Source organism: Aythya marila (assembly GCF_965140915.1).
Source record: "Aythya marila genome assembly, chromosome: 8".
In the NCBI taxonomy this organism is placed as follows: domain Eukaryota; kingdom Metazoa; phylum Chordata; class Aves; order Anseriformes; family Anatidae; genus Aythya; species Aythya marila.
Genome location: NC_139049.1, coordinates 3,738,770 through 3,810,858, shown reverse-complemented (window position 1 = coordinate 3,810,858; position 72,089 = coordinate 3,738,770). Strand labels below are relative to the sequence as shown.

General features: G+C 36.0%; 1 protein-coding gene and 1 long non-coding RNA gene across 5 annotated transcripts; both read right to left on the bottom strand.

Moving 5' to 3' along the window:
* Nucleotides 1-1,954: 1,954 nt before the first annotated feature.
* On the bottom strand, nt 1,955-3,819 carry LOC309880652. The gene is made up of 3 exons (XR_014318013.1): nt 3,802-3,819; nt 2,569-2,677; nt 1,955-1,977 (listed from the first exon to the last, which is right to left on the bottom strand). It is a non-coding gene; the product is annotated as an uncharacterized lncRNA (long non-coding RNA).
* Nucleotides 3,820-37,603: 33,784 nt separating this feature from the next.
* Nucleotides 37,604-71,325, bottom strand: AGL (amylo-alpha-1,6-glucosidase and 4-alpha-glucanotransferase). 4 transcript variants are annotated; one of them, XM_082765741.1, is made up of 34 exons: nt 71,153-71,325; nt 70,644-70,772; nt 67,974-68,184; nt 66,921-67,087; nt 66,262-66,465; nt 62,827-63,008; nt 62,494-62,605; nt 61,931-62,051; nt 61,646-61,748; nt 61,458-61,555; nt 60,793-60,932; nt 59,383-59,570; nt 58,195-58,318; nt 56,988-57,151; nt 56,324-56,425; nt 55,908-56,060; nt 55,673-55,823; nt 54,591-54,715; nt 54,370-54,482; nt 54,110-54,244; nt 53,462-53,592; nt 52,729-52,865; nt 50,832-50,965; nt 49,445-49,620; nt 47,489-47,591; nt 45,993-46,218; nt 45,412-45,523; nt 44,934-45,069; nt 43,179-43,291; nt 42,218-42,429; nt 41,505-41,602; nt 40,861-40,948; nt 40,639-40,772; nt 37,604-40,086 (listed from the first exon to the last, which is right to left on the bottom strand). In XM_082765741.1, exons 2-34 carry the CDS (start codon nt 70,723-70,725, stop codon nt 39,969-39,971), a joined length of 4,593 nt encoding a protein of 1,530 aa, XP_082621867.1. In that variant the 5' UTR covers nt 70,726-70,772; nt 71,153-71,325; the 3' UTR covers nt 37,604-39,968. The 4 variants fall into 4 exon arrangements, with proteins under 4 accessions (XP_082621867.1, XP_082621865.1, XP_082621866.1 ...); XM_082765739.1 differs by lacking the exon at nt 58,195-58,318 and adding an exon at nt 57,708-57,831; XM_082765740.1 differs by lacking the exons at nt 58,195-58,318; nt 71,153-71,325 and adding exons at nt 57,708-57,831; nt 70,888-71,104.
* Between the last annotated feature and the right edge of the window lie 764 nt (nt 71,326-72,089).

Genomic DNA, 72,089 nt, shown 5'->3' with positions numbered 1-72,089 from the left:
GAATGCAAATATACTTATTTCAGAAATTTTAAACAGCTAACTAGACAGTGAATTCACCAAACTTTAATCTACAAATATAATCTGGTTTTACAAGTAATACACACATTCAAAAGTTTTAATATAGGCATGAATATTTCATCAAGTTTTGAGAAAATTTGCACATGCTCGTAGAGCAAAAAGTGAAACAAGTATAACTGATTCCTTAACTTTGATTTTCAAGAAGATGGAATATGAAAAATGCCTATTCATTAGTAATAGGTACAGTTTCATTTTCATTATGCCAGATGTCTCTGAAATCTACAAAATAAACAGTTCCTGTATGCATGCACATGAGCACACACAGGTAAGAATCCTCTAGGAAGATGGGAGGGATCTTTTCCTTCTCAAGATAAATGCTTGGTAAAAATGCTTAATGCTTGAAATCAGAGATGGTGAAGCATCTTGTAGGTCAGAATACTGACAGAATGAGTTCAACAGAACATAAGTAGTTGATCCTAGTCCAGCTACTGGACATACAGTTGATGAACAACTCTGACATTCTGTGTTAATTAGCAGAGGCATTATTTCCAGGTAGTGTTAATTCACCTCAGTCCTCTGTCCTTGTAGAATTTTAGTTTAAGATTACTGAAGATAAATGTACAAATGCTGGAAGTCAGGATTCTTACCTGACCACTTGAATAGCTGTTCTGAGAGGAACCAGAAGGTTGAACCTGTAAGAAAACCAAAATGCTATTTATCATTTTCCAGAAATTTGATTTTCATATAAGTGACTTTAAGGAAAGCAGGTTCTACTTGGTGGGAAAAAAGAACACACAAAGTAGTTTTCTGTGACTTCATTCCACTAGCTGATGCTATTGTAATTATTTCAGAGATCTTTAAAAACAAATAATCAAAACTATATCAACTGATCCAGTTGATATAAATTAACATAAATTTGCTGCTTGCAGTAGAACTATCCAACCCTTTTTTATCTGTCCTTATATACCATGTCTGTCATTGAGGATTAGGTCTACAGCAGTAAGATCGCTAAAAAGTGCCAAGTTAAGCAACATTCAGATGAAAACTTTTTACTGAAATAACTGTGTAACCACTAGACTCTATGAAATGTAGGCCATATTTGCTGGGAGGAAAGACAGAAGAAAGACTTTTTTTACTGAGCTGAAAATGATAATTTTCAGGAAAAAAAAAAAATCAAATAGTTATATCCTATAGCAAAATGATAATTTGAAGAGTGCAAGGCTCCAGATCTTTTTGAAATATGCAATATTGAAAAGATCCATAAGCAAGGAAGCACCATAGCTAAAAAGTAAAGCTAGGCAAATGAAAAGTTCTATTAGAAAGTTATTTTAGATTATCTAGATAGGAACTGTAGAAAGTGATAACAAGACTGACAACCATTTAGAAACTTGGGATTTTAGTCAACCAAGGCAAATTGACAAAAAGAAAAATAAGCTGAATTACAAAGGAATAAAGATGTGATGAGAAGCAATTTTTGACTAGGTCTTAAGATTTTTGACAATTAGCAGTATGAATACAGAATGAATATTTACCACAACACATCCACCTTGTCTTGTGTACGTTCCTCCACGCTGTAAGAAAGTACAGATTCCTGTTATTGTTAATTGACTTATGAACAAACAGCTAAGTTATTCTGAAGAGGAAACTAAATTGAATTTACATCTGTGGCCTGAGTGAAGAAGTCAAATTTTGATTGCTTACAATACCTTACCTGTTGTAATAATCTCACCTGAGATTTAATGTTGTCCCGTTAAAAATATCTTCAAAATTAAAAACAAGAATGTAGGCACAAATAAGAGCTCTCTATGAAAATAATTTGGATAGTATGAAATAACCTTAATCCTATAACCATGAAATAACTGGACTAGTAGGACAGGAATTCTAAATTTGAGGTAACAGAAGCTTGGGAAATTGTAGATAAGTTGTTCTCACCTTGCTGCATTCTATTTCTATCATAAGCTGTGGAGAAGAAAAAAATAAAAATTATTTACTGTAAAAAAAATTATTATCAGAAACAAGAAATACATTTGGTGAGGCAATGGACAATAAGACAAGTATTTGCTTGGACTTAAATCACAAGGTGACATAAATCAGTGCTGTTCCATTCAAGAGCCAATACTGTAGATTTCAACACATTCTCTTTACATAAACTGCCTACAATGTTTTAAATGCTTAATATAAGTCCTGTCGAAAATAAATAAAGCAGCAAATACATTTCTAAGAATATGATACATAGGTACCTAGGACTGAGGCAGCAGCAAAGTAAAAGCATAATACACTCCAAGCAGAATCCTCCTTCACACCTATTTTATTTTCTTTGTATCTGTACTATGTACTGTTTTGATAACTAGATTACTAATTTCCTTACTTATCTTGGGAAGAAAACCAAATTTTCCATTTTACCAAATTGATGAAAGACAATTAAAAGCATTGAAAGTATCTGCTGAATTTGGCCATCCTAATTAACACATAATAACAAATGTATATCTAGACATAGATATTTTAATTGACTATATTAGTTGCTAGCATGTAAATGCACTCAAAACATACCTTCCTTTTTTGTCTTCCTGTCCCATTAACTGACTCAGAACGTGTAGGTGTGAGAATTTTGCTTTGAATTCCAACCCAAAATTTCTCTAGATCTTGGACAACAGTTGCACTGCAAAGAAAATAAAATATCTTTTTCTATCAAAATATTTCATTATAAAATATGATTGAACATTTATTTCAACCCTCAGCAAAGAAAATCTATTAAATATTGATCTTGAGGGTTATGCAGTAGAAATTTGAAAAGAATGTCCAGAACATTTATTTTGTTTTTACAGTATTATCATCCAATCTCTTTCTGAAGATAAATAAATTTTGTACTGAGCAGGGAAAGAAAAAGAATGGACACTATTCTGGAAAACACTGACTCTTGTGGGGAATATTACATATCCTTACATTGCTCATTTAGATGATCTGAATGATGGTGATCTGATTTTCATGTCATAAGCAGTGGAAATAGTTAATTTGTCTTCTTTTGCTTCTTTTTGTATTTCTCAAGATTTAATGAAACAAGGACAAGATGTCTCCTGTCATAAATCTATACTTCAGACAGCATTAAGCTATCAAATAGAGATTTTTTCCAGTTACGACAAGCACACATTTTGTTATAACAGATAATTCTTTTTCTTACAGATCTGAAACTTGTAATATTAAACATAGAAAAACTTGTCTTCTACTGTTTTCTTCAGTAGTTAGTTCATGGGTCATATCCTCCAAAAGTCACAAAAAAAGTATGTTGAAGACAACTTAGATTGATATCATCCAAAATGAATTGTCTTTACACTTAACTTTCAAACATTTCCAAACAAATTGGTATTTTTCCCCACTGTCCAAAAGGAAATATATATATTTTTTTAAAGTAACAACTGAATAGAATCTGAATATGACTTATTCAGGGAACAAGTTGCACTATCACAGTCACTCCTGTAATTAAAGAAGTCACAGTGTAAAAACTGGTTACTCAAGGATCCATTAATGACACTGTGCTTAATGGAATTATTTACATATTTAATGTCTGTAGGATGGTGTTTACTTAGCTACTTTTTAAACAGTATAACTTAAGACAGAAATCATTTTATTTAATGGACACAGTGAAAAGGCATGATAACCTATGAAACAAAACATGACTGTGACAAAAAAGATACATCAGAAACAATAGCACAAATGCATGTTAAAATGTTCCATGAAAATAAATTTTCTAGGCAAATAAAGAAAAAAAATAACAACATTATTTACATGAACTGAAGATCTTTAACATCGTGTGGAGCAATCCACGTTGTTGTAACTTTCTGTTTCACATCTGAGTTTGCATGACTTACTGCTGAATTCTGCAATTAAAGAGAAATATAATTATATAAGACACAAAAGAAATTTTTGTCTATATAAGGGTAACTGCCTGTACTACAACACTGATGTCCTTCTAGGAGGTATCAAGTAGTTTTTACATTAGATTTGTATCATATGTAGAAGATAAATGCATTTCTTGAGAGAGTCTAAATTAAGCTCTACTGATGAAATATTATTGCCATTAAAAAGCTCACTTCTTTTATTACATCAGATTAAAGTATTTAGAAGGAAACCAAGCTTATGTAAGTATTCAAAAGAGTGAACACATACCGTCATGTTATGACATTCCAAGCCTTTTGTGTTTGGATCTGTAATTTTAAAAGTACCAACAGGACCATCTCCTTCTATTTCTCGAGCTTGTAGATTAAATCCTTTAAAACCAGCATCTCTAAGGGCTTCTAAAGTCACTATAAAAACAGATATTTTGAGAAATTTAAGTTTCATGCACTACCAAAACCACTTAAGTGGTTAACAATAAATTTTCCCTCTGTAGAACATAAGATGGCACACATAGGAATAAACTAGAATTTTTCACAATTTAAAAAAGAGAAAAGTTGGGATTTATTACAATTCTTATTAATAATCAAGACTGACAATAAAAGAAAAAAAAGTTTGGAGAAGCATTTGTGTGTAACAAAGTCTATTAGAAATTAGCATGAAATATATGATTTACTGACAATTTTACAAGTAATTTTGCTCTACTAATTAATTATTTTTTTTTTAAATTAATTGATTTGTTCCCCTGTGCATGCTCAGAATACTCCCTGATCAAAAACTTATTTGTTTTCTAATTAGGCCTATAAAAAGTCAAAATAGTCATGGGAGAAAGAGATTTGCAATTCTTTCTACATCCATTTCAAAAGAAGAGATTAACTTTTGCCTAAGGTTGAATTGCAGAACCTTTTGATGTGTTACAACTGGAAAAAAAAAAAAAAGAAAAAAGAGAGAGAGAGAAGCTAGACAGTTTAGCTCTCATGTCTGAGATTAAATATAAAACAAACAAAACTCAATAATTATAAACTACTCAATTTGACTGAAAATTTACTGCTGAAGGAGCTCAGAAGAACATGAAAGAACACATTTTCACGTTTTGTGTACATCTGAACTGAAACTAAGTTTCAAGATCATAACAAAAATGTTATGATCTATTGTAAATTTGGTCCAGTAATGTCAGTATTGGGAACTTTCACAAAACAAACCAGAACAATAATTTCTATAATTTAGGTGTGTGGTAGCCATTAAAATAAGTATCAGCAGATAAAAATCAGGTAACCTGGGAGTCACAAAGAAGTGAAGGCAGGGGCCAGTCATACTGTGACAATTTAACATTTCAAAACACCCGCATAATTAGACTTTCAATTTGCCATCAATTTCAACCCTAATTCACCTCAGGTCTTGTAGGAGGGATGGCATCCAACACTTGAATACAGTGTTAGAGGAAGCACAGTTGGGAGTGTTGGCATATGGCACGGCTAAGGTGAAAGAGCAACATATCCATTGGAAGGGCAGTCTACTGCAGCTCCCTGAGAATAGCTATGGGATTCTTACAAATTGACACAGTAAAAAAGTGGTGCTAAAGAAAGTAAAGTAGGGGTAGATAAAATGGTGAAAATGTCAAGGTGAGCAGCATATGAGATTCAATATCCATGTCACAGTAAATCTCGTACAACCTCACAGAAGTCTAAGATATGTTGCCATCATTCTGCTGGCAACAGTGTTTTAAAAAGAGCTATCAGTAATCAAACATCCTTCTCGTTCTTAACGGAGTAATTCACATGTGTTTTTCCAAGAACGGCGGTTATAACAGAACTCTAATGCTCCTCCATTCTTTCCCTAGCTATCACTTCCCATGGAACCACGTCCACACTGCTGGCGTCAGGTAAAACAGAAGCCCAGCTGGAAAGTAACATTTAGTGAAAAACTCTTATTTTGAGTGACTGAGATACAACAGTGGAAACATGACACATTACAACTCGCTTCCACTGCCATGCTTGTTCTTCCAAATGAATAAGAAGCAGTCACAAGTCACTTAAAGTGTGACAGCACCATGCGATGGCATCATAGTGTGGAAAAACAAGGCTGTCAACGTGTTCCATCTAGAGAGCAACTCAGGATTAGGAAGATAAAAAGCCACAACAGCTCCACCTCCTGCAATTTGATAAAATCTGGGATGCAGCTCTTACAAACATGACTCAAAGTCTCTCTTGAGTTGTCATATACAGTGTTCTGAATCCCCTTGTATTGCAGAGGGTTGATATGACAGCAAACACTTAAATACAAAGTTAAAGAGCAACTAATTATTAGTCTAGTTTGGCCAGCTGTCTCATGATTTTTACTTTTGCCATAGGAACTACACCATGAAGTTAAGGGATTTGTTATATACTCAATTTATTTTTTCTTTTCCTATATATGTTCAATTATATAAATATATAAAAACATATATAGATATGGAATATTTACAAAAAAAGGAACATCTCAAATACAAAAGAATAAGACTGAAATAAAAAAAATAGGTACACTGAGAGAGAGAAATGGAGGAATTCTGGTGAAGTCTGGTAATTCTGGGAGACACAGATAAAGATTATAGGTCATTCAGATTATTTACCTTGGATTTCATTTCCTGGTTCAAAGTTATCAAAAGATACAGCAATAACATATGGTGGTGCAGATGTCTGTGGTTCAGCTTCATAGTTTGGTAACAGAGAATCACAATCAATTGAAGTATTTGTTTGTGGAAAACCAAAGATTCTGGGCAAAAATATCCCACAGAACAAAAAAACAAACCAGGAGTGTCTTTTCATCTGTGGAAAAAAAACAAACAAACAAAAAAACAAGATATAGTTTATAGTAGCTTCTTTTTAGTAGTTGTCATAGTTGACAGATACCTGCCTTTCTCCAGGGTAGAAAACAAAACATAGAAAGCTTGGCTTTCATTGTATTCATATGAAGAAAATCAATTAAAATAAAATACCTATATACACTGAAAAAACAGTGTAATAAATGTCACAGGTACTTTAATTCTAAAATATTGAATTATTAACTGAAGATTAAATTATCTGGTTACATGACAATAGCCCATTACAGTCATGTCTTTTGCATCATGGATTAGGACCAAGAAAGACTTTACACAAACTTCTTCATTGTTGAGCTGTCAGGTTTAGCCCAGATCTTTATTCAAGAACTCAGACATAAGCATTGATCTCTCAAACTGCTTTTTATAGACATAACCATGACTAATAAGCTCTCTTTTGATTGCTTTTTCTACTCCCATTTCCAAAAAACATCCAAGAAGTCTATCATTAAATACCCTGGAGAACTCTCAGAAGCTTTACAAAATACTTGTTTCCTGAAGTACCCAAGAGTTCCTTAAAGTCCTTTAGAAGTGTTTCAAACACAGTGTATCAGATGTGTCCAATTTGTACCATCTATCTGTGCATCTTAATTTGTGCATGAATGCATAAGGCCATTCATTTTTGTATGTGCTAATTAAAACTGATAAGAAAATAACCTGGAAGCATGGGGAGAAAAAGCTTCAGAGCACTAATCTAAATATGTGCGCTTACCTCTGAACTCAATTTAAACATTTTTAAAAAAACTGTGAATCAACAGACAATGCAAGTGACTGAAGTGTTGAAAGACTTCCTATACAAAGGTGACAAAGGTTTGCATGGTGTCACAATACCTAAATGCAGCAATCTGGAAAGTTATATGTGCTATTTATCCTGTCTTAAAAGCAGATGGAGACTATCCCTCCCCAAAGTCTCATGAAAACGTCATTTAAATGGGATCCTTGTAAGCACTGTGTCTGGGTATCAGTCCGCTGGGTGCGGTTATCCAATCTCTTGTGACTGTTTTGACATAGCCCACTTCTAATTAAATTTTAAATACAGCATGTAGGTGCTATTATATTAACAGATGTGGTAAACAGTGATTTAATATGAACTAGACTATGTGTTGTTGAAATCTTTGTCTGACTCATGCTTAAGATGGAAAAAAATCTGTTTGTAATTAGACGTTCCATTTCAAAGCACAGAATCCTTAGCACTGGCTCAGCTGGGATTGAAAAAAATCTGGAGCTGCACTCTACCATGAAAGAAAACTACTCTGAAACCTCTTTCCTCTTTTACTAGTTAGAGGACAGACAGAAACACACAAGTTGAATCATGGCTGAGGTGTCTTCTATTTGCATCAGTTAACTTAGGACAGTTCTCTGTCTTAACAGTTGTAGAACAACCCTAAAAGTCCCATTATAACGTCCTTCGGAACTGTGATTAAGATGAGGAAGTGGTGTTAGCATCTTACAAAATTCCAAGTCCAGACTTGAGGCAGGAGCAGAAAATAATTTTCATGGAATATGAGTTTCAATACCTATTCAATAGAGTCATGGTATATTGGAACAAAAACTTACATTTTTTTCCCTAAGTAAATGTAAAAAAAAAAAAGCTTACAGTAAATATTTATTAAATAGAAGCATAGGGAACTCTGTGAAATAAAACTTATCTGCAAGTTTCTAACGAATCATGATAAGTTAACTGTATCCATGGGTATGGACAGATACCATCTCATCTCCCTGTGAGCCTGTATGGCTCATCTCTGCAGTACTTGAACTGCTACCTTAAGAATCCTCTTCCACATTTAGTTTAGTAGGACTTCAGGCCAACAATTAAATCCCTGGGTACTGTTTAGTTAGCTGCTTCATACAAAGCCTAGTGGACTTGGGAAGAGGCACTTTGGTGGTTTGCTACTCAAGAGCCTGGGGCAAACTTCTGAATAGAAACAAAAGTTGTTTTAAAAGCCTTTAAATATAGGGGACTTAATATGATAAATACGTTTTGTGTAATTTGAAAACAAAACTAAACAATAACCAAAAAAATCAGTCTTGGCAAGTTTATCCTGCCAACAGTTCAAGACTCAGTCCTACGTACCCCTTTCTAACTCATTCTTTATGAGTATTTTTCTCTTTTCCTTTTTTTTAATTGATGAGCCAAACCCTTCACCCTTGAGAGTCAGTATCACCAGTTGGCGTACACCCTGTCCACCACATCCCCAGCAACACACCTTATCGACCAAGTGCTGATGCGTGGGCATCCTCCAGTCCCTCTGTGGTCAGCGTGAAGAGCTGCAGCAGGGAGTGCGGGTGCCCAGCAAGATGAGAGGGAGGAGGTGAACGGCTGGGCCAATCCTCGGCGAGGCGGGGAGGCAGCAGGGCCAATCGCACCTCTTCTCTGGAAATTGGGACACCGCAGGTGGGACTCTCCTGCCCAGCTGGGGCGATGACAACACGCACTGCACTCCTCATGGATGAATCATGCCCCCTTTGACCTTTAGCTAGGCATCGGGACAGGTAAGGCTTCTGAAGGTTGACAGACTAAACTAATATGTTGATTAAAATCTACAAACTTGTGCCATACAAAAGCTTTACTAATATTTCATGAGCCTTTTGAGTAAAGTATTCTACACTAGTCTATTTAATTTGACTTTGGAGTATCCTGCTGCTGGCTTTTCACTTTTTTACTTTCTTATCATTGGAAAAGACATGGACATTTCAATTCATGGTAATGCTGCCAAGCATTTTCTCATAGCAGAGTAATGAGGGTTTTTTATCTCATGTACCTTGTGGGTAGGATCTGAAGTTCTTGCTCCTGACCTTCATTAAAAACTAAACATTTTTTTTTGCTTGGAAGTATTTTCACAAGCTCTCTGCTGAAAATTAGGAATAAAGTCCAAAAACAGAATGCCATGTGAGAGTCACTTCTATTTAACCAGGGAATAACAGGAAGTCCATGAACCAAAGACTGTTCACATGAAAATTCTCCAACTTCTTGATATTTGGGCATTTAAAGTACACTTAATACTTTAAATGCCATCAGCATTTGAAGAACATTATCTATTTTAAAAATTAAGCATATTTAACTAACAGTGTTCACTTTCAGTTAATCACCTTTAATTATTGAGTTGTATTTTATTTACAGTATTTCATTATGAAAGACATTACTTCTTATCTACTACTATCCATTGGGGAAGAGATGATAATCTTCCTCTCCTTACTGTACCACTAAACTTACCATTGACACCAAAGTTATAAACAGTAGTGAAAACGCATGCTACACACCACAAATACAAGAGCTTACTGCCAATGCAGTCAAATAAATGACACAACAAGGAATGGCAACTGAAACAAATGGACAAAGAGCTGGGATCTTACAAATGCATATATGCAAGACCTTTCTTGTATAAAACATTAGGGCCTCTACGAAGACTGAATGTCAGCAGAAAGATTGCCATATTTCACTACCAGCTAGAGGATACGGACAGGTAACCAGAACCATCAGGACTATTACTCCTGGCAACAACACATGGGACTGAGCACTCCATGAATGTTGAGTTTGGCGGGCAGACATATAAATGTCAGACAATGAATTGTTGTAATCTTGATAACATTATGATTAAGACCCATAGATAAGACAAGTAAAATGCTTTTGTTGGCTATAACACCAATAAAATACTATGCAGAATAAGTTGGTAAAGACTCAGACCATTATTTATAGGCTGAGAGTTGTAAACTCAGTGTCCCAGCCCATATACAACATTACTGCTTGTGGTTTATTTCAAAAGAACAGTATTTACACTGCATCAAACATAAGGCACTGATTCAGCAATGATTTTCCTGTACTTCAGAACTACCACTTAAAAAAAATCTTTTTCAGGTCTCCACACTTGAAAGGACAATTTTCAGTTCATAAATTAAACACCAACTGAACTAGCAGCAGCTTCCTGATTCTGGTGAAAAACTGTGATTACAAAGTTCACTAAGTACTGAAACTACAGCGAAAGTGCAGACCAATTCTATGTTGTATGTGCATGGACCTCCCTGGTGCTTGGAATGCATATTCTTTCTTCCAAAATAATGACATTAAACCTGTGCCACCAAGAGTGTGTCCCTTCACTTTAGGAAGAAGTCAGGGAAGATGGGAGAGGGGCTAGATCCATACAAGGCAGCATGCAGAAATCTAAATGTGGACAAAGGAGAAGCCAAGTACTTGCCCAAGCAAAACAGTATCTCCTTGGTAGGGAAACACTAGCAGAATTTTCTAGACATACTTTGTTTCTTCCAAAAGCTCTTTACATCAAATCAGACCAAAGAGCCTGTTTGCTTTTTCCACACTGACATCAGGACCTCCAACTCCAACCTTCATGACACTCAGCAGCCTTCAGCTTGCTCTCTGCAACTTCTGTGCCAAAGACAATTTTTTGCTGCTAAAATACATTGCAACTAGAAATGTTAGAAAGCATAACAAAGCTTCAGCTAATGTCTACATACATAAATAACAATGTAAATGATGTGAGGGTTATTTTTATTAGGGACTAGTATCCTTATTGAGATGCTTTGATGCTTCCAGTATGCAGCATTGATAAACCACTGAGTCTTGGACTTTGCAGCAAAATTGAGAACCTGTTTGCATGGATACCTCAGGTGTGCTGGGAGACATTGCACGGCAACACATTAACTACTCCAAAATGTTTCCAAAGAAAACGTTTTTAAAATTGCAACTTCTAGGATGTGATCTGTAAGACTACAAATGTGTACTGTGCCAAGAGTAAAGCTGTATACAAATGCAAAAATCAAACAAAATATTGATCACTTAATATACATGATATATCACTTAATATACAATACATTGCTTAGGGCCAGTCTGTGGACATGAAGATGTGAGATTATAACCAGTCATCCTTCACTGAGACCTCCAAACCGAAACAATAAAAACAAGTGAGAAGGGAGAGAAACTGTTTCTTCCACACATAGTTTGGACAAAGAAAACAAATGTTACTGAACGTCCCTACCTCCTCTCACATGCCAGATGCTTTCCAAAGATCTCCCAGTCCTACTCTTTGTTTCCTTCTTGCTCAAAGAGGGAAGGCCAAGAAAAATTCCTATAGCTGTTAAAACCAAAATTTGCTTCCCTAACACCTACTTTGAAAATCAAAAGCAATTTTCTGCAATTTAAATGAAAATATCCTACATTTCTGCTCCAAATAAAAATGGTTTGTTCAGTGTACAGTATTTATGCTATTAAGACAGTGTTATCTTAGCTGCAATCCTCCAACATGTTTTAAGTAATTGGAAAGTAATTTGAAATTTCAAAACGCATTTCATAGTCTAAATTTACTGCTAAACCTTCTTACTAGGCTTTGTGAGTTATATCCTTAGGATTATAAGAGGGATGTTTACTTTTCCTTTAAACACAGTCTTTCTTCTGTGTCAATATTTATATTCTATTTCCAAGGCCTTTAAGTATTCCCACATTTTTGTGTATTTGTAAACATTACACTTCCTATGTCAGATAATTACATTCCCTTCTTTAAAATATGCCACCACATAATATGGTAGAATTCCTTACAGCTCAGAATAGTCCTAGCCTATTTGTCTCATTCTAGCTAAGTATAGTGTCTCTCTTAAAAAAAAAAAAAAAAAAAAGGATTACATTATTTTAGTATTTTAGTGCATTATAAGAGCCAAATACATATAGTTAATTTTGCACTTCTAAGGAAGTATATTAAACATACTCTTAAAAAACATGTAACAGATAATTTAGCAAAACAGTAACATACATTATTTTTCTAGAAAATAAAAAGATATGAAAATTATCCTTTCTCTCATATTAAACATTTTCAGTTCCTTGTCATCTTTAATTGTTTGTCTTCTCATGTTAGCACTTTTCCTGTCTGATTTAAACCCTGACAGAATTAATGTAAAGACTCTTTCTCTATAAATAACAATAATGCCCACACCCTGAAAGTCTTAGATGATGTCACTGGGAGCCTAACAGAAGAATTAGTGAGTTTTAAAAAAAAAAGGGGCGGGGGGGAGACGACCACATCTACTCATTTTTATTTTGTTTTATTTATTTTTCTTTATGCCACAATCAAAATGAGGGTGAAAAAGATTGTGCTTACTGGTGCCATACACTTCTGTGTTGCTCAGGGGAAACACCTGTCACGAGCAGTATATACAACAGCAGTGACATCCGAACATTGCGTCATCTTATCTTGTGTTGTGCAAGGTAGCAAATAGCGTTGTCCCTATGTGCTTATAAGGTGAGTGTTTGGGTGTAGCTGCAAACATACGCAATACTTCATATAAACCACAGTGACTACCATTTGTGAGTGCTTCACCAGACTCTATATTCAGATTGACGTAAAGAATTTAAACATTGCTCATGGAATGGGAGACATAGGAAAAGGATTTGACTACTCTGATATGCAGTCCAAAAGAAACCTAGAAACTTAATATTAACAATCAGAATTCATTGTTTCCACAATCCCAGAGAAGCTAAATAGTCTCTCATATGTGTACAACCTACTGGATTTACTGAAATGTTATGTTAGTACATAATTTTGTATCTGTGGGTCTAGAACACTTCTCGCATGGTTAAAATAAGAAACTTGTTTACAGGCTATTTGTAAGGCCCTGAGGCCTAGAGGATCCATCAGTAGTTAATGCAATGCACATGTAGACTTGATATATGTAAGTGTGGCCCATTCATGAGCAAGCAGTTAGGGTTCGGTCATATAAGTTTATCTCTAGAATGGCTAGCAATCCAACAGTACTGGGTCAAAAATAACACAGCTACATGGTGCAAAACACTGGCTACTATAAACTCACTTTGCTGATGCACATTCATGCATTAAAAAATCTTAACTAGTTAGGCTCATTGACTTTTGGGTAACTTTTCAGAAAAGTAGTTGCATGTCCATAACTGATACCCTTGAAATTTGTACTGCTACGTGACCAGATAATGCACAGATCTGGCATTAACAATCACAGAACTCCAGCTAAGAGCTTCTGTTCGGTCAGAACAGGGATGTTCCTTTGGATTTCAAAATCAAGGTAGACACTTGGGACCCATTTGTTCAAAACTGTAACCCACTAGGAAGGTTATTTTTTATCTCTATATTAAACTAGAGACTCTATTAAACTCTCTATTAAAACAGCATGTTTCCTGATAATGGAATATGATTTCAGCTTTGGGGGTCTCAGCTTTATTATTTGTAGCAGCCAAAAAGCAGTTATTGAAGAAACATGAGTATTTTTTGTTAGGCAGAGAGGCTGATTTTGCCTAACAATGCATGCACAACTACTTGAATACAAGAGCATAAAGGAAACAGAGGCATGAAGGAAGGTGTGATGGGCTCATGGGGTTTCTGATAATATCAAATTCCCAAGCAATAGCCAGTTAACAACATACATCAGCAGGACTTGACCAACAAGTTGATATTGTACAGGTTTCCAGCAATAACTAATAAGACTTCCCTTGCATCTTTCCTATTTCTCTGAACACGCCTTAAAAATAGTAATGAAGTAATCCTCACAGCTTCTTCTGAGGCAGGGAAGTGTTATTACTACTTAATTTTACATGTGAAGAAACCAAGTCACGGAGGGATTAAGTGACTCGGCCAAGGTCATACAGAAAGTTCGCTGCCATACGTGGTATGCGTCAGTCCTTGTCAGCACTCAGTGACACTCCCTGAGGAGTTCACTCACCCCCTTTCTCTGCGTAGGCTAGCATCTTTAAGATTTCTTAAGAATCATCTTCTACCCTAACCCTGAATGAGAGAAGAAACATCGCCAGCCCAGGTGAGAGTCAGGCTGAGCATGATCCCCAGTTAATGGCTTTCCTGTTAATTCACATAGGACTCCTGATTATCTTCTGGATTGTACTTTATTTTCACCTCTGCCAGGAATTCCTCCTAACGGACTCCTCTAATTTAAAACTATGTCACTAGGCAGGGTAACATGGCACAAATAGACTATACAATAAATACATGCAGTAATTATTTTAAAAATACATTTGTATTTCGCTCAGAATGTAAGTGGAACATAAAACTCCCAATTTCTACTGCACTAAAGAACAAACGAACTAACAACTAAACTTTCCTTCTTTACTTAATATAAATTTGACAGCCCAAAGTTTCATAGAATTTGTCTTACTGTGTACACTTTTGCGTACACACGTACAGACAAAACACGGATAGCATAATACCTCCAATATAGACACTGTTACATTACAGATGTAAATCTGTAAATCCATAACCCTCATAATGATTATCAGCAGGAATAATCTCAAAAACTAAAAACCACATGCTGAAATATTTCACTTTTACAGCAACTTTCCAACGAAAATCTCTGATGTAATTTTATGTGTAAGCATTTATGCGTACTCCCACTTTAACTACAATGATGCATTTCACAGATTACTATTTCATTGTGTGCTTGTACAGTCAGAATATTTACTGTACTTCAGGTGATGCCTAAGGTGAAAAACTTCAGTGCACATCAGGTCCCTGTCTTCTTTCTGATTAAGCAGAAACTCGAGCTTTATGTTAGGTTTCAGTTCTCTAAACATTGCCTTAGTTTATGAAATTTCTTCAGATCTTCCTCATTTTAATTCTTCTGTTCCTACTATTGAACAAGCACCCTGAATCTCTCTGTTCCTACTATTGAACAAGCACCCTGAATCAGTCTACAACTTCCTCGTAAGGGGGTGTCGAGAGGCAGGAGACCTTTTCTCCATTAACACCAGTGACAGGACCCGTGGGAACGGGGTTAAGCTGAGGCAGGGGAAATTTAGGCTGGACGTCAGGAGGGGGTTCTTCACAGAGAGGGTGGTTGCACACTGGAACAGGCTCCCCAGGGAAGTGGTCACTGCACCGAGCCTGTCTGAATTTAAGAAGAGATTGGACTGTGCACTTAGGCACATGGTCTGAACTTTTGGGTAGACCTGTGCGGTGTCAAGAGTTGGACTTGATGATCCTTAAGGGTCCCTTCCAACTCAGGATATTCTATGATTCTATGATTCTATGATTCATATTCTTAGAATCTTTTTCTAAACTACCTAATAAAGTTTGTAACTTTATTCACTTTGAAATTTCAAAAGAGAAGAAAATCCTGCTAGTTGCAATATCTTTTGTGATTTAATTTACTTTTAACTTTTATTATGTTAATTTGCATTTAATTTGCGTTTAGTCTTTTCACTGAATTATGACCTTTTTATAAGGTCAACATGACTGATGACAAATAGTGACCAACTCTGAAACAAAAAGAGGACGTAAGCAACAAAACAGTCAGTTTAGATTTTGAAGGTTTTTAAGTGGTTAACCTATAAGGGGAAGTTAGATGTGTTGGACAGGATAGGAGAGAAACATTACTCTTTTATCTGCATTAGCAAACTGCAAATTGAGAAACTGGACATAGCCAATGAGTCAGCACTTAAGTATTGGCCTCATCATATCCAGCAGACGAAAGAAAACGAATACCATTTCTGGATGGTCAACAGAAGCGATCAGTGCCTTTTTCTCCACAACAGGGAAGAGAAAATACTGTTATCCCCTGTGACCAACACTGTGAAGATTGCATTTTCCTCAGGTGAAACAGAAATGCTGAGGTACAGCCACAGCCAAATCGAGAAACTCAGTAATTAATTGCTATGTTCAAGACTCAAGCCAAGATTAATAGCTGTCCCATTAATTCTGGTCATACTAGATTTCTGGAGGTTGGTCCTGCTGAAATCCCCCTTCCCCTTCCTCACTTTCCTCAAATTCAGGTCTCTTGTAATCTTTACAACCTGTTGTAAAGCATCCCTGTGCCAATAATAGCTTAGTTCCTCTATTATATTAGTAGAAGAAAAGCAGAGTTGATGTTGTTTTACTTATGTCACTGACTCAGTAATCCACCTTTTCAGTTCATGCATTAGCAGTACTGCTACAAGAACAGGAGTGCCTTTTCTTTGGGGCAGAAAGAGCCATTCTGTGAACAAAACAATAGGCATAAGAGCTGGGGGGGCTGCCATCTATACCTTGCTCTGTCACCGATTTCCTGCATGACTCTAACAAGTCATTAATCTCTATATGTCTCATCTAGAAAATGGGATAATAATATTTAACTATTTCATTGGAAGGTTTAATGGTTGTGAAATGTGCTGAGCTCCTTGGATAGAAGTAAGCTGCTGTCAGAGTAAACAGTAATAGCATGATTATATTTGGTGGGAAGGTTTTAGGAGAGTCACTTTGTAACATCAATATTACAATTCTACATTACACAGGCAAGCCTGGCTTATGAATCACTGACCAAGAAATTTGTCTTTTACTTCAGCTGAGGCATCTACGCACACTGCATGGAAACCAAAATTAAAGAGAACAGTTAACACCTTATAAGCCTGTGGAAAGGTACCTTCTTTAGAGAACATCACATAATTTTCTTTAGTTTTAGAATCTAACTGCAAGTGCCAGCCTACAAAAGGTTTAGAAACACGTCTAGGGACACTGAAACCTGCTACAGGCAAGTATGTTCCACCACATGACAGATCAGTTATAGACAAAAGCACATGTATTAGTGCCTTGTTGATTTTTCCTTTGATATTTTAGAAAACAAAAGGGTCTTGAACTAATTGGTCTTCCATTAATATATTCTTAGATGAGACTGCTACTATGGATTCTGAACACATTTGTAGAAAAAAATTCTAATCCACGAAGTCAGTGGGAAATGCAGATGCTTGGCATTTCAAAACAAACAAATAAAACAACAATGATAAAAACAACAAACTGACCCACAAAGCAAAACAAACAAAAAAGCATCATTTTTTTTGCAACTTCTCTTTTTGTAGGTATTTAATGTTATACGCATACCAGGTAGCTCAAACTTCCCAAAGCCTTTCCCCTCTCCAGTGTCTCACTGTCTCCCTCTTTCTCATTGATGTTTTGATGTTGATACAACATCAGTGAACATATATTGTTTTCCTCTTCAAATTAAAAGGTAAATAAATGTTCATATACACTGTTTGTAAATATCTGTTTCCCTACAACTAATATCTTAATAAATAAATAAATAAATAGATAGATATCTATATCCAGTACCTTGACTACAGGTAATAACATGCAACTTTTTTACTTGGAAAAGAACTTAAGTGTTCATTTTCACCAAATGCATATTACTAAATAATAATGAATAAGAACTGTATTATGTATTAGAGAAAACAGTATACAAGGGAGAGAGAAAGCTATTCTTGTATCATTTTCTGGTGAATATATTCTCAAAGGTTCTCATGGCACTGTCATGGCTCTTATGGGATTAGCAAGAATGTATAATCATTGCAGAAGAAAAGCCTTGTAATAGTAGTGGCTCTGTACCACCAGTCCTAACAAATTGTCTCAGTTCACAATGCCTTTGAAATTCAACTGAATTTTCCCTAGGAAACACCTGTCCACAGGATATTCATATTTCAGAAAAAAAAAATTATCTTGGGAAAAACATGATGTTCACGTATTTTGTCAAACACAGGGCAACTAGCTATCTAACTGATTTACACCATTTTGCAGCCTCTCCACAGCAACACAGATGAATAAACATCCTCTCACACTTCAGTCACACTTCCAGGTTTCATTTTTTAATGATCTGGAGATCATTAAAATGCCACTCTAGTGCCTATTGAGCTGTTGTCTGGTTGCAAAGTAACCAGTTCTGAGTGGAGTCAAGAGATGTCATTTAAATGGATCTGTAGGTAGCAGCACTTCTGAGTTCCATCAGCAAATAACTTGATTGAAGCAAACCACAGCAGAATCAGAGCCCTGTTATGATATACAAGTGGCCAGAATACATATACAGTAGGTTAACATGATCGAATATTCATTCTACAACCTGCACCTTGGGAAGCACATATGAAATAATTACCCAAGTCCCCAAAATAAGAAACATTTACCATTTACCATGGCAATTTTCAAAAACTCAATTGCAAAATGAATGTTGAAATGGGAATTAGAAACGCAGAACCATTGTGCTTTTTTTCTGCTTGGCAGTATCTAACTCTTTTAAATCTAACTCTTTTAGTGGCAAGCCTTTGTGACAAGCATCTTTTTAACGTATAAGCTTTTTGAAGTGCCCAGTACCTTCTCTTTTGTGTGACAAAAGATAGTAGATATGCTACAGGAGAGAACACTGAACCTCTGAAAAGGCCATGGATTAAGTTCAGTCCAAATTTTAGAACCAGGAGGAGTCACCTGCTTTGCAAATTGTTATAAAATAGATATACAATGACAAGGCCTATCCAACACCTATAACTGATCATTCACTAAAGCTAGGGCTTGTCTAGTATGACTTTATACTCTAGAATCTGCAGATTTAAAATGAAATCAGGTCATGTAAGTTCCAAATACTCGCTTTCAGCACGAGGAACGCACCAACTACATTGTATAAACTGACATCACTGACAGGTCTGTACAAATCTACAGTTGCTCATAACAACAATAGACATTTACAACTGAGAACGAGTCCTACTTTTGACTCAGAAGGCAGTGCCTGACATCAGGAGCTAATAATCAACACAGAAAAATGTGAGCTTGGCATGACTGAGGTAGGCATTATAAGATGTACAGCTGGGAGTGGATAAACCAGAATGGGCAAGGTGGAGACTATTAAAATCTGGCCTATTTCTTCTACTGAAATGCTCAATGAAGAACTGTACAAGTATAAGGCACCATACACATTGTATGCAAAAATAGTAAAAATGAACAACTCTTCAAAAAAAAAAAAAAAAAAAAAGAAGTAGAATGTGTATGTCAAGTTTAGGCAAATTAGCATTGAAGAAAACAGAAAAACGTGAAGAGACATTTTAAACTCTAAATGAAGAAGTTACAGATTACTTATTTTCCTCTGAACATTGCTCTTGATATTCGTATTCATCTGTATTGATGGAAAAAAAATGTATTGTGTTGTATATACTGCTCAGCTCATACCCAAACTCCCCAGTTGACTCTGTACCTATCTAATTGGAATTATGTGAGCTTGTAAAGACTGTACCATACCCATGCAGCTACAGAAAATACTTTGTCAAGATTGCAGAGTTCTTAAATTGCATAAACTCTTCCTTGCTCAAAAGTATGAAATGGTTGTAATTAGAAAAGTAACAGGGGAGAAAGGGAGCTGCAGAATTGAGAAATCTATAAGTAAGAAGAGTAAGAATTGCAAAAGGTGTGGAATTTACCTAACATAAGCACAAAGTAGCAATAAAAGAATGAGAATACTAACCATTGCCTTCAAATACAGCTCTTTTGCATTCAGCCTGTGGTAAGAGCAATGAGCAGATCTTTGAAAGCCAGAATCTTTCTATTTTTCTCCCCATGTAAACCCCCAATACAGACATGTACAAGAGCAATAAAAGAACAAAATGATCGATGACCTAGCTACTCTTGCAATGAAATCTGTTCCTTTTTCCTGTATCAACATTAAATGTTTAGTAGTTAACTATAGAAAGTTAATATTATCAAAGCATAAAAAATAACTTTCATAATAAATCATATTCATGTTTCACGTTAATAATTTTACAGTAGAAAAAATTACTTTCTTTAAAATTCAAATACATAATAAACCTCAAAAGGTAGTGTTTATGTAGTTAGGTTAGCTCCAAGGTATTTAAAGTTTTATGTGTTTACAGTTTATACTCTGAAAGTGTTTATGTGTTAAGTGTCTTTTAATTGTAAAGGGCTGCTTTGTTGAAAGGGTGCAACCCAAAGTTCAAGGGCTGACCATGACCTGTGCGGAGATGACTTGGAGCCCTAGGGAACTGGGATGTTCCTTAATTTATTATGACGCTGGCTAAGACATCACAAGATTTTCTGTTCTCTTGGTTAATGGTAACCTTGATCCTCATTCCCTCACAACAGAAACACAGGCTAGTTAGGATATACACTTTCCTCAAGATGCTGTTGCAGCTTTATGAAAATAAAATAGAGAGAAAAAAAAAAAAAAAAAAAAGAAAATCTGGGCAAATAAATTCATTTGGAGGCATACAATTGATAGGCTTAAAAAAAAAAAAAAAAAAAAAAAAACACAAAACAAAACAAAAAAAACTTTATTTGAGCAACACGGTATTGTCAATTCCTATGATTCAATAATGAATTTCTTTAGGCTGAGAAGAAATAAATGATTACATAAGAATATTGGCTTTCTTCTTTTCACTCTAGTGAAAAGCAATTGACCATTTCATCTGTATTTTAAAGACTGAGGACAGGAAATATTATTTATTTAACCACATAGCTTTTTAATGTTAAGTTTGCAAATTTACAATCCTGGACTGCAAAAAGATGGGAGACAGATAAGAATACCATCTGTATAATCTCACTCTCCAGTATTTAACAGCCACAGCAATCCAGAAACTAAAAAGGAAAGTGCAGCATTAGTGGCACTCTGGTTCCAGCTAGCCACAGCTATTTATTTTGACAGAAAATGCAGACATATGTTGGAGTAGGAGGGAAGGATTTGAGAGGGAGTGCTCTGTGTTGAAAACAGGATATGGTGAAACAGCTTCATTAGGCTTACCCTATCATTAATTTTAGGAACATATCTTGCAGCACCCTAAGGATATCTACTCTTTCCTGGCTTTGTGCTACAGAAGCTCACACTGAACTGGTACTAATTCTAGACCATAAACTTTTCTAAGCTCATGAAGGGTCAGTAAAGCAAATTATTTACTGCATTTCAAAGTTTTAGACCAAAGCATTAGTCTTGAATTGGACTGTTGGGGAGTTGGCAACACACTTTAGTAGCATGAGTTACTTTCTAATTAATGACCTATCACCTATTTTTATTATTCTGGAGCTTAGGATAGAAAAAAATGAGACCTCAAGAAACAGTTCTCCTGCCACATGAAAAAAACAACACAACTCTGGATCCTACAATATATACAAGTGCTAATGAAGAACAAAAATTAAAAGCGTAACATAAGGTGGCCTAACATACTTTCAGTTAGCAAGACTAGAAACCACAAACAACTTACTGAGCAAGTTCAGTATATTGCAAACACTACAGAAGCAAACTTAAAGGTACAGGATCTACAAATACTTTTTCCTAATAAAAGAGTTTCTAAAAAATAATAAAAGGTTAAACAGAATGTGAGAGAAAATGTATTAAGTGATCTGAAATTCTGAGTAGCTGTTTTTCTGATACTGAATAAAACCAGGTTCCTAAAAATAAAGCGTGAGAACCAATCACCACTGCTAGTACCAGCAACGGTAATTATCCGTTCCACTTATACACGTACCAAAGCGATACTTAGTGTTATGAAAATAGGAGGGTGGCTGCTTCGATCTATCAGCCAGTCTAGATGAAGGACCCTTCCATGCTCAGAAATAATGGAACTGGAGAGGTGTGGATACACTTACATATACGAAGAACATTATTTACTGGTAGGGCCTGGGAAACAAGGTGTGACAGGCTTGAGCAATGCCTGTCACTATTTCTACAGATAGCTTGCTACATTGAAATCAGGCCTGTGATACATATTTCTAGGGGCTTGATTGGGTGAAGTTGCATCATAACTCCATTTTCAACTTTGTACCCAAAATATTTTTGCAGACCAAAATCTATTTTTATCCCAAAGCCTGTTGTATGATGACAGGAAATGTACTTTAAAAAAAATGATGGGGAAGAACATAAACTACACAGGAAGAGGCAGGCAACACTGCACATGATATGCTTATTCTGTATTGATCAGTTTTGATAAGTGTGATGCACACCAGTGTCTGTACACAGTTAGATCAGTGACTGACAGTAACAATCATTTCATCTCCATTTATTTGTCTCTTTTAAAGCAGCAAAAGAAAAAACTCGCTGGGTGGCTCAACTATCTCATTTATATAGATGAAAATTTCTGGATGACTTGGAACAATTTTTTGGATGTGAGCTACTTCATACTTTTATATTTAGACATGAGGGCATCTCAGCTAAGATTTGCTGTTGCTGACAGTTGATAATTTCCTTATATCCTCAACTTGTGAGCTAGTTATCTACCCAAAGGAACATTTTTGTACAATCATATGACCCTGACACTAATACCAACTTAATGTACTTCTAAGACCAATGTATAAAATGTTACATCAGGAAATACAATTTCTATTTTAAACTTCATCAAACTTTTTAAAGTCAAACATTCAAACCTGTAGATTTTAATATATATATATATATATACAATAATTATTATTGCATTACTCCCAGAATATTTTTGATGCTTAGGCTATATATTCTACTTTTTGTTATTTAACTTCAATTTTGGCTCTGTCTAATATCTTCAATTTAAATGCCTTAATTAGACACTTCATGGTTAAACAAACAAATGCTTAGGAGCATTAGTCTTCATCGATTAAACTTCCGTGACTTTGTCACAGAAAAAAATGTAAAATTTTACATTTTTCTTAACTTGTTCTCTTTCATCAAAGATTCAAAGAACATATTTGCTACTCTTATAAACCTATGCTGGTTGCTTACTTAGTTATCATATGAGTAAAATATCACAGAGAACAGAAAAAAAAAACAAACTTGTTTTCTTGTAATTACTTTATCAAAAAACAAATATTCTCCCTCAGAATGATGCAGTAGATCCAGTGCAGTGGCAAAGAAAGTACATACAAATTTTGAAGAACAAGTGAGTCTTTGGAGCTGAGTTCAAGGAGTTGGATACGAACATTCCCAACATTAAAGAAATTTACAGAGGGCATCACATATGAAGCCAAGGAGACAGCAGTGAGTGGAACAGAGAAACTTGAGTGGAGAGCAGCAATACATAAGAAGATTACAAATGAGTTAGGTCAAACTCGTGGGCATAGATTTAAATGCAGTAGACAGAAATTTGAACTTAACATAAATCACAGCACCTCACTTTCTTCTCTGCCCTTTTTACCAAAAATCCCTCTGCCCACTTGTTAGAGAATACTGCAGTTTAATTTCTTACCTACACCACTTCACTGCCCTCAAATCCATGAAAAAAATACAGCTATCAAGAATCTTTTTTTAGGTCACTCCTTTCACTCTACATAGAAATGAGAAGTCACCGCAGAATGTTCTCTCATGATGCTAGGTCATTAGAGTTGTACTGAGTTTTCACTTTCAAAGGCAGAAGCAGGTGAAGTCCCACCCCTTCAGAGAATAACACTAAAACAAATACCCATGGGAAAATACCTGTTCAGAATCCTTAATATTTTCTTTAGGTGAATTTGAGATCTCTCCACTGAAAGGGAAAACATAACTTACTTTATATAGACAGCCAGTTCCCCAAGGCTGGAACAATCTTCCATTTTGTTTCAAAATACTAAACGTGCCTGAAATAATACCTGAAACAAATCCAAAATAAAAATGAGAAATGCATAACAACAATTTAATCCTAGCACAGATTAATTTCATTCAGAAATTCCTGTAGGGCACTCTATCCTGGGATATGATGACACACCTTATTTACCTAACATAACAATATAGATAGTAAATACATATATATTATATGTATAAATACTTAGTGCACATAATACTGTCTTTTTTTTTTTTTTTTTTTTTTTTTTTTATTCATATTGCAGTAGACAGAAGTGCAGTAGTGGATGAATGTAATACAGAATCATAGGATAATTCAGATGGCAAGAGATCTCAGGAAATCTGTGGTCCAAAGCTGTTCATATCTGTTGAATTACAGATACGAGGTCAAACCTCATATAATCCTGTTAAGGGTCATATCCAGTCAGGTCTTGAACACCTCCAATGACAGACTGTGAAACCTTTTTGGACAACTTGTTCCAATGCTTGAGTATATCTCCATCATTACTTTAGAAGGGCTCCGCTTCTTTTCCAGATTTACATGACACAGTACATAATGAGCTCTTCTTGTTGCCTACAACATAGAATCTAGTTTAGATTCTAGATTAGATTCATAGAATCTAGTTAGATTCCTCTAAGAAGAGGAGACGGGAAAGAATACAGGAAAGGGTAACATAACCTGGGACGTGAGCTTGACCCAGATGATTTGGACCAGTCTTAGAAGTTTGAAAGTAAATAACTATATTGCATTCGAGTACTGTCTAAAGGCTAAAACATCAAAGTTTAATCCAATTGCAATTAAATGGTAGCATAAATATAGGTTTAATCTATTAGGCATGTAGGATTAGTTTATGCTTTTCTTTAAACTTTGCTGATTTACAAATTTTGTTTTATAACTGTTGCAATATTACTTAATAAAATGATAGCAGCTGGGTTCATGCATTTCAAATAAGGATCTTCATAAGACAATTTTGTAACCATAGATTCAAGTGTTATACCTTTGCTTTGATTTTTTGATCCAAATTGATCACGGGTTTTAAAACAACATACACGTCCAATTGTATATCTAGTGCATACAGCATTTAGCAGACAAGCCAGCCTGCCATTTTGCCAAACAACGTGCTCAACCTGATGGCATTTTTGTCTCTCTATAACACAAAAAATGTGAACTTTGTAACTGCATTATAACCAAAATTCCTGGAAATGCTTAAGGCATTGGTGGCTAAAATCCTACTGGACTAGGGAAAATTGCTGATGGAGAGAGAAAGCAAGAGTACTCCTTGCTTTATTTAGTATAGCTACTCTTTCAGGCACAGATGTACTTACCAATCTGCAATTTTTTGACTGGGATATGGTCTGTTAATGCCTACCAGCATCATTCCCAGAATGCCCACTACCTGAGCCTCAGAACAAAAGCACCTGGCTGCTGTTTGTCCTTCCCATTGAATGGTAAAAGGTAGAAGTGCAGTAATGGATAAAAGGTGCAATGGTTGGAGCCTTAAAACAGCTAAGATACCATATATCCTGCAGTACCACAAGTAGCTACAGAGCCTGATTTGCAAAGACTGCTCAAACCAGCATAATACATAAGATCAGACAAAAGTACGACAGGCTGAAGACAAAGCATTACTACAACTTGAGGCCTTTTAACCTTCCCTTTTTGAACTTTTTTTTTTTCCTTCCTCTTTCTTGATCACTTTCCTGCACCATCACTGTCTCCTCCATCAGACAGAAAGAACATTGTCCTCATGTGGGAGCTGTGATTTACACCAACTTTCTGGCTTGCAAAGCTCATTTGTAAACCTTCACGTCCCTCTGGCAAAACCTTCAGACCCGGAGCTTGGTTAACAAACTCGGCCTTGGAACATCCACAAATTCTCCATCCTAGAGACCAAACCAGAGATGACAATTTCTGCTAGACTAAGATACCTTTTGTTTTCTCAGGTACTCTGCTGTGGGATACTTTGGTACCCCATGTAGTATTCAAAATACAACAGAGTAAGTGACACACTAACAGTGACCTCTGATTTCTGAGACAAAGTCGTAACATGGGAATAGACACAGCTCCTGGTATGGTGAGGAGGAGAACCTGTTTTGGCAGACAGTGGAATGGAATATAATGTACATGGGAGTCCACTATCTATCAATGTTTCATTACCTCATAACCCTGGGTATAAGGGAAGGGGCACATGGAGACCCAGAATAGAAGAAAAGGCAGAAATGAACTGAAGAGAGCAGAGCAATAAAGAACTCCAAATGGGGGAGGAACGGGAATGTGAACAGCCCCTGTTTATAGGGAAGTACGAGTCACAGGGAAACCTCCTGTGAAATGGAAGAGTCCCTGCAGCGTGCGAGCAAGCCTTTTACAAGAGTGGTGAAGTGTACCTGCTCTCTACATTGGATAAATACAGCTGCCCTTACAATTTAAAAGACCGTTTTCAGAAAGAAACAAATAACGCACTTCACACTAGTAGCATTCCCTTCCATATAGCAGTCATTCATGAAAATACTTTGAACTCAGAGTTTACTTAATTACAAACACCCAGCAAGTTAACTAAGACAAAGATCATGTTTTTTTTTTGAAGTGGCCACTCTAGCCTCTTGCTATCACTCATGGTGTTATGCTTAATGTGTGATTATCACATTTTGGAGGCAGAGACTGGGTATTATGTCTTTGAAGCACAATGAATCCTAATTAGGTATAATCAATAATAATTACAGTTATGTAATGGAAAATAAGAAGATGAGGAAAAGCAAACAGCTGAGATCATAATAATTACTGTGTATTACGACTGATAGGGAAACTAGTGTAAGAAGCTGGTCAACCAAGGAAACAGATAACTATTTCTTTGGCTTTATAGTTGAAAAAGCAAAGCTAAAGTGTATCAAATGCCACACTAAACGTGATTTATAACTTAAGTTCTGGAAGTGAAGCTATGCTTTTTTTTTTACATGCAACTCTGAGAGTTTTGCTGAGGTAATTTCTTTGGAATGAAGCAATTACCACCTACGTGGCAAATTGGAAGTGTTACATTCCTCTGGTAGTAATCCTCTCCTCCATTTAGCCAGAGGACAGGGAGGAGAAGGAGATGACTTGAACGGAAAGAACTGTCAGAACTACAGAGCATTCTACTGCAAGAGTGAAGAAGCACTAGGTGTTAATCTCACAGTATATGATTTAAAAGCTCTCCATGTGGAGTGTAAAAGCCTTCTACACAAATGAAATAAGAGATAATTTGGTCAAGAACTGAAATTGTGCTCACTGACCCTTCTGATCATATACTTTATATTCCTACTGAGCATTGAACTCTGGCATTCCCAGAAACATTGCACAATGCTGCCTTGCTAACCCAAGATATATCTATTTTTTTCACTGACAGGTTCACATTTAAATGCTACACTCCCAAACGATAATTACATGCTACAACTATATTTATATATATATTTTTTTGCTTTCCAATCCATGGAGAAATCATGCTACAGCTGTGTAATAGTATCAGCACACACACATATGCATATATGCATACATGTAAATATTTATGTACGTGTATTGATTGGGAAGTATCAACTAGCACTTCAGAAATTGAGTTTTATAAATAAAACAATGTTTTATCTTCCAAACAATTGTGGATAAAAGACAGGATTTCAGAATAGGTCTGTACTTTAAAGAAAGAGAAAGGAGTATTGCACAGATCCAAGCTTCTTAAGTTAAGCTTCTTAAGAACAGCTGTGTTGTTCTGAACAAGATAGGACGGAGGTACAACTTTCATACACACTTATGTTCTTCTTGGTGCAGTTAAAACAACAAACAAAACATGGAAATCTCAACCTTTTGGCTGCAGTTCAACAACTGCATTATGCAATCTCTATGGCCAATCAATAGCACTTTTAGTCCTCTACCTAATTGGACAACTGTATTTTAATCACTGTAAAAAAAAATCCTGTCAAAACCATGTTTTCTCAATTGTCTTTATTACTGTTGGTTCATATCCAGTTCTTACGCGAACAAAGAAGTGCTCATGTTAATCCTAAAAAACATGCTCTCTATAAGCTTTCCCCATTGTGCAAATTCCTGCTCTTGCTGCAACCTGTAGGGTTATATGAATGTCAAACACAGCACCGCAAAGACCCAAAAACGTCAGACTCAGTTCTGAGTAGGTCTAAGATGACATCGTGTTTTGCAGCTTATATTAATGAAGACAAAATTGTAGTATGATGGTGCTGAATGCTGAGAAGTAAATAGTGCAAAGCAGGTGTTTTAGTACAGTGATGGATTGTGTTCTGAGTGCAGGTCTTAGGCCTCTTCCAAGCTTCAGAGCAAACTTCAGTTCTGACGGCTCCACAGAGAACCTGCTGACTGTTGAGGCTGTTCTTGGCACAGGGTCATGGCTGTGCTAGACCTGTAGCAGTTCAGCATACAAAAAGACAGGACAGTAAGTAATAAGTTATTGTGTGGCAGCTATGGCAAATGGAAGCTTTAAATCCTTTTATTCTTCCAACACTATTTTTTTGCTCTGCAGTACGAACCTACTGTCCAGCCTTCTTCAGGCCATTGGGTCACTGCGATCAGGTGAAGTTTCTGTTCAGCTTTCTTGAGTTCCTCCAGACTGATGTTCCATCCATTAAATGGATTCCTTAGAAAGTACATTATTTTTTGCAATAAATACAAATGCGATTGTAATGTGTGACTACCCAATATCCTGAATTGTCTCTCTGATGGTTACAATGGCCCCATGATGCTGAATACACGGTGTAATTGTACAATCATCCTTATGAAGAAGTATTCATCTAATCTAAGCCATTAATTTAAAGACTTTCATTCTTAAAAGGAGTATGTCTTTCAGACTGTGGATAACATATCTGTTAACGTCATATCACCTTTTCACAAAAGGACAGCATTCTTTTTGTCACTGTAGTGATAAAGAAAACTTTATATATACATGCATATATGTTTAATATGTCTTTTAATTAGGTTTAGCAAAGGAAACTATTTGTGAAAGTCAATTCAAGGTCAGATGTCTAAGTGATTTACTGTCAGTGATTTGCCACCCTGCAGCAATTCACAGGTTGAGAATTTCTGCAAAAACTCAGGAAAATGCATTAAACTATTTGCTACAACTGCACGTTCATACCTCTTGTTGTATTACCTATGCACAAAAATGTCTTTGCATGTCTACTTTAAAAGTGTTAATCCATGTCCTGATCCACAGGGTAATATATTAATTACATACTTGAAACTAGGTCACTGGGTATAGTTTTTAAACATTAATTGAAACTAAGCAATACAACTAGGAATAAAAGGATAATAGAAGTGAAAAATGGGATACGAAAAGGGAAAAAAATGAAAATATAAACATGTTTCAAGTCAGACAGAAGTCACTGAAGTAGTACATACATCTTGCAGTTAGGCAATCCACTGGATTCAGCTGTGGAGCCAGACACCCTCAGCTTCACTTTTCTGTTCTCAAATAAGCTTTAATTTAAGGAATATGTTATTTCTACATTTCCAACCCTTCCTCCATCAATGCCAAACTAAAATAATCTGGAATAGTTTGTAGCTTCCAGTAACATTAATTGCACTATTTTATTTTTAAATCATAATATACAAACCTGTAGTCTACAGATGTAAAGACCTAAATTATGGAATATTTTAAAACAAAACAAAAACAAACAAACAAAAACCCACCTACCATCCAGCCTGCATCAAAGTGTTATATAAATGTAACTTTCACGCATCAGCTTCTTACATGCCATGTAATTTTCTACAGAATGCTGTATGCTGAATAACATCACAATACATCTGATGAATATTTGAGCCGTTTCATTAGGTACAGCCATATGATGATCAAAAGAAAGACCTATCCTGGACCTTTTGAAAGCTATGGGATACATTTCAGGATTCACTTGGGAGATCATGCCCAAAACAGCCCAGAAAGCTGCACGCAGTTAGGTCAGAGCACAGGTCGTGAGGTTTCCTGATGGCTAAACACGATATGATGTGAGCCTTGCCACAGCAAAGGAGATGCAAATTGTAAGAGATAAGGTCTTCGTTCTGCAGAGCTGGCTAAGCTCTTACCTATGGGCAGTAATCTAAAGACAAATACACAAGTGGACCTTGCAAAGTAGAGCTTGATGAGGTTGGGGATGATATAAACTGCTGTGTAATCCCTGGCAGATGCACATTAAGATTACATGTGAAGCACATATGGAGGGTGTATCCAAGGCCTTACCATTCCTCACATCTGCTCTATCATCAGGACTGTCTTAAGCAGCTCCTGATGAGTGCAGCTCACAGACAAATGTTGTGCTACTGGTACGCTGTTGGAGTGATATGAGCAGGTAAAATTAAAACTGCGTGGACTAGAAACTAATTCTCAACTTCCCATTTTCAAATGTTTGAGTTCTGCTGAACTTGATGGTCTATGAGAATATCACCTATTACCCCATTAATGTTAATTTTTATTTTTTTCCCCTGTTAATTGTACCAGCAGCAATGAAACCGGCAATCTTTAGATTGCTCATCCTTTAGATGCTGCTCATCCAGGAGCAGCAGCAAGGCTGATGGTTCTTTGCTTAGAATATGCCTATTTGGCCAAGTAGGAACTTAGCAGCACACTTGTTATTGGCAGAAAAGGATTATTGACTATCTGGGAAGGACAGTGAAAATGACAGAGCTGTAGAGCCATGTCAAAATTACCCCAGAAGTGTTTGAACCAGCTAGCACTATTGCCATCCACTTCTAGATGTCCTTGGGATACAAAATGTTCATAGGGTGCAGCAGTCATAATTTTCTGAGCAAGGAAATTTAGGCCATAGATACACCTCCATACTGTGCAAACATCTCTTCAGTTAATTTTAGGTGAACCCTAAATTCTTAGCACTGAAAATGGACCATTGTGAATGATGCGTATTAATTACTGCCACAGATGTTTGGTATTTCTAAGCATTCTCACATCTGAGTTTCACACCACATTTATAACATAATACAGCATTTAGTAAAGCATTAAAACTAAAATAACAATTACAGTGTTGTGTTTGACTTCTACTGCTTTCCATGTTTGAAAACACGTATACATCAAACATGGTGAAAGAGTATATTTATTAGCAGTACATTGAGTATATAATCATAACAAATAAAATAGCGAATGCTGAGAATTAACTTTATGGGATAAAAGTTACAATTATAGTAATTATTATTATGAATCACTTTTGTACATGACACTAAGAGACATTCAGATGTGAAGTTCAAGCACATAAAATCTTAGGACTTGATGTAGCATTTATGTCTCCAGTGAGTTCAATGATGTGAGTGAAATTCAGAGGAGTATTTTAGCTGTAGTGAGGAAGCATGAAGTACAAAGAAAATGAGTTCTCTTTAAAATACCACAATGCACTAGCGAAAAAGCTAGAAATAGGGCTGCCAAAAGAACAAAGAATGTTGACCACATTCAGGTGGAAAATGTTTTTTCAGCTTTTACAGGAGCTCCTTTCCCCTGAGATTTCAATGTAAAAGAAGTGTCTAATTTTCAAACGTGAAAAACAGGTGACAACTGAAGTAAGTTTGGAAATGCATCCATGATTACAATTAGTTACTCCAGCCACTCTTCTCTCTTCTGTGATCCAGAATTCCTGGTCAGACTACTGTTCCGTTTTGGTATATCACCAGAACCCTACAACTGTGATGTCTGCAAGAACATACCGTGCAGTCAGGGAGACAAACTTCTCACCAGGCACTTGTATTTCCAAACCAAACTACATTTCCACCACTACCACCATCTCTGTCTTCACAGATTTGGAATTATAGTCCACAGACAGCTGTATCCAAAGGGACTCTTCACTTCGTACATCTATTAAAGTCATGGTAACAGAATGCAGAGTACCTTTGCTATATAGCCCTAGCCCAGTCACTAACCGTATAAAACCTTAATGCTCTTTTTGCTCTACATTTTGCTGACCTTTTCTTGAGTGTCATACATGTGTTACTTTGCTCCAGGCTGAATGGTGTACTTTCTGTTGAAAAAAACCCAATATTTGTATTTGCTTACAGTATAAGTAAAACTAGAAAAAATTAATTCTACCCATATTAAAAAATTATTGTAAATTTTCAAAATTGTTGAAAAAATTCCTTTGTAAAGGTCTCCCATAAGCTGTAACCAAAGCCCCCACTGTCTGCATTCGCCTGCCTTTAAGAATTAATCTCTATAAAAAATAAGAGAAAAGCTATTACTTCAAAGCAACATTGATACAGGTAATTTAAGCAGCCTCAGTTCAATAATTTCAGTGAGATTATACAGGAGTCCAGAATCAGAAATGGATACAAATGAAGAGTTAAATATCAAAAGATAATTTACTTGCCAAAATCTTTCTGATGAAAACTTTTATAGCACGAAAACAGTTAAAAGCAGATTTCTTGTTTATCTAACAGAAACTCTGGTAAGTTTTTCTTTTATGAATGAATGTTATTTCATGAATGTGACGAGCTAAAATGTTACTATACAGTCATAAACAAAAACAAAACAAAAAAATGCCCATTCCTATTTCCTCTCTTTCCTGTTTCCTCCCTTTGAAACACTCTGGAGCTAAGTAAACACCCTCCTTGACCCTCTTTGCTGTCCTGATGGAAGTCCTTCTCCCTTTCCCTCACACCTCTCCTTTTCCCTTACACCATCACCATATCAGCGACCATCCAGACAGATTCACTGAGTGCCAAGCAGAAGGCTGCTCTTCAGTGAAGCAATCTGGGGTCCAAACTGAGGCACGGGCTGAAACACTGAGCTTCCACCTTCCAAGAGACTTCAACAAACCCCTTTCACTTCCAAACAGCAACCCAGCATCTCTCCCTCTCAACAAATATTTAAGTGGTTTGTAATTTAAACTCTGGCACCAAAAATAGAACACACACACCCCTCAATTAAATAGGGCCTTTTATGTTAAATGAGAGCAGGGAGAAGGACAGGAAGGAAGATGAAGCAGAGCTCTGGAATCATGCTAACAGCAACTTTCAGGTTAGAGCAGCTGATTCATCACTGGCACAAAATACACATCAAAATTTGAGAGAAAGGTTTAGTTACTAAAAAAAAAGCTCCTGAAAGCTCACATCTCAGCTGCTAAACTAAAGTGTTTATTTATTTATTTATTTTTAAATATTGTAACTTTTAAACTTCTCTAGTCAATCTTCCAGCACAAACAGAAAAACCTTCCCCCAAACCTTTCAATTTTAGTGGTTTTCTTCTGCAGAAGTCAGCTTTGAAACGGGAACAGAAAGAATCAGATGAACACCTGTCTACTCCTACTAACACTCATGCCTCATTGTTCTTACAGAGAACACTTGTTCCAGCTTGATAAATCCACAGCACAAAATCTTCTGGGAATACAGCAGAATTTAGTCTGCCCTGCTAGGCTCCCCCAAACATCTGACCCTTTATTTCACAGGAGGTAAAACCCCCTACATACATTTAAAGGGCTTACCGTGACTGTACATGTATATCCAAGCACAGAGCAGGCTCCTACCCTGGAGCAAACAATAGCGCGCAGCCTTAATGCTTACCTTTCCTATTTCAGCTGCTGTTTGTAAAGGTGTCTAAACCACCTAAAGCCAAAATTATGCAAAAGGAAATCTGAAATAACTCAAGAGGTGGAAGTTAAATTACCCCATAATTACTCTGATGCAGCTGATAACAGCATCTGGTGCTTAAATTTAACTGAATTTGACTGGAGGTCTTGGGAAGAGTGCTGGGGAACCGAACTGTAGCCAGTGCATTAACATGGGGAGAACAGTCCTAGAAACACACAGACAGCCATTACAAGAAACGAGTACACTTTAAATGTCTCTCACAGTAGGTCTGATTATAGGCCTTACAAATTACAAAATTATCTGGAAAATCCATCCCATCCATCTTCAGCATTTATTTTTTCACCCAATATTCTCACAATAGCTGGGCCTTCTTGGTACATAAAGACAACAGATCTCTATGTGTTTCCATAACTTTACTTTTATGGTGAAGTCAGTGGAAACATAAGGGGATTTGACATATTTCTAAGTTTACTGCAAGCGAATCATTTTCAATTACAGTTTCACCATTTTTGGCCCCAGTGCTTGCAATTGATTGTCCTTGAAAAATACTGCATGCAAGCTGAATGCCTTTAAAAAATGCATATAACAAAATACCTAGGTTAGAATAACCACAGCTATTGTGAAAGATCAGGTAGACTTTCATTTTCTGTATTGAGTTTATATAGCAACTGTATTGAGTTTACATAAAACATAAGGAGACAGACACGAATGTAAGCAATTGCAGTATCATTAGGTGAATTACAGTGGAAACAATGAAATGCATAATGTATACATGGTTTCATATCCTAACATGTCCCATTCTTTAGAAGGTAAACAGATTCCCAAACTTCACAATAAAAGGAAAACTGTTTGCAACCTTCTCAATACTGAAATCTGCTCATGAGCTTCGATTACCACTTTAAACCATCAAACTGTCACAGATATGGTCCTTTCACTTTCCCCCATGTGGAAATGTATTACTGAAACATTTCCTAAGGACCAAATATATATATATATATATATATATGGACCTGTGGGAGTAGGAACAGAGATTCCAGCCATCAAAATACCGACAACATAGCACCTGTGGCTGTACCGAAATAGAGACTTTCTCAGGAGGATGTGGAGAGCTGTATCGCCCTGAGAGCAATGGAAAGTGGCAGACTGGCGCCACCCTCTGCTATCAACACGGAATTACTCATTTCCCTCCACTTAAAACCAAGCTTTTGTTGTGTGTTACTAGAGCAGATAGCCCTCTCCAGGTGTGGGGTGTATGCTGGGCTATTTCAGACAACGCCCATATGATCAAATAACGAAAATAAATAAATAAAAATAGCTCCTCAGTGTGCCCTACAAAAGAACAGATTATTCATTTTGTAGAAATCTATTCTGACTGTATGCCATGCAAATAAACATGCTATTTGGAAAGCCATAGGATGGCTTTATATAAACATATTTCTTTTTCAAAGAAGCCTGTACATACAAACGGCCAAGAAGGCCAATAGAGCTAGAAAATACTATAACTTGCAGTAAGTAAACCTGTTTGGAAAACAGAGCTTCTGTCTCATGAAGAATTTCCAAAATTGACATCGGCATATAGCATCACATCAGCTGAAACATTAGGCTTGTTTAGCCTATCCAGCAAAACTTCCCCAAAATGCACTCCTAAAGCTCTACTTCTGGTCATGGCTCTGCTTACAATCTGTAACGAAATTCTGAACAACTGCTTCAGAAATCCAGGTTGAAAAGCACAAGGTTAAACCTTTGACTGAATACCAAAAGTACAGCCTAGGCCTTGGCCTGGCTTCTTGCAGACATACAATCTATAATAAAATCACATTACTGACTGAATAAATTTTTGCAATGCCATGTTTTGGCATTGAAAGACATGCCAGTCTTTCTTTATTTAACCATGGTTTACAAAAAGAACTACAGTATTTCCATTTCTTGTTTGAGAGAAATCAACTAAATGCAGAGATTAAAATCTGGCTCTGACATCAACCCCTAACACACTAACAAGCTGAATTCCACCAAGAGCTAACAAGTTGTTTCACATGCTGGGTCTGGCTGGGAGAGCTAACTTTCTCCTTAGCAGTCCATGTGGTGCTGGGTTTTGGATTTGTGTCCCAAACAGTGTCGATAACATACCCCTGTTTGACCGTCGCTACACAAGACCTGTGCAGCGTGGCGGTCTTACCTTTCTTCCCTGTTCTGCCTGCCCGGTGAGTCAGCTCGGGGTGGGCTTGAAGTTTGTGCAGGATAAAGACAGGATACCTGAGGTGGACTGACCAAAGAGATATTCCATAGCACATAATGTTATGTTCAGCAAAAAAAAACAAATAAATAAATAAAATGGGGCTGAAGGGCTCTGTTTTCCAAGGGGACCGGTGTGTGGGGACTGGCTGGTCTGCTTGCGGGAGGCTGCACCTTGCTGACAGCTGCAGGTGGCTGCTCACGCCCCAAAATCAACGTTCCCTTGTCCTAATTCAAACAGGCATTTCTCCACTTGGGCAGCCCCACCTTTTTACAAAATTCATAACGAAGAAGCTTCAGACTTGTTTGAATAAGCACCTTCTGTGAAGTACAAAATAGAAAGGCAAGTCTTAACAGACTGTGAGCAGCTCTGAGGCTCAAGCTCTCTCACTGCTACGCGAAACTGACAGGCACAGAAGCTTCAACGTTTGCACAACGAACCACATATTCACAGGCAAACTCCTTTTCCTTTTTACGGGAAAATGGGGCTGAGCGGACGCACGCAGGGCGCTGCCCCCGCGTCTGCCTCAGAAGGAGCCCTCGCCTTTCCCGCCGCCGGGCGCTGAGGTGACGGGGCCGCTGCACCCCAGCCGGCTGAGCCCTGTGGCGCCCACAAACAGCCCGGCAGCTCCCCAGATAGCGCTGTGCCACGCTCAGCACCGAAGATGTTCACACATTCTATCACAAAACCCCTGTACTATGAGACTTCACTTATTTATTTATTTAATACAAAGCAGTGCAGGAAAATGAGATCCATTCACTAGTGATCAAAATTTTGCATAGGAAACCGACTAACAATTGTGCAGCACTTAGACAGCTGTTAATCAGTCTACATTAAAACTGTTCTGTTGGGGAATTTGCAGTACTGTGATGAATTTATCCCATTTCATAGCTGCGGGGACACCTGGTCCACTAGTCCACTCCCTGCGCAAAACAAGCTGAGACAGCTGACAACTAGAAGAAGCTGGGTGCAGAGTTCAAGATGTTTTTATTTTTCTCCTTATTTTTTTCTTTTTAAAAATTTGATTATTTTTAGTGATACTCTTTATTAATCTTTGACCTGAGGAGCTCATGATCTGCTCTCTCATGTAAGTAAATCTGAAAAAAAAAAAGAAAAGAAAAGAAAAAAAAAAGCGTTCAGCTTTCTTCCAAACAGCCCTATGAAAAGATTAATTTGGCTGAATTAGGGAATTTTATTTTTTACATTTCAGAAATTAAGAACTACGTTTTCTAAACTCATCTGTTTCTGAGCTAGACATATGTAAAATTCAATTATGCTGCAAGCTTTCCATTTTACATTACAACATGCAGTGCCAGAATGATACATTATTTTACATGAATTCCCAAGTTAATCATCTCTGAATAAAACAAGTGCTATCAACTGCACAGGAGTACTGAAAAAATGTTAACTGTTACTAATTGGGAAGAAAAAAAATCTCAGTACCCCAGATCAAAAGACATCAACTGGAATATAGTGGAGCCATAGTTGTTAACAAGTTCTTTAATTTATTTCCAAAACAAATTTTATTTATAGCTTTCTATTACTAGACACTTGAGCATATAATATAAATGGTACTAATGAATAAAAATACAGTTCAAGATCAGTCAACATTTCAAGAAGTACAGTTGGCTATTTTTAAGATATTATCACTTCAGTATAGTTTATCTAGATTAACACCAGCTCATATAATCCTAGATTTAACATTGCTTTCTTCCTTCTTCATTTTCAAACTGTCCAGTTTGATGAAATGTTGAGTAGGTTTGTTTTAAAAAAAAAAAAAAAAAAAAAAGCTTAGAAGCTTAGTCATAGCCTAACATCTTACTTTTCTTGCTACGTAAACATTTTTTCCTATATAAAACATTTATTGTCACTAAAGTTATACTTAACTAATCAGTGCAAAAGCAACATCATAAACAAGCTTAAACTCCATCATATCTATTTGTGTACAGAAGTGATTTTATCTTTTAAAATATTACTATTAAATTAGAAAAATAAACTAGCAGTGACAATCATACTGTCAGCAGTGCAGTTTGCAAAACAGTGAAAAGTTACCTGTAATAAAGTAGGAATAATTTGATGAATAATTTCTGCCATTTTCCCCCAATACAAAGAGTATTATTACCTATGTCTATAATTTGACATCTTTTGGAAATATTTTTTCTCTCACATCTCTTAAGATCCACTTCCAATTTCAAAGTATTTTCACCAAATAAGAACAATTTATTCTGCTATATTGTTCCTGCTTTCCACAGGAGCCATAACATATGCTGAAATAATAAACAAGAAATAATTATCTAGGAAAACAGTAAATGATAGTGACACAGTAGGACATAAGTCTCAATATCATTATCAAGAAACTTGCAAATTCATTATTATTTTTTTAAATGCGCAAGACATATAAATATTTTTCATAATCTGTTGCTGACATTTCAGTAAAATTTTTGATCAAGTGACACCTCTCATACATTACGTCGAGAAAATAAATCTCCTAAACCACGTATTGCAGCAGTTCAAAACTTGAGGTACAATATACTCCATCCTTAATCAGAACTTTTAAGTACTTTAGCAAGGGAGTTGATCTATATAAGATTATTAACCTTTCAAGTAAATAGTGCAAGTATAGCCGCTTCTTACAATTTATCTGTCTTCTGTTAACTTGCCCTTAAATGCATCTGTAACATCTCCCTGAAAAAGGCAGCATACTTGCGCTACACTTCAGACTTTAAGAAAAGGGTAAAAAAAAAAAAAAAAAAAAAAAAAAAAACTTTAAAATACTGGTACAATAAAATATTGACCTATGTGTTACTAGTGTGTTATAATTTCATCATGTATATATTTCATTTTCAGTATGTTGTTTGACATTAAGAAATGCACTGTTGATTTTGCTTTTCCCCCTTGTGATGCAGGAAGCTGTCAGCATCAACTTCAACCTATTTATTCTACCTGTTTTACCACTAAGATGTAAAACCCACATGAATAGAGAGCGGAGAATTACAACTGCACTTTTGCCAAACGCTTTCAGTTTGGGAACGCTAAACAGAGGTCAGTAAGGGCAAGCAGGTATCTATACATTAAAGAACACAGGTGTTTTGCATTTTGTTCACTGGATGTTGTTCCCAAAGAACTACACATAGAGGTAGCCTGCTTATTCCTACTGGTGTAATTTCACAAGTCTTTAAAACCCCATTTTCACCAGTGGTAGGTTAATTTCTTTTCCTACTGATATTGTTTCTATTTGCTTCAACAAAGCCAGGATTTTACTAAGAATAAAGACCTGAGGTGGCCATGTATTTTCCATAACCAAAGATATATGGGCTCCCTTAACATATATGCAGTCCATTTTATGCGCATGCACGTTTCTTACGAATTTCTCATAGTGAAAAATCACATTTAAATGAATAAATAAGTTTGCTGCAAGACTCACAGTATTTAAATACATTTATAAATGGATTAGCACAGGATATTGTCTCATCATTGCTCATGAATTAACTCTAAAGAGTAGTTAAAGGTCTTTGAAAATATTATATGCAACTTCAAAGGTTTACATGTTTTGTAAACTTATTTCTGTGTTTACTTAATGGAGTGTTCAAATGAACACATACAGCTCCTCCTCCCAATACAGGTCAAGACAAAGTACTCAGCTTTTATTAGCGTATGTTGCTGTATGTTAGTCTACTACTCCTTAAGCATGCATTTGCAAATAACCATTTATTCTTAAAGAGACAAAAAAAAAACAAAAAACAAAAATAAAAACAAGAGAGATGTTCTTCATATGTTTAGCTCAGTAAAGAATCACCCTGCTTTGTTATACGTATGATTTTGACTTGAGATGTCTAAATTTCAAAGCTACCTAAAATAAATTTGTGCAAATGCTCCTTACTAAAAGTTTCTGCATTACATGTGCACTGCAGTTTTATTTTATTTTCTTGGCCTGATTTTCAAAAGAAAAACAAGCCCCACACAGTTACTCAGCATAGGATCTGCTCGCTTTCAGCATTTTTGAAAGTCAGGATGCAGTTAGTGATTGTGCAGAGCAGGACATTTCTGTTGCAGTGTAAGCCAAGTGTTCATTTATGCCCAATAATGAGAAGACCCAGAAGTTTCATCACATCAATCAAAAACTTTCACAAATCATAAAGGATTTCAAGGATAACACCAATTGACCAGGCCTGAGTTTCACAGCTGAAAGGGCAATATTGTCCATTTTCATTGGTCAGCTCTGGAAGCCCTTTCCAGGATGACCTGATAACGGAAAAACAAAGAGCATTCTTGTTAGATTATACATTCAATATATATTTATTCAATATATACAAACAATATATCGCATAAACTTATCTGCCATCTTTTTATTCTGTCACTACTAGCCCTGTAATTCTTTTGTTTTGCAGGCTGTTTATAAATACTTTTATTAAAAAAAAAGAAACAAAAAACAGACACCCAACATTTTTTTGCTGAAATTCATTTTTTGTACAAAATTAAGATTCCTAGTTTTTACACAAAATGTATTTTCCCCAGTCTTTCATACGTAGGTAAGTAGTAATTCTAAAAATCTATAAACAGCATGAGATCGCAGCTGTCCTTGAAACCTGACTTGAGATCTGCAATAGAATTTATAGCACTGGACTTTGTATGTAGAAAACAGATGTTATTTGTATTATAGACTTGAGACATTATAGATGTTATTTATACCACAGACTTCTATATCATATGATAATATTATATACTTTTATATGCAATTGGATAGTGGATACCACTAGTTACTGAATATTTTGAACCTGTTAGCTGCTGTATTACCTTTCAAGGTGAACATAGTGGCGAGAAAGCACATTCTTTATCATAACTACAGTTTTTGCGTATATCTGTGGACCAATTAGCTTTGAGAAGTACAATTTGGCACGAAGGAAATATCCAATTGGCCACAGCCATTCCTAAGAAAAGGATGATAAGAGAGGGTTATAGCTGTCATTTTGAAAAATTATCAGCACTTATTCTGAAATGGAATAAACTGACTCTTACAGGTCCTTGGTGATAGTTAAAACCTCTGGCTACATTATAGTTGTCGTTGTCAAGAGCATTATCATATACTCCACAGTACACCATATCACTGCAAGAGAAAAAAAAAAAAAAAAGAAATTTTGTAAACAAAGCATTAACTAAAATAAGGCATAAATTAGGATGCAGAAATGAACAAAAAAATTGTCATAGCATTTAGATTTAATGATGGTTAGGTCAGGGAAGTCTCCATCAGGTTTTGCTTTTACATGACAATGGAATTCCAAATACTCTTTAAACTAGTGGGAAAACAGTTAAAATCTTGGAATGACATATTTGTAATTTTGCCCTTATGTTTTTATTCGAACTGCAGTGCATACACTGTAATGTTTACTTGTATATGATACAGCGTAAGCATACAATGCAATTTTGATAGCATATTTGACTTGCCTGTTATGTGGCATCCAAAACCACCTGCCGCTTGTCTACATAAATAAAAGCAACTGCATGGACTTTTAGAACAGCAAAATACTTGTTCCTGAAGCATTTATTGCAGCCTTATTTTACAGGTATACGTGAGGATTTTAAGAAATGAAACATTACACCCACACATTAAATAATACATACTGGCATGTTTTAACACTTATTCTTATCCCTACTATACTTACTCTGGGTCTAAAGTTTTCATGCCTAACGGACCAAGTAGTTTTTCCTCTGCTATCTGCAGAGCTTTCCAAGCTCTCTCAGGTGTGAACAACTCAGGTGCCTAGTAAAATAATAACGATTTACTCAGTAAACTCTGCACATGTACAAACACAGGACTATGTATATGAATGTAGAAGACCACAAAAGCCCTAGCTATCATATTACTGAATTAAAATACAGTTACTCTTACAGAACCTACAAGTCAGAGTGAGCAAGATGACAAAAGCTATTTCACTGCATTGGACTTTATTTATTTTAAATACACTTGGAAAAGACTATTGCTGAAGTCCTTTACAATGAAAATAAACAACCCCATTCTTTTGAGCTAATTTAAGGGGACTCCCCCCTCTTCATGCTAACCTAAAAAAAAAAAAAAAACAAACAAAAACCCACAAACACTTTGAATACAGTGAACATTGCAAATTTATCCCAGTGATGAATTTGGACAGCCATTTCATATAGCTGAGTTCTGTCAGGGATATATTTTTAGTGAATATTTTAAGACAGATCAATATTAAAAGCGAGGAAAAGAAAGTAAGCTTTGAAACTTTATCCTAAGCAATATATATTCCTGATATAATGCCATGCAGACTGACCTTATAAGGCAATTTAAGTTCAATAATAAATAAAATATTTTTAAGTAAAAATACTCCCCTCCCCCATATGCCTCACTTACCACAACCATTGCTATTGTAAAATTTGGTCTGAGTTGGTAATCACACCATGGACTTGAAGCTCCATAGCTGTCTTTATAAATTCCACGTTTGTGAACAAGATTTGGATGTTTCTCATTTGGATCTGCTGGGTTCTCAGAGACAAAGAAGAGCTTTTCAAAGTGTGCTTGAATTTTTCTGTCCCATTCATCATATGTGATAGTTTCCTCCTTTCCTGAAAGATATTACATATGGATTTCATTTTCTGAAAACTGCCACAGTGGTAACAACAGAAGTGTGCTTATGCCTAGTTCTGTTTATTACAGTATTACTTATGATATTCCTAACACAGAGGTCATTGAAGCATTGCAAAAAGGGAATTATTTAGAAGTTGAATTATACTGTAGATCAATTCCAACACCTGCACAAATTTTTACAAGACAAATTTTCTCATTTGCTTTAATTAGCTGAGTAAACAGTATGAGATACTATGATCTATGGTAACTAATTAATTGAATAAGTCTAAAATTTTTAATCAACGTTTTTCAGCATGTTAACATGCCATCTCTTGCATCTAAAGATACTTAGGTAAGTTGCCAATATTTACAACACAGGATCAAAACAGATGTATCTTGTGTCATTTTACTTCACCTTCTGTAATGATGCGTTTCATTGTGATAAATGGATATCAGTGATATAATTATTATGTGAGAAATTGGATTTAGGCTCCAAAATTCCTTTGAAATCCACACCCTATTATACAGAATAAAGTATTTGATAGGTTGACCAGAGAATGTTGATTGTAATAAACTTTTGTGGTAACTAAAGATTTTACCTATACTAGATCCTTTCCCAAGTTTTTCCACTTTTCCTCCTAAACCTTCTTGAATGGTTTTGATATTCATCCCTGATGTTACACTGCCACCAGCTCGTTTCAGTTATATTTATATTCCAATCATGAAATTGTGAGATGTGTGTCTTTACCATGTCTTTTTATGGTGACTCCATGGAATGGAAACTCGTTTTTCCTAGATAAATCCAGAAGCCAGCGAACAGTTGACTTGCACAAGCCAACGATTTCCACAGCAGAGCCATCTCTAAAATGATAGTAATAGTAAATAAGTCCAAAAATTACTTTAAGAAGGCCATTAAGGATACAGATCGTTTTCAGTTACTTGTTGAACTTTAAGGACAGATTATTCAGATACTTAATTTTTCCCATTTTGTGTTGCAGCCCACATCATACCTGATTTTTTTTAAAGTTAATATTTTGCCTCAAAACTGTGTACCATGTCTATCAAGTATTGCCACATACATTCTCATAGTCTTCTCCGGATAATTTCCAGTATACAAGAATATTATTTCCAACATACATGTTTTTTAAATTACTTTTCCCTCACTGTTATTAAGAAGGCCAAGAATTTGAAAACTTAAACTGACTTTTGTTAGTAAATAGTCACCAGTCATTCACAGCAACATCATTCAATTTCATAACTCTGCTATTAGCTTTGAATACAAATTCAGCGAAGAAAGAAAAAAGTGAAAAATAAAACAAAAAACCACAAACAAAACACAATTCAGGAGGACAAACAAGATTTCCAATACTATCATCCAGATGGAAAAAAAAATCATTTAAATACAATACCACTTATTACAGCCACAGTCTGTACATGATCTGAATGCTGAAAATTGGTCTGTGAAAATTAGTAAAGTAGATCCTTGCATGGAAGACATGAATTAATCAAATGAAACAAAACGCAAATCCTAGGTGATATTGGAAGGTTGAAAATAAATTAGCTTGCCAAAAGCTTCTGTGATTCTGATTTATTAGTAAACAAAAGGTATGCATTAGAGATATGCTGATAGTTGCTAGGATTGCAACTTTTTTTTTTGTTGTTGTTGTTGTTTTTTTTTTTTACACAATACTGTCACTCCATAGAACTCTTTCACTGAGGAAACCTGACATATCTCCTTTATGAAATAAGACCATTATATTTTACTGTTTGTAATCCAAGACGAAAATTTACAATTGTACAAGAAAAACTCAAACAACAACCAACCAAAAACTGGGAGACTCCTGCACAGGACGCTTAGTCTGTCATTGTATCTCATTTTCTGGCTTGCTTTAAATCATACCGGTTAGGTTTGTAATTTGTTGCAGAAGCCTACCACACTGCCACAGTATTTCTCCTCATCTTACATAGTACTTGGCCTTCAGCATCAAGCAAGAAAATCAAACAGTTTATTTCACTAAAGAATACCCTAGTGCTGTAAATTTGCAAGAAAAGAGCTAATTTTTAAAAACATTTTATTTTTGCCTTAAGCTTAGATGTTGCAAATATTTTTGAATTCTAAATAAGAAATACTTATAATTGTGTGATTTTAATATATTTTATAATAAAAAGTTATTCATAACCAGTCTAAATAAAAATTTTTCCAGTAATCTAGTATTGCAAGCATCTAATTTTTCCTGTTATGTTTTACTACTTGAATTTAAAACTTTCGCTCCTGGCATGGAGCAAAGTCCATGAAGATGAGGGCTTCCCCTGCTAAAAATACACCTCTTTTCTTTAAAGGAGCACAAATTAAAAACACAATTAATACTTGAGCAGTCAAACAGAAGTTAGAAACACATAGAGCACTGAGAGCACCTCTCAGATGTGTTAACAAAAGGTATAATTGTGGAGAAGAACTTCAGCTGAAAAGAAATCAGCCCCCCACATAGGTTAGATTTTGTACCTCGGAGTAGCAGGAATTCCTCTGTTGCGAGCTCTGTCACTCTCCCCCATTTTATCCATCCAGGTGCCACAATTGAAACGGTTCCCTCCGAAGACAAAGCCAGTTTCACGGTCAACACCCGCTGTTACATTAAAACCTGCCAAGCAAGAATATCATGTACGAAGCCTGTACATTAACTGACACAAAACCCCAAATGCATGCTGAGCCCAACCATCCTAAATAAATGAAAAACCTTCACACAAGAGATCTGAAGTGGGTTTCTGAAGGCAGCTATACTTTTTGAGTGAACTTTCAAAAAAAATTGCACCACAACATATAAACAGTTGCTGAAAGAAAACAAGCACTCTTAAAACATTAAATTTACCTTAAGTAATATTGTTTTAATAGCATTAAACACTTTTTGAAAAATAATAACTTGAGGAAAAGAATATAATCTTAACCTTTTGAATTGCATAGCAAGTGTGTTATATTTTGTTACCTTCATCTCTCATGTTTTGATCTATCTGTGGGCCGGCATTCCTTTCTCGGAAATTTATGCCTTCCATGTGTCGTTGCATTGCTTCCTGTATTACTTCATAAAGCGGCTGATCCTAGATTGATTGCATGTTTGGGTGATAGGAGAAAGGCAAAATAAAAAAGTACTAAAAAGGCTGTATCTATTGTGCCAATAGTAGCAATTCTTAGCCTCTAGTTTTTTAGAATTCAAAAGAAAAGCATCTAGCATTTTCAATAGCGTCTTTATCAATGGGATACATTTTATAAATTTTTTAGTATTATAGAATTATTAATATAAAATTTTTTCAAGACTGAAAGCAAAGAAAAATTTAGAAGTAAAGCCAATGGATTTTTTCTTTCTTCATCCCCAGTTCCACCCCACAATTTTCTAATCAAGTAATGCAGATGTACTAAGAAGTGCCTAAAATATGTACTTCTTGCACTGTAGTCATCTTCCACCATAGAAAAACAAATACTGCCAAGTTCCTGTAAACAGAAAAATTGCATCCTTTCATTAAAAATTATAGCTGCATTCATGACTTATAAATCAGAAGTCATCTTTACCACGCTGCCTGCAGGTTGAGGAGAAGAGTCATCTCTTGGGTACATTCTGGAAACAGGACATCTGAGAATGTCTAATCCATTTGGAACAATTTTACAGTAGTCCTGGATACACTGAAGCCACCACCATACAGCATCACGACAGTTGTATCTGGCATGCGTCCCCTGGCCGAGCAGGTTGGGAATAAGACCATGTCTTAAAGTCCCACCAAATGCTAAAATTATGTTTCTAGAACAGAAATAAAACACCGTCTTGATTAAGTTAATTTCAGGCAATTATTTAGCCAAATATTAATTACAAAATGTACAAGTTCATCTAAATAGCAAAGTAAGTCAAAGAGAAAAATAGGATCTTAAATACAGATTTGTAGCTTCCAACTGTAGCATTTTGGCATGACTTCACTTAAATTCTTCACTAGCACAAAAACTTCTTTTACAATAAAAGTTTCAAATTTCTCAGTATGAATAAATTTAAATACATTTGTTTTTATGAAACATACGACATTGCTAATATGGTAAAGGCAATTTCATTTTTCATAGGTTGTGATATTGGCCCTCAACCTAAACCGCACTGAGGTCAGAGGAAAGGTTTTTACTGATGTTTACTGTTTATGATTATCCTTGTAACCTTTTTGATTGGGGTGGACAAGGAGGGAGAGCAGGAGCAGGTGACAATTTCTTGTTAAAATACAGAGAGGTGCCAGCAACTGAGATGTTGAGAATTTTCATTTGAGAACCTTTGTGCAAACCTTGCAGAAGACACGGACTCCAACTCGTATTAAAAGGGAATATAAACATACTAGTAGACTGCAGAAATTACTGTATGAGAAAGGTAGCAGTTAGCTGGCCAAACATACAACAACATAAACAAATGCTAATTTAAACTAACTTTTATGTTCGTGTCTTGTGGAGAGCTATGCCCACAGTGAAAGATTAATTGGAATACCAGCTCAGTAAGTCTGGCTTACATCTAACTCATTTATCAGGCTAAACATTAGCATATCATATACAGATATCAGATGATAATAATCCAGTTAGCTGATTTCTAGTTTTAATAGAGTAGTATTAGCAGTCACCAAAAAATCATGATAGACCTTCGTACCTTTCTGATCAAAATAGAAATCCCTTGCTACTTCAAGTTCTTAAGTAATTTTCAAATTATTGCTCAGTAACAATAACACAAGTATACTTAAAATAATCACTTTAAGGACAAGCAGTAGCATTACATGGGCTAAAACTCCCTTATCTATACAGAACTGGAATATGCTATCAATGCTAAAAATAAAAAAAAAAAAAGGCAATATGAGGAGTATTTTTCATTCCATGTAAAAAGAACTTATGAATCCATCTAAGACCATTAAAGTTTTATTTTGCACATGAACTGTTTGTAACAGGTTGCATGTTCTTCCAGGTTTTAAGAGCAAGAGCATGAGTTTTTCCTAACTATCTGAAAAACTATTTCAAGCAACAGTAAGAACTAAGAATCAGTCAACTCTTACCTTGCTTCTAGATAACGCCCTGTAACTAACATTAGACCTCTCAGTGCAATAAAGGTATCCCTTCCCCAAGAGCGAAAAATCCCTGAAGAAAAGTGAGGTAAACCTAAAAAGAAATGTCATTGATGAACTCATTTGTTGATATGGCAGAAATTCCAAGAACACATGTATGTAGCGAACTATACAGGTAAAAGTATATTCACATGCATAATTACTTTTTTTTTTTCCTGAAATAGAAACTCATTTTAGAACAATTAACTTCTAGAATTTCTAAATCATGCAAAAGACTATGCATGTCAGTAACAGTCATGTTTTTCTTTTTTTTTTTTGATTAAAGCACTTGATGTCACCCTTAAATAATAATAATAATAATAAAAAAATACACAACTCCTACCCCTCTCCCTTCCTCCTCCCCCCACAAAAAAAAACAAAAACCACAAACAATACAGAAAGAAAATGAACAAAAAGCCAGAAGTATGGCAATATACATAATGCTCTGCTTGCAAGAGTTTATGTATGAAAGCCATGCTATCTCAGTATCATAAAAGGAATGACTGGAGAGCTGTGAATTTCTTCAGCCTAATAATACTCTCAGCCACTATAAAAGGAATCCTGTTTCTTTTTTCCAGCAGCTTCTAGAGCTACATCTTACTGCAGACATTATGACATGTATTTTTATGCTTTAACAGCAAGACTCATTCTTAATAATTAAAACAGTGAAATCCATCCTTGTCTTTTCTTCTATTTATTAACTTTCCAGTCTAACAAACAAAAAGTTCCATAATAAAGGCTCAAAACAATAGTCTGTTGTGCATGCTTGCTCGAACTAAATTGTAGCTTCTATTAGGTACTTATTCAAAGCATTTGCTAATGCTCAAAGATGACCTTCACACCTCCCTAATTTTATAGAATATGGCAATAAGCAACTTGAGAATGACAATCTATTCAAGAGTTAAAAATATCACAGACTCAACTACGTGAAGGGAATATTTAAAAGGAAGCCCTTTCATATAATTAATCTTTATGACTAAATTAAGAGAACAGTGCTTGTCTGTGCTTCCAGGCAACACTAAAACAGGCAAATGGAATGGTACAAAAAAAAAACAGAAACTAAAAGCAGTAAAATTCCATAAGAGAAGGACAGACAGCAGAAAAAAAAAAAAAAAAAAAAAAAAGAAGAAACAAAACAAAAACCAGACAGACAGAGGCCATAGAACCTGTAGATGCTAAGTTTCTATAGTTTCAAAAAAGGAATGGACCAACTTAGGGAAAAATAAATCCATTCTAAGTCACTAAACACAGGAGCTAATGCTTTCAATTTAGGAAAGTGCCAAGTTCAAGGACTGCCAGATGCTGGCAGAACATTTGGAGGAATAAATACTGTTTGCTGACTGTGTTTATGTTCTTTCCTAAGCAGCTATTGTTGCCCCTTTCAGGGACATGTCCAGACCAGAGGTTCTTCTGGTCCACTAATGGTTCTTACATTTTTCTGAAAACTTGTAAACAATAAATCCATGCTTAGACTCCATTAAAATTCACTTCTTAAATTCACATTTAAAAACAAACTAAAGCCTATTATGGAAAGTATATATTTTTCTTTCCAAAAGACATAATTAAGATAGAGAACATAATTGCAGATCTCCATACAGGGTAAAATTGGATATAGTTTAGAATGTCTCTAAATAAAATATTTACAAGCTTTTATTTCCAAGAGCAAAACCAAAATGGTTGTCCCCAAAAATACTGCTAGATAAAACTGCCATAGTTTTAAACAGTCAAACCTTTATCTGGAACACAAGTTAAAGCACAGGAGAGAAGTGAAGAAAAAAGCTACCTAAATTTTACATACGGATGCTGACATTTAGATCCCAAGCATAGTGGAGAAAACTTTATAGTTTTTCAAAGCAATTTAACTGCTTTGTGAGGTTTTGTTTTGTTGTAAATGTTGTGTTCACTTACCAGCTGCCAAAGAAACACAACACTGTTCTTTCTCATTTGTAATCTCATTCAGTCTATAGGGAACATCATGTAAGGAAGGAGACAGATCGGGCAGACATGAGTATTTTCCTATCCCACACATCTGGATTGAGCCCAAGGAAAGGTGTTTAACAAATGTTGATCCATTCTGCACAAAGCTGTAATTCAACATAATTAAAAACAAAAACAAAACCCTTTGCATTCAGCAACAGCAGTCTACATTTTTCATTTACAGAAAAGTATAATAGATGTTATGTGTAATAAATACGATGGACTAACAATGAGTTATTCTGAGTATTATGCATTAATTTTGCACATAAGCTTTACTTTGTATACCCCTCTTTTTTCCAAAATAGGTGCCCAAAATTAGCCTTACATTTTTAATGTATTAACGCCAATGGGAGCATTTTTGCTTTGCATACTTTTAGGGAAGATGGCAAAATAGTGAAATTGGTTTACATACACAGATCTGAGACCTCAAAAGTATAAGAAAGCAAAAATATTTTATCATTTTTTTTATTTAAATAAAAGCTTGTAAAACCTAGTCATCATTTTTAAAGACACATTTGTATATATATAAATTTATATATATATTCATGTAAAAATAATTCATTAAATCATTTAGCACGTTGTCTAAAAATAATGAAACTTGCATTCTTGACCAGTTCATCTCCAAGTATTTTTTCATAAAATATACTATGTTCCACATGCTATCACATCCATACCAAATTCTATGCCCATTGTAACATCTTTATTTTTACAAAATAATGGTGATTTAGAATACTCATAGCTAGAATAAAGCCTCCTTTAAATCAACCTTCTTTCGCTTTCCAAGAAATGACACTGAAGTTCAAACAATTTCCAGAAGTAAGCAAAGTACTTAGATATGAAGGATATTTAAAGGTCTTATAGAAGAAACTGTCCTGATTTCAGCTAGGATAGAGTTAATTTTCCTCCTAGTGGCTGGTACTGCACTGTGTTGTTTTTTTTTTTTTTTTATTATTTAGGTGGAACAAAGCATCAACAAGTACAATCTGGTATCTTATTTTTCCTTCAGACTTTAAGGAAGCCTTGCATTTTCACTAAGATCGTAGCAAGAAAGTTTCTGAAGCATTGCAGGGAAATTCTGGCGTAACATTTCATCCCCTACACAATGCCAGCAGTAGTTATAAATTCAAATCCAGGACAGACATCTGAACTCTCAAATTTCCCAGCCACTGCTATTAGAAGATTGATTTTTCACTACCAATTTCACCATTTTCCATTGGATAACACAAATATGAAAATATTCTAATGACGTTCTCCAACAGATAAAACATAAAAGGTGCAGTTTATAGATAACTCTACATATCTGACATGCTAAGCATACCTAGACATCTGATGCCATCCCACATCCAGAAGCGTTGTGTATGCACCCACTAATATGGCATCAAAGTAACATGGGATAAGGTAACGTGGAATTTTCTTTAAATAGATAAACATGGCCTTCAACCATTTACCAACCTATTAAAATATAATATTATTAGAAGCTGATAACACTTGATAACAACGGGGTTCAAAACCAGTGCTTTTAGGATGCATCTAGTTAAAATATTTATCACAGATTTTGAACAGATTGTATTATATATCCAAATTATGCTTGGCCATCACACAGCTGATGCTATTGCCCGTTACCTGCATCACCACTACCATGCAACCATTCACATTCAAGAAGCATTCCATGCTAGATATTTGTGGCAGAATTGCTGTATCCCCCTGCTCCAAAACTTCAGCCAAACTCTAAGAATGGTAGGGAAAAAATTTATATTGTTCAATGACAAATGGGCAAGAACAGCAATTACGAAAAGAAATTAGTTCTTGCAAATAGCACATTTCCACAAACAACACAAACAAGTTTTTAAAACTAAGAAGCAAAGGGAAGATGCAACTCAAAAGCTGTCACTATGACTCGAGTGTGGGAAGGAGGTTTCTCATTGATTAAAAAAAGACAAGACTGAAGAGGTGAAGCTTGAGACAAGGGACTGAAAAATTGTCAAAGACCGAATAACGTGTGGCCACTCATGCAAATGGCTGCTGATCTGGGTCTGTGACTTTAGATTCTTGAGCTACACCATCTTCATTTCATGACAAAGTAGTTGACACCTGAAAGTATTTTTCTTTCCTTGCAGTGCTTTTGAATGACAACCTACTGTAAAGTCACTACCACTAAAGACTGAAAACCTGCAGATGAAGACCGTATAGATGAAGAACACATCAATGTAGTACATATAACACTATACTTTTAACATAGAAATTAGAGGGAAAATTACCTATGTAAACACTGAAATCGCAAAATTTAGTTTCACGAGACTTTGATATAGCTATTGCTACTTCATATTTTCTGCAGAACAGAAAGAAACACTGCAAATTAAGAACTCAAAAAGTATGCAGACAAAATAAGCAAAAATCTTGAAAGAGCACTGAGTCTGGCTACTATCAGACTAACTTGCTTTCATCAAGCTCCCATAACTGAAGTCAGAGTCATCATTCACTTCCATACAGCATTCATCATTCAATTACCCTTTTTTCTGCTTTTTATCAGTACACTTGGCTTCAGGAACAAAGCAAAGTAAGAATGTTACACTCTTTCTTATTAAATTCATCACCTTCATTACCCAAAACATGTCTTTCTCTTGTGAAATGAATACAGAAATTGCCTTATAGGAAAGTGAAGTTATAAAACAGTTAACTTGAATCTTCATAAATTATAGAATAGTTTGGGTTGGACAGGACCTTAAGGATCATCTAGTTCCAACCCCGCTCCCATGAGGGGTTCCAACTCCTCTTCCACTCAACCAAGTTGCTCAAAGCCCTATTCCAGTCTTTAAATATTTCCAGGGATGGAGCAAATCCTGCTTTCTCAGTGCCTGGCTGTGCAATCTTACTGTAACTGTATCACAATCACATATGCCTCAGTGGTATTTAGGTCATCTTTTGAAAGTAGTCACTTAAAAAAATGGTTACTTCATTTTCATTTGAGCAGAAGGTAGTAAGCAGAAGGAACCCTTCAGGCCCTAAATATTTTCCATCTCCCTTTTGCAACCTACTCTTAAATAGGATTAAGAAGAGGGAAGAAAAACATATTAATGGTTTAATCTCCTAGAAGAAATTGCCTAGACAATAAATACTTTACAGACAGACTGAACTTAAAAACATCGTAATAATTGAAAAAGAAGCAAAGCAGTCATTTGAAATCCCCAAGTCACCAAATATATATTTTTACTTACTTCTGCACAGGCTCCAGTACGTGAAATCAGACGATTGCTGACATAATCAATCATCCAATCTCCAGATCTTAAATTATCACAAAACGGGTGGCCCAAATCATTCTTTGGTCTAATGTCTGCCATTACTGACATTAACCCTGCAGATACAAACCCAACTCAGTATTAGAGGACACATAATTACCCAGAGGAAAAGCTACAGTGCAACAGCTATAATAACTGGCTTTAACTAGAATACTTTTCTTGATCTGCAGTGAGTTAGGATACAACTCACAGTTTCCTGAGAGTACATCCCAGACAGTCACAAAACACACTGTGAAATAAGTAGCATGATGGAATTCATATGTCTGATAAATTAACAATGCTCCTCAGTTATCTGGTAATGCATATGGTTTAATAAATATTACTTCTCTCATTAGCTTCACATTATATGCGTTTTCCTTTTATTTTATTTTATTTATTTTTTTTTAATGACAGAGCACTGGTGTTAAAACATATACTGAAAATTAATTTTGCAACCCCCACAGTACTAGAAAAAGAAGTTCTTGTTTAATTATGTTGTGATGATTTGATTTCTTGGGGTATAACACCAATTAGCACGGTCAAGCAGAAACAACTTACTGTTTTTTATCCAAGCAGTAGCACTAACCATTAAACAGTACTAAAGTATGATCTAGATTGAGCTGCTCTATTTTACCCTTTCCATGACAGAAAGATGTAATGCTGAAACTATTACCTTGGAGGCCTGCATACTTCAACGGTGACCAGTTTGGTATATTGTAACAGCCGCCACCATCTTCTTGTTCTTCTGCCTCACACCTATACAGCACTTGATTTAGGTCAGCCAAACTTAGTTTAGATGCAATTCTGAAATAAAGATGAAAAAATACAAACCCAAAAGCATCATTTGCATGGAAATACAGAGAGAATTTTACAAATAATTCTAGTTGCAGACTTGCATTAAAGCAATTAAATACATAAAACTCCCTCACCACTTAACCTTGAAAATTAAGAGCCTGAATTTTCAGATATTCTGAGTAGTGCTGCTCAGTTGTTTCTGAGTCTATTTAGAAACACCATATTAAGAGGTTAAGCACAAACACTGTAACAATCACACTCCAACACTGACAAGCACTCCATGTTAGGAAGTCTACTTTAAGCAGCAGTTATACGGAACATGAACAAAAGAGCCTGGGAACCTTTTAAGTATTAACCCTTTTTGGTCTTATGCATGTAAAAGGAGTATCTAAGAATTTTTATAACAATCTGACAATCCATATTTATCCATAGAAAAAACAACAACAAATCCTTCTTTTAAATGTACAGACCTTTGCTCTTACTATATCTTTCTCAGTTCTACTTCAGAAACCTTAAGAATACTTACGAAGAAAATAATGTTTTTAATATGGGTGCTGAATGATCATCAGGAAGACTTCCAGATTTAAAATGAGGACTAAACTGGATCAGATGACTACGGAGTACACCAACAGCCTCTTGTGCCTTTGGATCAAGACTAACTCTGAAATATGAATGCATAATTTATAGGAATGTAGCACTTAAAGTAACTCTTCCTAAGTCTCAAAACAAAGAATCCTATCATTCTATTTTAACTAACACATCTATTTGGCAATTATCATAACGTACCTGAATACTATTACACTTCCTGGTGTTAAATTTTCAAATTCTATTTCTTGAACAAATTCATTTGGCCCTTTTATGGCAGTTCCAGCTTGCTTTATAATTTTACTGTCTTTAATCTTAGAAGAGAAAACATATTTGCAACTGAAATTCAATATATTTACTAATATAAAAAATCACAAATGACAACGTATTACATCAGAACATGGGTGAATAAGGCTAATTACCTGAATGTGCTCTCTGAGTTCCACTGTGAAGTTAGGCAATCCATTTATAAAACGTTCATCTTTTTTGTAAGGATTAGTATTTCTCTCAATGGTTCTAGCCTCAAGTACTACTTCTTCAATTTTCCCTAAGAAAAGTTAAATTATGTTGTAGCTGTTAATATAGATTCTTTTGCAAACATGAAGCAAATCCTAAAACTAAAGAAATAACTATGTAAAATGTAACTCTGGTTTGTACAACTGAAGAATAACAAGGTGACAAAACATGTGAGTGCTATAAATCATATGAGCATTGATTACACATTCATCATCTGGGTTGTATTTAAAACTGCAATTTTGTTCTTCTATAATAAATTAACCATTAAATCAATCACCATTTACAGCCTGCTTTTTACTGGTCAGCTCTAGTTAGTTTATTTCTAGTTAGTTTCCTTATTATCTTTTAGGAGACTTTGTATCAGATTAGTTTCTAAACTGCAGATAGTGTATTTTCAGAGTGTAAAAACTTTTATTAATATTCAAATAATTTCCTCTGTTCTCTAAATAATCTACAAACTAAGGTGTATAAGTCCTGTAGACACTTGTGCGTGGTCTTCGCATACAAATGTGACTGACTTAAACACACACACACATATAGACCTGGATAACACACAAAAAGCCAGTATGGAAAGCTACTCTTCAGAAGTATGAGATTTGGGCTTTTTTTTTTTTTTTTTTTTTTTTAAATCAGTGTAACACTTTACAAATCGCAATTTCCTCCCCTTGCCCTGTAAAACTAATCACCTTCTTCTCACTTCTGTAAAACTAATCACCTGTTAACTAGTTCTTACCATTTCACAAACACACGCACATGGCAAACTTACAGCAGAAAGTGTACTCAGTAAGTATGCCTTTGAAAACCCTAAGCAAGTTTCTTACTGTTTAACCACTTTTAGAGCATACATTTTAGTACATACATAAGAAATGTTACATACTGAAAATTCTCATATTGATTTCACACACTCAACGTTGGAAAATATAGAATTGGAATGACTTGATTTTTTTTTTTTGTATAATTGTCATCCCTTGAAAAGAGATCTGATTACCTGGGATACACATTTCAGGCACTTCTTTACTGTAGAAGGAAGTCTTTGGATCCCTGAAAGCAGTTCTACTTACAGCCACAACAGACTGGTGTGTGTTAGGGCAATGTCTTGTCACTGCCACTATATCTTCATCAACTTGATCTACATACACCTAGAAAAGACATACCATTACAAAACTGTGCTCACTCAGAAAATAAATATAGAAAAGTCCCAATGTTACACCCTCATATCTTGCCTGGTTAAAGCCTTTAGCTCCCAGCTCCTGATGCAGCCTGTTTATGGCCAGCCTTCCTGCTAGAATTCCTGTTTGGAAATTAACTTCACCAGAAGTCAGGTGTGCTGCTGGATTCCATGTTGCATAAAATCTCTCTTCAGATACTACAGATATCTGTAAATATATTAATATTTCAGCAAATATCAGCCACTCTGCAGGTTCAACTATACAATGAAATTGGATGATCTTAAGTAATGCTAGCTAGTAAACTGCCTGGTAATCAATAAAATCAAAACAAAACACCAAACCCACCATCAAATACAACACCACCACCACAAAACCAAACAAAATAATTACCCTCCCTCCTCCCCAAATATTAAAAAAGATATCATAGGGCAAGAATCAAGTAATTTTGGAATTAAACTATAAGCACAGACCTGGTGTGGTACAAGTTCATCATAACCTTTGGTGCTACCTGTAGCACAGCATGCCATGGAAACAATCATTGCACTGGGAAGAGCGTCATACGCAGATCGGTGCTAGGTTAAAGAATAAATAGGTAGAAAATGAATTAAATCCATAATTCATCCCTCCCAATTCACCATACGTAGGATACACTCAGTTTAACAGAGGAAACAATTGCTATCATAATTTTCTTAATCATAATTTTCGTGATTACAATAGATTTACTGAAAAAAATTGCTACAAATACAGTACAAAAGCAATTTAAGAGTACCCCTCAAAAACCCACTCCAGTTCACACTGCTGTCTTTCTCATCCTCTCCTGTAAATGGGATCTTAGGAGAATGGATGAAGAATAAGAGACAGAACTGCTTACAGCAGCTGGAATGAAAAAGTCAAAAAAGCTCATTAAATAGCTTTGTATACCTTTTCCCTTAAAGGACAAAACTTTGGAATTCAGTGGAACTTGTTATAAAATGTTTTTCATTCGATAAAAACTTGATCTGAAACAACGTTTTTCCTACATATCACCCAGAAAAAAAAAAAAAAAAGCATCCAGTCTGCATCAAGCCCTCCCAAGGTTCAGAAACATCAATTTAGAAAAGGTTAAACAAACTGGTTTCCAGTTTAAATGCTCACCTGGATGGGACACTCATTATCATGTGTAATATCCATGAACAGTGCATGAGCAATAGCTGGCATCAGGGGTCTCAAACGTGGCTGAACAAAAGAGCCAACAGGTTCACCTCCAAAACGATAAACTAACCTTCCCTCCTCATGGCTATTATAAGCTGTCATTGCCTCTAAAGAAGAAAGTGTTTGCATAAGAATAACCATCATATATTACAGCATGCACAGAGATGTTAATGCAGCATTTTACATTTGTTATTTTGGTGTGTTCAATCATAAAAAAAAATCAAAGTAAAACTTTATTCTCCAATGTAGATACCCAACTTTGAAATATTCTGTCTGCTATAATATGTGAAGGTAGGGAAGGGAGGAAAAAAAAAAAACAACACAAAAATATGAAATGGCTTCCCCAGTGGGCTTAAGAAATTCATGCAACAATAATCACACACAATGCAGCACTTGCATAGCAGAGCTGTGCTACAGCTTCTTCTTCTCTTGCTAGAACACAAGTGAAACCTTCTGTAAATTAATGTAGGATGTTTTTTCTTGATTTACAGCTAGTACTGTATTTTTTGCTGAGTATCAGAAAGCCACAATACAACAACTGCACTTCTTATCATGTTGAGTACGAAATCAAAAGTGCATAATCCAGAAGCAAACATTTCTTTGGAAAAAGTACATCCTCTATAATCTCTGGTTGGAAAGACACCACATATATAGCAAGCCTACCTCTTATTAAGGAGGTAATGCCCAGCTTATTCACAAAGATATTGTCCAGCTCCTCATTTCCTGTGAACAGTTCAGCCACTACAAACAAATCTGCTCGCAATTTTCTAGCTGTGTCCAGCATGTACTGCAAAAAGCACAGCCAAAAAAGCCACAGAAAAGGGAAAGGTAGACACAAAAGTGGATAAGTTTCAAAGCTAGGCAGGGATTGACAATAGGAAAATGCCATGCAGCAAGGACAAATAGAAAGCCAAAATTAAGGAATTAAAAAAAAAAAAAAAAAGAGTTGAGTTACAGAGGACGACACAAACGTAAGCAAAAATCAAGAATTAGGATACAAGATAGAAATTAAATACAACACAAAGAAAAGATAATTGCATAAGCAAAGAACGGAAATACGTAAGAAAAAAAGCATACCAATGTTAGTGTCACATCAAAAACTCTGAACCATACATGACAATCCTTTATAACTTTCAACTGCTTATTGTACCTCTAATCAGGCTGGTAATTCCCAGGCGGTTGACAAAAACATTGTCAATGTACTCACTGCCCGTGAAGAGTTCAGCTATCACATAAAGATTAGGTCTGACTGATCTGGCTGTTGCTAGCATCTCCTATAGATCATAATACATATTTAATGGAAGTCATCCATTGTCAGCTACATATACGCAATCATTGATGTGAATCTTAACCAAACATAAACAAGTTCTTAACACATGCAGTTCATAAAAAATATTACTAACCGGTAGCATTCATAAAATTATGTTTTTATTTTATAGAATTATTCAGATAATCTACAGATCTCTATAAAAATCTTCTGAATATTGTAAGCTAATTATAACTTTGTTTTTAAACAAAAATTTGACTCAAAATGCAAGAACAAAAGGTTGGATAAGAGACATATCTGTTAAAATAAGAAACTATTGCAGGACTTTGGTTAAAGCCTTCAGGGTTACCATTCAAAAAATAGTAACAAGTGAAAGAATGGCAGAATTTTTGAAAACGGCTGCATTTAGGAGTCACTTATAGCTTTGGTGTGGATGCATAAACTGATTTAAGAGAGCTCTTCACAGATGTAGGGAAGCTCTGTACCCAAGCTAGGACTTAGCACAGCTCAAATCTATATAAAGATATTTTACTAATTAAGTACAATTTCTGGATGTAGTCAGTTGCAAACTTACTGGGAAACAATAAGTGATAAATGTTAGCAATAATCCTGTCTGACTGAACTTTCTGTAAGTGTTCTTTACCAACTTTTAAATTCTGGAATGTAAAACACTTTCTGTTTATTTCATCAACAGCAAAACATACAGGAAAGTATCAGTGTTTGTTTGCCATCCAGGTCTTGGAAATTACCAAGTCTAGAGCTGACATACTAGATACTGGCAGTGATTGCACTTCAGTCCATAGATACACAACAGAAAATTTACCCATGCCCATCAGCGTCTACAGGATCTCAGCTGAAATGGAGAATGGAGACATACAACAGCTATACCATTTTGCTAACTGTTCAAAGTAGCTGAAACCACACCTAAACCTAAACATTGCCAGTCAAGAAACTTTATCAAGAAAATTCATTCACTCTGCCATGCCGATTCTACAGATTTTGTAGAAGCAGTGCAGAACTTTTGTCACAGTCAGAAGCTGCTTTATCATAAATGTGTTTATTTTTGCGTACCTCAGCTACATGAATAGGTGTTGAGTGACAGTTGTCAAGACGAACGCCATGGAAATATTTGGCAGTGATTTCAGTGTATTTTTTCATATGTGCCCAGAGGTATGGGCAGTCTTCAGGTTTGTTCCCATAACGCAGTTTCACACTGTCTCCCCAGCAAATAAGCTCCCTTCTCAAGTAAACATTTGAACCTGTAAGGGGAAAAAAATCACTCTAAGAGCTATAGGACAGAATGTGAACCAAAAAGAAGATGTGGCAATTCGTTTTCTACTTCTTAAGAGTAGGAGAATGCTATGATGATGAGTAAAAATTCTAATAACAGTATCAACTCAAAATCTTTATATAGAATAGAAAAAAATAGAATAATATTTTTATAGAATAGAAAAATAGATTAGTTTGGTCTCTGTGGAGAAAGACAGTTTTGTCCTCAACTGGAATACTATCTAATCTCATTCCGCCCTCCCCCTCAAAAAAACTTTTTTTTTTTTTTTTAATTTTTAAGTACTAAGAGAAATTGGAAAAAAAGAATTAAACCCCAGAGAGTAACTCTAATATTTGACTATTACTTTGAAAACTGTCTACACACTCCTTCTGCACTGAAAAGAATCCAACAAAAAATTGGATTGGATAAGTAATCTTTATTTAAGTTCAAATATACATGTATTTGAGGGTTTTGAAGAAAGCATACACTCTCATTCCCAAAAGAAGAGATTATCTGTGAGCTAATTCAGAAATTAATTATATAACTTTTCCTTTAGATAATAACTCTCAGCAATTTTACAATAGCATATCAATGCAATTTTCAACATGTTTCTACCTACACAGTTCTGCTGACAGAGACTTCACTATGGTGCAGCTCCACATGTAGCTGAGGCGACCTACTTCTTCAATGCTGACGCTGAGAGGAGAGCAGAGAGAGCCCTCTCTGCTGTCTCTTTCCCTGTCCCATCTCAACATCATCTCAGGTGCCCACCTTTCAACTGCCTGACATACACACACTGGACTTTTCAAGAAGCCAGGTTTTGCTCACTAATGCAGCAAAATGCCATTAATCTTTTTATCGTACTAGTTTTCTGATGCCTTATGAAAATGCCAACAAGTAGTGGTGTTGGAACAGTGCAAGATAAGCAACAATGACAGAAGTAGGGGAGGTCTCCCTCTCACTGACAGAAAGCTGATAATTTCCCTCTCATATCTTGTGACGCTGTATCTCAAATTCCAGTTTTTACAATTGACCTTCTGTGTGCTGAATAGGAAATAAAAGCACTATGAAGTGATTATCTGCCTGCTATTCTGCTTTTTTAACTTCATAGGAAACTTCAACTTCATATGGGAAAATTAGACTAAATAAAATATTTGCTTCGGCTATAATATCAAAACATTTACAAAATGATTCAAAATTCTTTTACAAACCTGGTTCTGCAAAGTTTCTAAGAGGATCATCGCCCATAACCCATCCATTATGGGCCATGAAATAGCAAGCTTTATCTGGGTGATGTATCATAGCTTCTTCTTCCTCCACAGTCATGTCTTTGAATGGATAAGTAAAATACCTGTGGAATTAACAAATAATTCAGAAAAGATACATAAACCGAAATTCATCGTCTTTGAAATTAAAATATCTGCTATGAACTGGCTTGTAGACAAAAGATTCAAAAAGTCAGACTATAAATGATGGTGAGTTTTCTATTTTGTATCATGTTTTGGAGGAGAAAGGACAGGTGCTGCCACTACCTTGGTGTCAGCTGGTAGTGTAAGACTATAGCCTCAACCCTTCAGATACATTAATGGCATCAAGTATATCAGACTTTCCTAGTTCCACTCCTGCTCCATCTACAAGAGCAATTTGCACTATGTAAGGCTTCATTGTGCTCAGAGTATTATTTCAAGCTGCCTTAAGTCACATTCATTTAATAAAGAGTTATTATTGTGGCTTTAAAAAATAGTCATCTCATTGATAAAGTGGCATTTATCTATGGGAAAGAAAATACAGCTGCACTTATGTTTATTTTTAATTAACTTTGAACTCACTTTCCCTGGATAGACAAATAGTTTTCAACAACAACAAAAAACAATACCTGGTAACTAAAGGATATTTTCTACTAATAGGACCCAGTTTAGGACCATGACCAGACAGTCGTTCATAAACCACAGTCCCCGCAAGACAGTTGACTGCCTAGAAGTAATTAAATTATGCATTATTAGAATGCCTGAATATATTTGCAATTTAAAGCAATTCAACATTAAAAAACAGGAAGTGTAAGACCTGCTCTTGATGGTGATGAATCTGTCTGTGTTGCTCAGCATTCAGCTCCTCAATCCTCTTGCGAAACCAGTTACAACACTCTTCTATTGCACCTGGTCCATTGCTTAGCAAGAAGATGCAAAGAAGAGAACAATTTAAATAATTTAGTTTTAAAACACATAATTAAAATGAATTTAAAAAAAGATTTTTCCTATCTTTGAAAAAAAATTTAAAAAAAAGATATTTATTTGGTTTTGTAAATTTAACTTCACTTGCAATTTTAACTTCTGCTTAATCATACAATACCTGTGCGGTATGAAGGTTGCCAATGCTATATTCATATCTACAGTACAGCCAAATCGTCTATATTCAGGGTCCTGAACTATCTGAAGATGTTGATTTGGATCAGATTTAGTGCTCATTTTGCCTGAGGACAAAATAGAAAACTAGTCACAAAGTGAAAACAGAAATTACATGTAAAAGACAACTTTTACATTTTGAGAACAAGTAAGATATGGGTAGACAAAAGGTTACAGAGGGGTGCAAAGGAAAAGATCTGACAGAGCTGGCTCCTCAAAAACATCTGTGCTCAGTTACAATATTGACTCCTGGCAAAAACAAACAAAAAAAGAATCTTTGTTATTTATTTCCCAGACTATGAAGCACAGTCTTCAAATGCTTTACCATTCCTCAGAACATTCTTGCATGCTCCTGTCAGCATGGTAGATTTTTCATACCTGCCCAAAAATTGGATTTTTTTTTTTATTATTTTCCAGCTCTTTTTTTTTTTTTTTTTAAAGTTTATTTATAATTCAATAAACATTATAGGTAAAGAGTCCACCTGTTCCAGCAACACACACTTTCTTTACCTTGAGTTAGAAGGGTTCTAAATTGTTCCACAGCTTTATTAACATCCACTTGGAAAAATTCCCAGAGTTTAATTTTTGGATATATCTCTTCCCAAATTATTTTACGGACACACTGTAAAAATAAAAATTATGTTAGTTAACGTTCACGATTAATATAAACACACAAAAAAGCTAAGTGCTTAGTTCAGAAAAAAATAGTAAAATGAGGGATTATTTCAATAAATATATCTGCTAAGTGTATATTCTGTGCATTTCCACAACCTTAGAACTGTTCAAGGTTTATTCAGCTATTTACAATGTTCATTGCCATATACTTAATTCTCATTTACTTACATTCAGGTGGTGATCATTTTCTATCAACGGAGGGACCCCTTTATCAATACACTTTCCATCAGCCACCATACAGGTCAAGTGCCACAGAGCTCTATCTAAGACCCAAGCTGGCTTCAGGTGAGGGGAATTTACAAGGTTATAGCCACATTCTGGATGCATCCTGAGCCACTCACTGTTAGTAGCTTATTCAAGAAAGGCATGGGAAAAAAAAAAAAAAAAAAAAAAAGTACACAAGCTGAATACTTAGTTGTTTTACACAAAAATCTTAACACCAAGAAGCTAAGGTACTATGTCATGAATCACACATTTCATTTTAAATAAAAATGGGTGTGATATTCTAATACAGACAATAATGTGCATACAACGGTATGAGTAAATACATATAATGCAACGAGAACTTTAATTCTGGAAAAATAACAACAACGAAAAAGGTTTCAGTAGTTAATTTCTTTCAATTTTTCAGAACTGTCCCAAACACGCAATTTAACTGAAAATAATCTCCATACATTCTTTTGAATGTAACAATTGAAAAACTTCACATACAAAAAAAGCATAAAAAGAAAACTGCTGCTTAGGTTTTACAAGCTTTTTTAGAAATTGTTCTTCACAGAACACATCTTAACATTTACAAAAACAGAGAAAAATGAAGTAACATCTAACAGAAGAGAAAAAATATAACAAGTTATTATACTGGAAACAGTAAAATAGTAAATAAAATGCCCAAAATTAGAGCAGAACAACTAAAAAAAACAAGTCTGCGTAGTTCAATGTTCAAACTAAAAAATGAAAGGTAAAGAAACTAGTGTAATCTCTCACTCTATAGTATGAATAGCTCTTCTAAACACCCTCCTGCATATCTGAAGTCCATTATGACTATGGCAAAATTCCATGTTTATAAGGTCAAACCATTTGTGGAAGTTAAGAACTTCATGGTTTAAATGTCATAAACAACTATAAAGCACTTTACTTATTTTAAAGTTGCATATAGCAATAATAAACTCAGGCTGTTAAAAGGCCATTCTAGGCCAACCAGATTGCTTTCCTTTCTCTCTCTCTCTTTTTATTTAAATGTATTCTTGCAGCAAGAACCATGATTTACTACCCATATCCCTTCTGAAGGGAATAGCAGCCTCAAAAGTGAACATGCACCAAGTTACCAGGCAGGGTTTGCAAGTCTATCTATGATACTCCTACTAACACGCCAAAAGTACATCTATGTTTAAGTTTAATGCATATTAGAAACTAACAGAGATGTTAACATCAAAAACTGATTCCCACCATTCTCTACTATACAAGCTTTCCCTGCTCCTTTCCAGTGTGTAAAAAAAACAAAACCAACAAACAAAAACAATCAAGAACAAACCAACACTTCATCTTAACCACCTCACATTTAAATTGAGCTGTCTGACTTTACGGCAGGAATGGTGGGGAAGCATCACCATTTCATACAGTGGTCTCAGCTAGAAAGAAGAAACTCTAATGATAATGACTGCTGTAAGCTGAGGGCTCATGAGCTGTAAGTGTTACCAGCATTAGCGGATTTAGTGTGAGACAACACAGTGCTTTAGGTTTTTAATGCAGATATACTGTGGAATTAATAACCATGAGCCAGTATCCATAATCCACTCAAAATAACTGACTATGCATTTCACATCTTTTACATTCAAACGAGTCTGTGAAATATATATTACAATTAAATCATCCCGATATGCAAGAATTAACTGGTTTTAAATTAGAAGTTTCTGTTCAATGAAAATGCAAAACACAGTCCAATTTCCATCTTATCATGCTATACAAAAAAAAAAGGAAAAACATTTAATAAGTTTTCTTATTATTAAAGCCCATAAAATATCTACCTGCACATGCAACACCATGACTTTAGCAGACATTTATCATTTATATGCATTTCTGCTTATGCTAAGTTTGGTATTTAACAAAGTTTGTAGCCAGTTACAAATCAAGAGTTCTGATAATGAACAACCCCAAGGGAAAAAAAATCCAGCAGTCTTATTGCAAGCTTATAAGTTTGAAAGCAGATAAACCCATCAAATACATCTTGATTAATGATTTAAGTCAGAATAATGATCACTTGAAGATACTTATAAACATCCTTTCACCATGGTATAACTTAAATAGTTTACTCATCCATCCCTTGAAAATTAATTTGAGCTCTTGATATAACCAAATAAAATCCTTCTGCAAACATAGCCAAATATCAATGTGACTTTTTTCCTTTTATTCCTGAGTATAATAATTAGACATAGGTATTTCTGTCCGTAAATACATTTTCCTTGGTAGCATGCAAATATATACTGTAAAAAGGTGATGGGATCTCAAGAACATATGATAAAAGAGATGGACTTTTAGTTGGGAAAGTGCAAGAACTGTTTATCTGCTGGGAATGTCAAAAAGCCAGCTTCCCTGAGACATATGGTCAAAAACTACACTTAGGAGAGTAACATTTTAACAAACAGAAAGGGCAAACAAATGGGCCCATATTACTTTGCAGATTGATTGGATAGGAATGTTTGACAACAGTAAACACCAAAGAAAAAAGCAAATAACTCTTGTAACTCATAGTAACTCTATGTAACCATTTTTGTTAGTGATGGTTTTGTTTTTTAAACCTCAGAGAACTGTGACATGAACATACACAGCCATTTGTTGTTTTCTCTGCCATATGTATACTAATTATTGTCATCTTCAGGATTACAGAATAATCAAAATAATCTCATTATCTAAATATTCATAAGCTTATGAATAATGAAGTGTTATCATTTAAACTTCCTCAGTCATACTGAAAAAAGCCCACTCTCCCTCTGTATAGAATGCACACCTTTAGCTATGAACTGCAATTAGATGAAAAACCTTCAGTGCTTTGGCATATCTATGCTTAAAAAACAACACAAAAACAGAACAACCCCCCCCCCCCCACCACCACTTCCCACCAACACAGACAGAGCTGTAACATTTCCTCCATTGCTTAATCCTAGCCTCTTGTCCCTATCCTGGTTGTTATCTGCATGTTAGAACCGAATTGATGCAGCAATAAAAACGACCCTGTTTAACAAGAAAGTAGTCAGTTTATGTTCATCACATAAATTAATTATGCAGATTCCATTCATTTATGTGGGCGCTGCACACCACAGATCTTAAAAATAAGCATGATATTATGAAAAATACAGATGCATACACAGTTTATTAATTCATCTCTGTGAAGGGCTCTATTCACTCAAGTTACAATACAAAATTATTTTACATCTGTTATGGAGATGTATCTGTTGCAATTGTGAAGAACTCTCCTAGACTTGAGAAACTCAAAACCAGAAAAACTAAGCTGCTTAAAAACACTACTTAAAGATGTGTTAGAGGGAGAAAAGTTAAAGGAGATGATGAAATATAGGACCGATTTGATTGTTCACACAGAAATCATACCGGTATGATTGTAGACCACATCTGTGATGCAAAGCATATTCCATTCATTCTTCATTTTTTCCACAAGAGCTCCTATATCACTCCAAGTGCATTTTTTATTATGGCTTGAAAATTCAGGATTTACTTCTAACTGATCAGCCAGGGAATAACATGATCTAGACAGTCCAAGCTTCTGCAGTGGTGTAAAATGAATCATGTTGTAACCTGTGTAGTAAGAAATCATTTATTTAATAAGAAAATAGAATTTCAGTCAAAGCAGTTGATTGACAGAAGCATAAATTACAGGTATACCACATATCTAAACCTAGTGTCCGGAATATCCATCGTAAATTCAGCTTAATCTTCCCCTTAAAATTCTGCATAATGTAAGTTTTAAAAATCATCCTGTCATTTCTACAAACTCCGGTATTTATCTGAAATCAAAACAACAAAAGTAATTTCCTATTATCAGGGAATTCTGAATTTTTGTACTTCTGCAAATATCTAAATCATTTCACTGACTTAATCTGTTAATTAAATTTAATCTAGTGGAAAATACTTTATTTACAAACTAAAGGACAAATTAACTGTTTATACTGAAGCTCTTTGGTGCAACTTTGTTTTATCATCTCAAGATTTAAAAAAAAGCATATATCCTTTAATATGTATATTGGCATTACCTGTTTCTTTTGCCACTTTGAGCCTATCTTCCCATTCATGAAATGGTCCCAGACACTTAGCAAGGAATGTCTGGAGTGTAACGCAATCCAAAGGTAACACATGGTTATCAGCTCCAACACGCAAAATAGGATCCACAACTATGTAACCTCCACCACTTTTCTCATTTCTAGGAGAAATTGATTCACATTTACATTGATTTACATAGTAGATGCACATTGTACTAGTCAGTTACAGAAGCAGAATCCAACAAGCAGAGCAATTTCAAATACACAGTACCTTAACAGGCTGGTTAGGGGGCTTGGGGGAAGAAAGGACTGCAGGGAACCTAACAGGAAACACTGAACAGATACTCATCTACTAGGCACCATCTCTCTACTGCACTTAATGCCACTTGCTTACAAGAATACAATTAGGTTACAGAGCTTTAAACTCCACAAAAGCGATACCTTTGTTACCCTGGTTCCTCCTTTAAGAATACAGATGGTAACAAAGAAAACACAAGTGCCCACCTTTTACACAAAGGCCTCTATTTGGAGCGCTATCCTGAGAAAGAGACCTGAGCTAAAAAGAGACCTAAGCCTGAGGGAATTTAGCCAGCAGCTCCCATCTTCCAGGAGCTCAGAATACTAGGCCATTACAGTCATTCTCTTGTGTTGAAACAAAAGAGGAAGTATGTGAAATAAAGAATGACAGAACCTCTGTGCCGGAAAGATACATCTTTCAAGAAACACCATCCCAGGTCAATGAAGAGAAAACATCTTACTTGAATATTTAGAATACTGATGATTTTGAAATCTTGTAAAAAATGTCTTGCCTTTCCAACTTACACAGAAAATTGATCATTGTTCTGTATATTCTGCAAATGACTTTGCAGAAAGTCTTAGCCACAAAAGCTGTTGTCTTTCACTAGCAGATTCAGATAGATTCTATTTTTGCATTTGAAAAATGCAGGGGAAAATTATGTTTTTCTTCTTAAAAGTGATTTCTTCAGTTTAAAAACATAAACTAAGGGAGCAGACTGCATTTGGCTGTAAGTATAGTGCTTCACTTACCCAAGACTGAAATAGTATTGATATGATCCAGAAATCTGGAGATCTAATTTGCAATATTTGTCAGAGTCATCTTCTTTTCCTGTGGGATTGTGCCATGATAACGTCCTGAACTTGTGGCGATCAAATAATTCTCCAGAAGCTGGATAATTAGTGCACACGGTAACATGCTTGCCTTGAAGAGTTGGGCCCAATCGGAACTGTAGTTCAAACCCTCAAGGAAAAAAAAGAAACACAAAAACACAGGCATCTCATCAGGAGTACTAGATATTTCTACTCTGTAATAAAAAGTTATAATCTGGTATTATGTTAAGAAGAAAATATACCAACGTATCTGCCAAAACCTTTTGCCAAATAGTCATATTTTCTCCCTATTTTCTATTTTCCAAACGTTTTTCCTTGCACGCTTCACATAAAGTCTTTTTCCCTTTACTTATATGGTACCTTTCCAATTTGTTCTGCTTCGTTATATAAACAGTCTAGGAAACAAAATACAGCAGAAGATCACAGTCATTAGACTACACATATTTTTATGCAGATTTTTATATGTAGTACTGTTAAAAAAAAATCTAAAAGGTAAATCTTAAATTTACTGAGTCTATATATTAAGCTGATCCATGAAAATAGGAAAAAAAAAAAAAAAAAAAAAAGAGGAACAAACTTGAAAACAAAATATTTCAAATTCATTCAAATACGTTCTCCATTTAAAGTTCACTTAATCCTAAATTCCTTATGCTTTCAAGTGCAAAATGATGTATACTTGTGTGTAATCTACAGGGTACAGACTGTTAAACTGAGAGCTCAGCAAGTCAGAGAGCTTTGTATACGTGCTGCAGCTCACACACATCAGAAAGAGCAGTACTCAGACTAAAGATAGCCATGACAGAGAGAATACAATTACGTTAAAAACACTAGGACCTAAAATTATTCTGTAGTTTGCTAACTGGATATGAAGAAATCAGTGTTGTACAGAGGTTTCAGAATATGTTTTCACTTGCAGGTATGAGAGCCTCCATCACGTACCTGGCTAATTACAGAGCCCCTTAGACTGAAAGAGGTCTAAGTGCTTGCACAATGGCTTTTACTATGTTACATACCAGTCATGCAGCTGACTAGCTACTAGCCCTAACAGTCTACAAAATTAGAATTTTAAGCAAAAGAAACCCAAATATTTGTATAGAGACAAAATTATCAATACACCCCTAATTAATTATGAAGTATAAAAAAAATTGAACAGTGGCAAGTTCTAGCATCTTCAATTGGAGGAAAAAAAAACACAAACACAAACAAACAAACAACATAACACTCATACTTGCTCATGAAATAGAATCCCAGCAACTCTGATCTGATATTGATCAGGTCTCAATGTCTGAGTACGAAAGTCTCACCAAGCTTACAGCTTCTCTTATTAACATAATCACAATTACCCCAAAAACTTTACATACAATAGTGGTTTTAGCATCTGAATGTCTGCCAGGTAAAACAAAGCTCATTTGATTAAAAAAAAAAAAATCCTTACATTAAAAAGTCATTTCAGGAAGGTTAACTACACTCTCAACAGTAATGTCCTGACATTTTATTACAGTGATTACTAAAATTAGAGCACAGGGATATATGCCATCGATATCTTATTTCCTGTAACAGTTATACTGATATCAAGAATGCTGCGCTCAAAATTAGCTATGCCCTCCCAGAGACTGCCATCAGCAGAGACATTTTGAACGTCTGGTAGCCACGCATTTCTGTCCAACTCCTTACAACAAAATTTACAGAACTGGGAGGAAGAGTTAATAATGGAGGTTAGGGTCAACTCTGCACGTATTCACTAATGGCATTTTTTTTAGATTACATTTCTAGAAAAATTTGAAATCAATACACTTGAAGAGAATTCTTATTCTCATGAACCTAAATCTTGCTCCTCTACTAAACCACTTTGACATTAGGTTCCTGGATCAACTCCATAAAGTAATAGAAAACAAACAAACAAAAAAAAATTTATGAGCAATAAATATCGCTGCATTGTTAAAAATGATTTCTAAGCAGAGTGGCTTTAATTTCAGTCTGAATTTAATGGCCAGCATAATAGTGGTCCGGTTCTGTTTTTTGTTTTTGTTTTTTGGCAAACAGACTCAAGAACACTTTCAACAAGAAACAGCATCAAGTTCTTATTACTATGCAGGCAGAACACCAACATAGCGCCGCGATAAGGAATCTGACAGGCACGAGAAGAAGATTTAGGAGGAGCTGGGGGATCCTGCATTCTGAAATGTCACCTCAGACTTTCCAAGAAGTTAGTGTCACCGTTATATTTCAAAGCTATTTTATTAAAGATGGGGTGTGTTGCATAACATGTTGCAGATTAGTACTTCAGAGTTTGACTTAAGAGGACTTTTTCAGGTCAGTACAGCACGGTCACCCAGAGAGAAGCTCTGTCCCGTAAATAATGCCTCACACGAAGACTGCCGGCTCCCAGCCGCTGTTTTCTCGAGGTTTGCGAACCAGGCTGCACCTCAGAGCTCCGCAGTGGAAGCAACCGCACCAGAAACTGTTTCATATTAAAAGAATGGGAAAAACAAACCCAAACCGACAGCCCTCCCCCCCCCCAGCCGCGACCACGGGCTGCCCCTCTCCCTCTCGCGGCTGCCGAGCTGCCCTCAGCCGGCCGCGCCCCACCTTGCTCCAGCCTGAAGAGGGTCTTGTCCAGCTTCTCCATCTCGTTGAGGTGCAGCAGCCGCGTCTCCCTACCGCTCGCCATGGCTGCTGCCGGCTGCCTGCCGCTCCTCCGGCGGCTGGGGGCTGGCCCTGCCGGGGGGAACACACACACACACACACACACACACACGAAGCCAACCCGTCAGCGGCGGCCCGGGGAGCAGGCGGCCGCTCGGGAGCGCCTCACGCCGCCGGTGCCGCTTACATCTTCCGCAGCCCCGGGGCGAGCGGGGATGGGGCGAAAGGGGAGGAGGAGCAGGGCGGCAGGGAGCCCTCAGCCCTCCCCCGGCCGGCGGCAGCAGCTCCGCTGGGCAGCTCCCTGCCCCGAGCCGCCCCCGAGAGGGGCGCGCCTGACACCTGTCACCCCGCCGCCCTGTCACTGTCACTCTGTCACCGTCACCCTGTCACTGTCACCCCGCCGCCCTCCCCGCTCTCCCGCCGCCGCCGGGCCCCGTGGCCGCCATACTCACGGGCGGGACCGCGGCGGCGGCTGCCGGGGCTGAGAGGAGCCGGGGCGGGAGCGGCCCCGGGCGGGCAGGCGGCACTCGCACGCTCGCCAACAACAGCGACAGACCCCGCAGAGCCCCTCCCGGTCCTGCCGTTTTCTCGCTGTTTTACAAATAAACTTCACCGGCTCGGGCGGCGCCGGCCGAGCTCCCGCGAGAGCCAAGGGCCCGCCCCGGGGGCGCGGCCAGGCCTGGCCCGTGCGAGCGGGTCTCTGAGGGACGGCTCCGTCCCCGGCGCTCTGGGGCTGCGGCCGGCCTGAGCCCCCCGCGAAATGGCGGTGCCCGCGCAGGGTCTGCCCGCCCGCAACCCCCGGCTTTCTGCCCTGTAGCCGAGGTGTGAGGTGCTGGTTTTAAAAAAGAGCGCCCTTCTTGCCCTTCTTCCTCTGAAGGACTCTGCCCCTGCCATGGCTGCGCGCTGCAGTACCCGCAGCACCTGCAGCCGTTTGCTGCTCCCACAGTAAAGGTCAGGCTTGCAGCCTCGGAAGGTCAATCTATTTCTGTGGCCTAGAACTCCATAAGAAACGATTTTGCTTCTCAATTTACAGTCACTGTGTTATGCTGTTTATCGTTCCCTCCCAAGGTAGTATATTTGTGGAGCTATGAGAAGACCACAAAGCAATTTAGACTTAACCATTTACCTCCAGTCATCCCATGCACCCTATAGCTGTGTCTTGCAGCAACGCATTCATCCAGTTAAGATGCATTTAGGGACAGCTGAAGGGCTTTGATGTTTATGGAAACACTTCCAACCATTTCAAACTCAGTTTGTTATCCTTTGGTAGGTAAATCCCTCCCACCCTCACTCCTCCCACAGAAAATTCTAAAGCATCTTTTTTTTTCCTCATTACAGCTAACACTTTTGTTATCATTGAAAAAGGTTTTCACAGTGTAAGTGAAAACA

Excerpts from the sequence above, each read along its gene's own strand:
- AGL (XM_082765741.1), bottom strand. The coding sequence starts at position 70,725 with ATGGCGAGCGGTAGGGAGACGCGGCTGCTGCACCTCAACGAGATGGAG. Across the intron at positions 66,466-66,920 it reads CAAAGTGGCAAAAGAAACAG|GTTACAACATGATTCATTTT; the intron begins GTAATGCCAATA and ends CTTACTACACAG. Across the intron at positions 52,866-53,461 it reads GAAGTATGCAGGCCTCCAAG|GGTTAATGTCAGTAATGGCA; the intron begins GTAATAGTTTCA and ends TTGTATCTGCAG.